At 37.8% G+C, this 72089-nt stretch overlaps 4 protein-coding genes and 1 long non-coding RNA gene across 5 annotated transcripts in view; 2 read left to right on the forward strand and 3 right to left on the reverse strand.

Annotated features, from left to right (window-relative positions):
- Positions 1-768: 768 nt before the first annotated feature.
- Positions 769-2858, forward strand: LOC102777404 (serine protease 1-like). The gene is made up of 6 exons (XM_087841536.1): positions 769-817; positions 1144-1339; positions 1455-1628; positions 2122-2183; positions 2481-2623; positions 2700-2858. The coding sequence occupies exons 1-6, from the start codon at positions 769-771 to the stop codon at positions 2856-2858; spliced, it is 783 nt and encodes a 260-aa protein (XP_087697662.1).
- A 20868-nt stretch (positions 2859-23726) lies between these two features.
- LOC148102441 (thrombin-like enzyme BjussuSP-1) lies at positions 23727-29096 on the reverse strand. Its single transcript, XM_087842469.1, has 5 exons — positions 28846-29096; positions 28515-28727; positions 24406-24467; positions 23976-24115; positions 23727-23882 (listed from the first exon to the last, which is right to left on the reverse strand). Exons 1-5 carry the CDS (start codon positions 29094-29096, stop codon positions 23727-23729), a joined length of 822 nt encoding a protein of 273 aa, XP_087698595.1.
- A 16562-nt stretch (positions 29097-45658) lies between these two features.
- Positions 45659-47519, reverse strand: LOC148102442 (uncharacterized). The gene is made up of 3 exons (XR_015719176.1): positions 47453-47519; positions 45788-45864; positions 45659-45691 (listed from the first exon to the last, which is right to left on the reverse strand). It is a non-coding gene; the product is annotated as an uncharacterized LOC148102442 (long non-coding RNA).
- Positions 47520-53501: 5982 nt separating this feature from the next.
- LOC148102443 (putative trypsin-6) lies at positions 53502-55544 on the forward strand. The gene is made up of 6 exons (XM_087841538.1): positions 53502-53544; positions 53882-54068; positions 54315-54518; positions 54787-54851; positions 55133-55284; positions 55386-55544. Exons 1-6 carry the CDS (start codon positions 53502-53504, stop codon positions 55542-55544), a joined length of 810 nt encoding a protein of 269 aa, XP_087697664.1.
- Positions 55545-70427: 14883 nt separating this feature from the next.
- Positions 70428-72089, reverse strand: part of LOC148102444 (uncharacterized) — a 3433-nt gene continuing 1771 nt past the window's right edge. Inside the window, exon 2 of the mRNA XM_087842394.1 lies at positions 70428-72089. This exon is cut by the window's right edge and continues 939 nt beyond it. Within this exon, the coding sequence (XP_087698520.1) occupies positions 70428-72089 (1662 nt within the window).

A 72089-nucleotide genomic window follows, 5' to 3' on the forward strand; every position in this document is an offset into this window, starting at 1 on the left:
AACCAAGAGTGCAATAAGTGACCACTGAAAGAGGCCCACACAAAAAGTTTTAAGGCTGTAAGATGTATGTCTTATGATGTATGTATGTCACAGAACAATGAACTTCATTTTGAGCTTACTCATAATCAAATAGCATTTCATATAAGGCAGGAAAACAGCCTCAAGGTTTTGTACTGAGTGAATGCGACATTGTGGATTAGTTTCTGTCAAACATCGGTGTTCAATGTTGTCACTTATGGAAGTGCAATAACAATATGTACAAGACAAATACAATAAAATAAATTGTTATATCAAGTGAGCCAATATCACACTAACTGAACAACTGATGTTTCATGCTTTTTTTATACTGCTTTTATAAAAAGTTTGAGACAGACCCTAATGAGCTACTGAAGCAAATAAATAACTGTCACTGAGCTTTGCATCTATATCACTGAAAAAGGCAAAGAGTTTGTGGAACAGAACAATTTGGACTGCGAATGTAGTTGCTGCACATGAGCAAACATTCAAAAGCCCAACTTAGTAATAATTCTATGAAAAGATAACTTCTGTTTGCACTGCAGTGTCATTTCCTGCAGTATGTGGATGACAGAGACTACAGTAACACTTTTCTTTTTAATAGGATGAGACGTTTAACTTTAGCATGAAGACCGTCCCAACCAATGGCATTTTATTGATAAAACTGGGCTGTGTGATTGGTGGATCTATTCTCACCAACACAGTCAGAAGAGGTTTAAAAAGTGTCCCAGCACAGCATTCACTGCAAGCTGAATGACAGCAATGGCTCACCTGAAGTTCCTCCTGCTCCTCCTGTGGGTTGGTGAGTGAACTACTGCACTCGTTTCTTCTGCTTTTATTTTTAAACTTTGTGTATTTGAACCATACCTTAGGTTATGACATATCTGTGTTTATAAAGACTTGTTTAACTTGGCTTGATTAAGTCGTGCTTTTTTATTTCTAATTCTTTGTCTCTCCATTACATTAATTTTTGTAAATTTTTCAGAATGTCTCATTAAGTGTGAATTTTGTCAGTACATTTTTCTAGCCATGTTGCTGGTTACAACCATAATAGCTGGCTCCTGGCTGATAGAATACGTTATTCGGATGGTAAGCCAACCATTTGTAAGTATATTACTCTTCTCTCAGGTTTCACAGTGTGCACAGAGGTGGATTTGCACAAGAGAATCTTTCACGACCATAGGTGTGAGAAAAATGATCATCTGTATTACGTGCAAATAATTCGGACCAATGGAACACATTACCATCATCTATGTGGCAGCTCTCTGATCCACAGCGAGTGGGTTCTAACTGCAGCTCACTGTTGGATAAATTTAACTGGATGGTGAGAAATGATTGTTTCACTTTAAAAACAAACAAAAAAAATACCCCAACAAAAAACAGTCCAAAGACAAAAATCATTACTGGTATTTTGTTCTTTTACCATTTCCATTGTTTAGGAATGTGTCTGCATATGTAGGAATTCATCCAGGTCCAGGAAGAATGGCGACAATTACTGATCACAAAATCTTTGAGGACCAAACAGGAAAACATGACATCATGCTTCTGAAAATCGACCCACCAGAGAATATGATTAAGCCTGTTGACTTACCTCAATGTAAACGTCGCAAAAAGTGAGTTTTGAGTAACCTTTTAAGTGTAAAGTTTGAATTCTGGAAGTTCTTAATATGTTGACATAATATGCATTTTTCTTGTTTAGTTGGTTGGTTTTTTAAACATCCAGGAAGAGCAAAAAAAATGTAGCAACATCTGTAGTCTATGAAAAAAATGACATCATGCTTTTGAAGTTACAAACCCCCATTAGTGACTGCAACGCTTCTTTATTAACAATAATGTAACTAAGACTTCAATATTGACCAAAAGGTTCTGGTTTTGATTTTAGGTACCTGCTTAGGAGGTACATCCATGATCTATAATAACTGACAATAAAACATGAGCATGAGGAAATGTAATGTTTTAATAAAATGTTTGAATCTGCAAAGTTAGATTAGCTGACTTAGAGTGAACTGGAAAAACTCAACCTGCAGACTCCGTTCAGATGACCTCTTCATTTATTTTTAGCTCACAAGACATGGTTATGAAATTCTTATTTTTTTTAATTTGTAGGATGGATGTCATTCAGATTGCAGGCTTTGGTGGTTATACAGTCAATGCAACCTACCACAAACGTAAGACCAGTATTGTTTTGATTATTTCACAATTTTCTAGTTTATATAATATTTTAATTTTTCTTGTGTGCCTGTTATAGTTACATTTTCATTTTATTTGAAAACTGTGATGACATAAAGTATTAATTTCATTTTATGTTGGATATACTGTCAATTTCCCTCCTTTTTAAATGCTGCTCAGCTTATTTTAAAGAACACATTTTGTTCCAGAAATGAGGCAAAGCATGTTTCTTTTCAATGTCTGATTTCCGTGCATGAAACACAGGGTAGCATTTGTTATTTTCCTTTTTTCTGTAGTCCCTGGTACACCGCCTCATCTCCAGTGTGCAAAGATGCATGTTGTTGAGTGTGGGCTTAACCTCCATCCATGTGATTCAACATTCTTATGGCCAAATGGAAACACGATGTGTTATAAAGAACCTCGAGTGGACATATGTAAGGTGAGTTGCCATGCTGCCAACATTTTATCTGTATCATAGATGTTTTAGTACAAACAATTTATGTTTTCTCTCTCAGGGTGATTCTGGTGGTGGAGTGATAGCCAAAAACAAAAAGATTCATGGTGTGCTTGTTGGTAGTTGTGCACGTGCCTGTACCAGACCAGCTATTTCTCTGAAGGTCTGCTCATACATTCATTGGATAAAGCCGATCATTACATCAAATAATGGAAAATAATAAAATGAAAATAACATTCAAAATAAACAGTCCGCTCTGCAAGAAACTGCTTCGGTGTGAAGTGTTTCTACATGTGAACTTTTGATTGTTAAAATATAAATATGTCATGTGTGTTTTCAATGTAGTTTCAGGCATCAAGTAGATCATTCAGTTGTTCAGAAACTGTGATGTTTGCATTGAGGTTGTTGGGTCATTTTTGCCAGATGATATTAAGTACAATTACTACAGTACAGCATTTAAGTACAAATGTGAGGAATTTGTACTTTACATTGGTCTTTCCATCACATTTGTGGCTTCTTCTCCGCTGCTTCTAAGTTGAAATTGGTACACTTAACTTCACTACAAATATCTGACATCTTTAGTTACTTGTTATTTTACAGATGAAGATTTGTGCTCATGAAACACATGAAATATAATTTTGTTTCTGTAATTGATTAATCAATTATTTGACTTGCATGAATTTAGCAACTATTATTGTATATTAAATCTTTAAAAGTACTTACTGTTGATATAAATCATAAATGTGTGAGAAGCACTCAATCAGGGGCGACTCCAGCATCAAACCTTTAGGAGGGCTCAGCTCAGTCTTAAAGTCATGCTTATGGTGCCTTGTAATTAATACAATGTCATATGCTGTTTGCAAATGTAGTCAACCCTTTTCACATTTGCAAACCTCAGTTCAGTTGGATACACATGGATGACCTACAGCAGTGTCTAAGAATAACAGATTTTAATATAATACATCAGCTTTACGGTGGTCACTTTAGTTTAAAACCTGATGCAATGGCACAGTCATGTTGACCAGTACATTTCAAAAACAGTTATGAAAAAGCAGATCAGAGGAGAAACCTGCACGGCATTGTTTCAGTCTCTTAACCACATAGAGGCCAGTCCACCAAATCATCAAGTATTTAAAGTACCATTTTACAATACAGACAGTTAAAAATCCCCCTGCGACTCCACAAATCTGCACAAGAAGCAAATTGGTAATAGAGCTGATTTTAAATGACAGCTTTTGAATTCATACAAACCCAAACACTTTGTTGTGCAGACTCAGCACAGAGACTCGTGTACACCAATTCAGAGAGTGGAGAACAGATTTGTTGTCTGTCACATCAGTATAGTGGCATTCATCCTGTTCAGGTTTACAGTGATGTGAATGTTGCTAAATGCTATTATTCACATTAATAGCAGAGTGCTACTGAAAAGCACACAACGCATCCATTTAATGCATGTAGATTTTGTGAAAAATCCACCTGATCTCTGTTAGTTCCAGTCTCTCTGTCCGCGCTTCCTCTTTGTACTGACAATCACACACAAACATTTTATATTCAACAAAAAAAAAAAAAATGTATATATTCTTGTAATAATTATTTTAAGAGCATCGTCTGGTAAGAGCATAGCACACTGCTTAGTTATGAGCGATCATCATAGATGAATGTGGGCAAAACAGAAGTGACATATATGTAGCCAGGTGGAAAGTCTTTATTATCGGACATGTCCCCGACTTTGACTTCATGTCCACTCTTACCTGTTTCTTATATGTGCTGTGTTCCTCCATCTTTCTCTCTCTCTGTCGTCCCCTCTCTGTCTTTGTGCAGTCACCCAAAGGTTAATTATAAAAGTATATCAGAGTTTACAACCGAATAAAAGGCATAAACTGGTCCATATCAATTTGCTGCTGCTGGCGAGGGCGTCGCTTGGATCTTGAAGCATACAGGGCTTACAACAGCCCTGAAATCTTTTAAATTTTCACTCAATAACAGCACCTTTTAAAGTTATTTGTTTTTTATTTATTTAAACGTATAGTAAAATGAATATAAAGTGGTAAATGTTATGCACTACCTAAAGTGTGAAGTCACAGAATGATACTATTTAGTGCAGTTTTTAATCATTACCAGTCTTCATCTTAGAGCTTGTGCTCTTATTGTGCCGTGATGTCTCCTTTTAAACTGTGTGGATGTTCACCTCTTCTTCATCCTTCCTGTTCCTTTCACCAAACTGCTCACTCTTGTTCTCCTCTGATCTCACTTCCTGTTCTGGTTATAAGAAGAATGCAGTCAGCATGTGTCAAAGACACTCCCTTCAAATATATGATTTTTGATATGATGATTAGATATTTAACATTTTATTTATCAACTGTTTTATGCACTAAATCAATCAATTATTAAACAAATATCATATTGTAGAAAAGCAGTTTTATGCCACAAGCGCTAAATGGTCACTTCACTGTATTTATTTCCCACAAACTACTATACCTAGGATCTTCATGTTTCCACTATATTTCATTAATCTGCAGCGACTGTAGAACATAAAGTATGTTAACCTCTATTGTTTTCTTTATGACTTGGCCTGAATACACACACATACACATTTTTGAATAGCACAACAAATGAGGTAATTTCCCATGTGTTTTAATTAGGTTTTAGTGATTTATGTGTTTTATGTATGTGTGTATTTTGGTCTTCAGTTTAGTCTGTGATCTGAATGCCAAATTTAACCAAATTGAAAGCAAAGGTTATAGCTGGGATATTCCACACGTTTGAAAGACTCATTGTGTAACTCAGATGTTTATGAGCTTTGATCACTCCAGCATAATAATTATCATGTAACTGCAAGAAGACTTAATGAAACTGAAACAATGCACCCTAACACAGGCATTTGAACTGTGCGCTAATGAGTACATGAAGTGTACCTCTACAGCTGAAAAGAGTTTGCCTCTATAATTTCTGGATCTACTGATTTGTTTCTGATATAGCACTTCTTTTATTTAGCCTGTATTTGTATAGCGCTTTACACAACCAGTCATCCACCCATTCACACACTGGTGATGGCAGCTACATTGTAGCCACAGCCACCCTGGGGCGCACTGACAGAGGTGAGGCTGCCGGACACTGGCGCCACCAGTAGGCAACGGGTGAAGTATCTTCCCCAAGGACACAACGACCGAGACTGTACAAGCCGGGGCTCAAACTGGCAACCTTCCGGTTACAAGGCGAACTCCCAACTCTTGAGCCACGATCGCCCCATTATGAACAGAAAGATGATGAAATCCTCTTTATTTGAGAAAGTGTCCTTAAACTACTTTTGTCCCTTCTTACAGAGTTTCCAAGCTACCGCTTTGTTAAGTGAATAAACTATTTGAACAAGAAAGATATCATGGCATTCATGATGATACAGAGTGTGTGTGTGTGTGCGTGTGTGTGTGTGAGTGTGTGTGCGTGTGTGTGTGTGAGTGTGTGTGCGTGTGTGTGTGCGTGTGAGTGTGTGCGTGTGTGTGTGTGTGTGTGCGCGCGCACGCTCAGCAGAGCTGACTATAACTAACTATGCGGAGCAATCACAGACACTGTAATGGCTGATTTTTCTAATAAACACAATCAGGTTAACATTAAGGTTTAACATTGAAGGAGATTTGTTCCATAGTCACAGTTATACTTGTATTTCCTTTACTTACATCCAACACTACTATGTTCTATTTCAATCCAGGTGCTGGCAGTTTATCCTTTGTTGTTTGGACAAATAAGCTTAAAGCTAAACCTTCATGTTTCTGATGGGAAATTTTGTTAAACCATTGCTCAACTTATGTCTGCACAGAGCAGATAATTATGATGTACTTGTAAAAAGACTTGATAAACAGGTCACAGCTGAATCAAGAGGTAATACAAATAAGACCACGCGGTCTCAGCACGACTACACATGCAGTGGGGTTATCGCACACATTTGAAAGACTCATTGTGTAACTCAGGATGCGACCCCTTATAAAGGAGACAGAGAAGTTCTGTTGTTCAGTCAAGTAAAACCTGGTGAAAGCATAATTCTAAGACTCTGGTCGTTGCTTAAGTGTATAGATAAAAAAATCTTTTTTTCATACATTCTTTTCTTACTAAATTAGTATAATCGCCCTAGTATCGTATAATCCCTAGAAATGTGTTTCCAGAGTCCCAGGTTTAGTGACTTCCTGTCCACCATCACATTAGCTGAGTAGTTGTCAAATTTGAGGGGAGCAGAGAAGATCAGACACCAGTCAGCAGGTCAGAGGCCATCTCTCATTTCACAAATCAATCACTTGATTTATAAATGGAACAAACACCCCATCAGACCAGGTAATGACCCATTATGAGACAACAGCCGTCTGAGAGGAGATGTTCTGTATCACAAAACATGGGAAACAAACAAACTCTAGGCATTCTGAAATATATAAAGCTCAAAGTTGTTTTTATTAGTCATTTAAAAAGAGGTCTAGAAAAAGTGTCCAGGAAGAGATTCTACTATTTATGCAGCACTGCCCCCGTGTGGCCACAAAGACACACAACAGCTTCATTTCTCAGCCTGTTGCCTTCTTTTTTCCTTCATGGTGTAAACAGTGAATGAACTGAAAGAAGTCAACCCATAAACTGTTAAACTGATACAACAGTCATGATGATTATGTAACAAGTTGTAGTTGACTTTCTGGTGGTTGTTTTGGTATACAATTTAAAAGCCATTTTCTTTTATATATACACCATACACTTTGTTCTTGACCATTTCTTTTCCTCATATCCTTAACGGACAGTGGAGGAACACTACATCTAGCTTCTGTTTAACATTTATCCAGGCGCCCCCACACTGTACCTCTACAGAAACCAAGGGAGAGAGACAGACACACAAAGAGAGGGAGATGGAAAAAATTTAACACAAACTTTTATTTCCACTTGAATCTTGATCTCAAAATAGAAAAAGTTTTATCACAAAATAATTACAAGAGCACAAATAAAAACTCGAAACCAAAGACAAATGAAATAAAAAGGCAAGGCCCTGCGACTGAACACAGCACATCTTGCACACCTTTAAAATTCACAAATTTCAGTTTTCTTTGTCAGTCTGTGGTATTAAAAAAATCTCAACATGATGACCAATGTTTGACCTTTCACCTCTAGCATAGTTTTCTCTGGATTTCAATCTGGCCACTCCTGAAATGACATTTATCAGTGTATGTACAGCATCCATTTTTGGTTTAGACAGTCTCCATGGCAACCTCCAAGACTCTTCTTTTCCTAAAAAAAAAGTCTCTATATGACCACCAACAAACCTGTTACACCAAATTTTTTTCACCAGCTCACCTTTGCTGAAGGTTGTAATACAAATCTAAACATCTTTTGAGAAAGTCCACATCACTCTGATCTGTAATGAAAACAGAAAAACAATGACAACACCAGCAGAGGCCTCCAACGTAAACCTGGCAACATAAATCTAGATAACTTTGTTTATTTATCTCTTAAAACATTCAACAAAGATTACATTTCTAACAAATATAAATATATATTCCAGAAACAGGACATTCCAGTTAGATCCTCTTCGAACTGGGCAGCTCAGCCCATCATCCACTTTTACAAAACAGAAAGCCGCCTGATACAACAGCCCCAAAAGTGACAAAAATCCACCTCCAAAATGAAAAAATTCTCATAATAGAAAAACAAAAAAGACTGTCAAACCTATCAAACACTTTCTCTTAATCTAAAGAAATTATTCCAACATCAAACTGTACAATTTACAAATAACTACCAAGTCTCTCATGAGAAAACTCTTGTTCACATTAGAGCTGTGTGGTACACAGTACGACTGATCTCTGTGAGTGATTCATTTCACAAAGTGTTTCAACCTGGTGGCCAGTACTTTTGAAGGAAGTTAGTAATCTGTGCATAAGAGAGCCACGTCTCCATTTCTACGCAGAGACAAATCTCTGTTTTTTAGGGAGAAGAGAGAGCCCCACATGATGACTCGATGCCAGTAACAGTCTTTTACAGAAGTCTGCAGGCAGCCCACCCTGTGCAGGAGCCAGCTGACCAGCAGCAGCACTAATCTCCTCCAAAGAAAAGTTAGCATCCAGGACAGCTCTGTCCTGAGAGCTCAGCTGAGGAAGCCCCGGCAGCAGCCTCTCCACTCAAGCTTTATTACTTTACTCCATCCCTAACATGGTGGTGTAAAAGTCCACGGCATACTGACCTGCTCTGCATCCAGGAAAAACCACTAACACCACATAAACTACACTAACAACACCATACACAATTACACTAAATCATCAGCCTCACAACACGCCACACATAAAAAAACACAACTTTCAGCCAGACAAGCCACACAGTCCACCACAAACTTCCATCATTCACCAGAGAGAGGGAGAGATATAAAAAGAGAGAGTTTAGTGGATGTGTGTTTGTGTGTGTGATACACATAATTTATGAATATACTCTCCAATAAAGGTTATGTAGTTGATGAAAAGTGGGTTAGATTAAATGTTTACATTTCTTGTGCATGAAGTAAACTATAATATTTATATGTAAAATTCCACACATACATTTTACTCCCCTGGTTGCTGAAACCGTTCTATATTTTGTCACAGCTGCAAAAGAAGCTCCACTCAAAGAAACTCAAAGATGATGGAGAGGAAGAGATTTTAGAACATGAGGCCTTTTGCCAGACAGTAAACAGGAAGGTGGGGAGAGACTGAGGTGGTATGGCACACAGGAAATGGTTGAGGGCAGACTCAAACCCAAGCTCCTTCAGTGAGAACTCTAACCTTTAGTACATGTGTCCCCACTCAGCCCGGTGAGATATAGCAGAACCAATTCAGAGTCTGGCAGTAAGGGTGAAGACGAGCCTGACTGTTGGTCTGCTCCAAAACAAGCCCATAAGCAAGCTTTAAAATATTATGTTACAAAATTGTGAAACTGGGACATGAAATTTGATTTGAAAATGAAATTCATCCTGATCAGGAGCTGTTATGATCTAAATGGTGTTCTAGATCCAGTAAGCAAACAGGAAGAGCTGCAATGTGTGTGCTTTTTCATTAATGAATAAATAATACAAAGCTATAGTGCAGACTACAGCGCCATCCAGTTGGTGTTCGCTCTCTCTGCGGTAGAGTATCACTTCCTGTTCTTTTTCCGTCCCGCCCACAAATTTTCTCCGGGACTGAGATCAGGACTTTGTGATGGCCACTCCAATACTTTGATTTATTATCCTTAAGCCACTCTGTAACTAATTTGGAGGTATGCTTGGGGTCATTGTCCATCTGGAAGACCCATTTGCGCCCAAGCTTCAGCTTCCTGGTTGATGTCTTCAGATACTCCACATACATTTCTTTTCTCATGAAGCCATCTATTCTGTGAGGTGCACCAGTCCCTTCTGCAACAGAACGGCCCCACAACGTGAAGCTGCCATCTCCATACTTCACAGTTGGGATGGTGTTCTGAGGCTTCAAAGCGTCCTCCTTTTTCCTCCAAATATATTGTTTATCATTATAGCCGAACAGTTGCATTTTTGTTTCATCAGACCACAGGACATGTCTCCAGAGATTAAGAGGAACCTTTTAGCTCATGATAGTACAGGACTCATTTTACTGTGGATAGTGACACTGTGTTACCAGTTTCAGTGAGCATCTTTACAAGGTCTCCTCCCTGAGCGGCATGATGGTTGTACATTCCCATACTTTTTATACTTCCCACATAGCAGACAGGCCTGGCCCAGATCTGGTGTCAAGCTGGCACTGCTGGCTGACTTCTGGCATGCTAAATGACATGTAATCCAGATGTGGGCCAGGCCTGGTGTAGATGGCACTGTCTATGTGATGGCATGCCACATCTGGCCCAATTATGGTTTGTTTCGTCATGTTACTTCTGCACTATTATGTTCCGGCACATGTTGTTATTACAAGAATCGATTAAGGTACACATTAGGCTGACATCTGAGGCCAGAGCTGAAACTGTTCTGGGCCAGCAGTGTGTCTGCAACTGGCCCGCGGCTGCACACAATGTGCTTATACATCGCCCACATACCGCAAAGAATGACGGCCCTTTGGTGACCCAGGTCTGGTTTGCCAGAGGTAATCCACACATAGGCCAGCACAGGAACACCAGTGTGTCTGGTGCTGGCCCATGTTATGAGAATCTTAAACGTAGTTTCAGAATAATTAAATCTGAGACTTTGTTTTGTTGTAAGGTTATTAAGTTTCAAAAAGTGTGACAAATAAATATAAACTTTAATTCTGAAAATATTTAAATATTATTAAATAACACCTGCTACAATATTGGATAATATGTGTTTGTTCAGCAGAACAGTGTCCAGTATGTTGGCTGATATACTTTATTTACATGATATACTTTGTTTATATCCAACTCATGTCAGCTGTGGTTTGTGAGCCAAGATGGCGCCGGTGTGCATGGCTCGCCGTCCACCACTGTCAGATCTACTTTTTCTCTTTTTTTTACTGGAAAGCACTTTCGTCAACCATGTTGCTTTTAAAGTGCTCTATAAATAAAGTTGAATTGGATTTTAAAATAAAAGTTGAGCTAATTTACAATTTGTATTACAAGGAGTGTTTTTCATTATTATTTTTTAAATAAACATACAGTGTTTATATTAAATGCTGTACTAGAAATAAGCTCAAGGACGATAAAAGGTCATGTGATTTAGTTACATTCAACTTGTATGCAGCAAAATTAAAAATAAGTTACCACAAGTTGTTTTTTAATTTGGTAAATAATTGATAAAATGTTAAAAGTACTGGTTGTGTTTGACCTCATCACCAGGATGAGTTGGAAATACTTCAAATTCTCTCAGGTGGCCTTTTGCTGGTTGGATTGCCACTACAGTCTGTAAACTGTAGAGGTAATTTTGTGAGCTCATTGGATGAGTAGTTTCTGAAATACTCAGACCAGCCCATCTGGCACCAGCAACCACGCAGTCTCTTCCCCCATTCTGATACTTGCTTTGACCTTCAGCAGGTCATCATGAACATGTCTGTATGCTTAAATACTTTAATTTGCTGACGTTTGATTGGTTCACTAGATATTTATGTTTACCGAGCAGGTGAACAGGTGTACCTGACAAAGTGTGTAACCCTCAGTGTTACTGACATGTTCCACACTGATGCACAACAATACTCTGTGCCCCACACTGTTTTATTAAGTATGTCTAATCACTGTGGACATTACATGTACCTTCTTAAAGGAGAGGTCAAAGGTCAGTTACCTTTATAGGTTCCTGCTATATGTTATGACATATACACAGCACAGTTGTAGGAATGATAGTTTCTAAGTTCTAAAGCTTTTTGTCAATTTTCAACCAATAAATCATAAAGTTGACCTTGAAGACCACAAGTTTTAATGGATTGTTAACATGACCCCACTCTACAGCCCTACAACATTTTAACATGAGTTATTTAACTGCACTGCATTAATCGCACAGAGTTCCGCATTTTGGGTCCTCCTTCCCCACACACCCACGGTCTGCCACGCAGACCATGACAAAGATAAAACTCAATCATACTGTCTCTGGCCATGTTGTATAGGTTTAGCCTACTCTTATGCTTATGTCTCTACACAGCTGTCCAATGTATCAATATGATGTGCGCACGTCATCTATTTCGTTGCCACAAATGCGTAATTCGTTGCCACGTTATACCCAATTCGTGCCCACAAATTAGCATTTCGTGCGCACGTTATACCTATTTCGTGCCCTCGAAATAGTATTTCGTGTCACAAATAAGTATTTCGTGGGCACGTTATACTATTTCGAGGGCAGGAAGTAGTATTTTGTCGCCACAATTTATTTATTTTTTGGAGGATGTCAACAGAGGGGCTATATAGTATCTGAAAAAGTTGATTCTGTTCATCTGGACTTAACGTTTGGTGGGAAAAACGTTTCGTCACTCATTCAATTGACTTCTTCAGTCTCAGCTGACTGCAGGTTTCCCCAATCTTATAAACAGTGCATGTATATGGTTACCTGCCCCCTTGCAAAACTTTGCCAGACCCGTCCCTGCACATTTACCAGCTGTCAGCTAAAAAGGATCCTGATGTTATTTGTCTCTTAGAAACAGTTCATAAGTTCTCTTCAACTCATCCATGTTACCTAAAAGGTAAACCTGTTTCTCCATCACAGCTCTGACGATCCAGTAAGGACATCTCCTGGTTTCATCTTCACGTTTCCCTCTCACCACATATCCAAACCGATATCATGACCAGCAGCTGTTACAGCTGTGGCTCCAGCAAACATCAGCTGATACTAGAAAGTAATATTAAATAAATTCTAACAACAGCTGATCAAGCTTTAACATGCTGCTGTTGTTTACCGTGACAACCGCTGGTTTCCTCTTTCTGGCTCGAAATGCCTGATAAACAAACAAGAGAGAAAAGCCGATCAGCTGATCATTGATCAGTTTCATGATTTAAGTAGCAACAGGAGAGAGAGGGAGAGAGAATGGGAGAAGAAGAGGCAGCTGGCCGCGTAAAGACACAGAATAACTCCAGATTTGTGTATTTTATTTTTTCATTCAAGCTGAAGTCCGGGACAAATCGGGTTCCTTTTCAGCCCAATACGAAACGCGGCCGGTCCGGCGGCCACCACGGGTCTCTCCTCCTCCTTCCTCCCCTTTCCCTCATCCACCTGCTGGCCTCTGTGGAAGCTCCGCCACAGCCACCACGAAACATCAGAGTTATTTTACACAAATACCAGCGTCTGTCCACCACCTTTCATTTTTTATACAGCTACAAAATAACAACGACAACAAAAAAAAACCCCATCGGCCCATAAAAACGAAAAATCACCATCGGCCGACCAGGCAAATGCCCGGTATGCCTGATGGCCAGTCCATCTATGACTGTAAATGACCATAAATTAACTGTAAATTACACTGCGGTGAGCTCCATTATAGTTCTATCACGTGCACGTGCACAACCGTAACCATGGCCCGCCGAGGGTATATAAACACTGCACAAGGTTCCAATCGTCCCTTTACACTTGCTCGTGGACTTGTTTCGACCTGCTCCAACCTCAGCCTGTGGAAAGCTAAGTTTTGCAAAACATTTTACTGAAAGCGGATTTTACTTGAAAGCGCCAACGAGTAGGGGAGACCGGGGATAGTTGTAACATTTTTGACATTTCTGTCTGTAGATTAGAGCTCTTTTAAGGTAGTGGATTCAAAATTTAATGCAAAGTATTTACATGTCTCGGCTATTAAATAGTGCAGCTATTTTCTCTGCAGCACAATTACCCATTGCATGGTATGGTCTCAAACACAAAGAGTGAAATGTTACAATTAACCGCATAGTCTGGGTTAGTTGTAACATATCCTGGGGTGAAATGCAACACAATGAAATAAGGGTACTAACAAAACATTAACATGTAATCTTTGTTTATTCAACACATGAATGCACTTAGAGCCATTTATGTAGCTGTGTGTGTGTGTGACAGAATGCAGAAATCTAGCTTTTGAACATATTCCAACCCCCCAAAAAAGACAAATTATGGAATTTTCTGCAACTGAATATTTCAGTCATTTTGGTTGGTCTTCCTTGAGTTTGGCCTCATTGGCTCAGTGGGCATTATAACCTACAACTCTTGCACCAATTTTGAACATAACAATGAAGCTGAAAAAATGTAGTTGTTCACCAGCATCGCAATTCCATTACTTTTTATCATGGCTTTCCTTGGTGTGGTTTGCAAAGTGCTTCAGAAAGATGAGGAAATCTGTTTCTTGCACCCATCCTGATTTATTTCCACTACCAGTACTTCCTACTGGTCCATCTCTGACACAGTGGTCTGCATAATGTATGTGTGGGAACACAAACAGTGGAGGAATTGTGTTGCCAATGGCATTAACCGCATATACAAAAGCGACCAGTGAACCTCTCTCTGCTGATGTCGTTGCCCCAACTTGTTTAATATAAGTTAAAGTAACAGTGTGGTAAGTTGTAACATCTGCATTATTGTTACAACTAACCCAGACTGTTGCTGTTACAACTGACCCAGACTCCTATAGCCATGAACTAGCTAACATTACAGCCAACAGCTAAAACATTAGCACTAAAGACCTACACAGACTATATCCCCATAGACATACAAATAACATAATTTAAGTTTGATGAGTTTAACTGCAAAGCAGATAATGCTATTAGAAATTGAAATAAAGTAGAAAAACTTACTTTTTGGCATACAAATTACTTTTTTTCGTGTTAAATTGTCTGTGTATGACAAAATATGCTGATTTTTCACATGTGATAGCAGAACTGAATTGGACATGTACAGGATGAGTCACATCATTTGAAACTTAGCCCTAATTGGAGAAATTGGAAGTGTTACAACTGACCCACGTTACAACTATCCCCGGTCTCCCCTACTTCATCTGCGGATCGTTTGTACTTGTTTTTGTTTTTCAAGTTTGAAGATGGCTCGCCGTGGACCCCGACTCATCGACTGTCACCTGGACTTCGCTGCAGGTACGTTTGAAAATTTCTTTAAATTTAAATGACTGTAATAATTGAACAAGTTCCAGTGTGAATATCAAGTTTTAACGTGATCAAATATGTGTATTCCAAGATTGTTTCCCGTAAATTGTTTGTATGCTTTAAATTTTCCGGGAGAGGTGTAGAAATTATTAACGACTGGTGTATGAATATGAAAAAAAGGTCTTACTTTGATTTGAAGGCTTCAAATTTGACACTTTTCTTTAAAATGAAATGGTTAAAAATAGCTTAATGGACTAAAATTTGTAAAATGCCCAAAAATCAGTTTCTGTGGTAACGGCATCTTCAAGATGTCATGGCGTCAGAACACGCAGGTGTAAACACACAGATCCAGGTCCCCTCCTAAGACCTATCTTCTGTTACGGTAATGCTTTTAACCTTATTAGATAGCAGAGAGAGAAATTGTACACAGGGATATTTACACAGGGATAGCATGTTTACCACAGATTAGATGTATCTGTCCTTATGGCAGATACAGTCCTTGTACACATTTCTAAAAATGTGGATTCTGAGTTAAGAGTTTCTGTTTGTTTGCTTGTTTTTCACTTGACCATCATTTTCAGACATACCTGCAGAGCTTTGTGTGTGTGCAATTTTTACTCTTGCCAAGGAGGTTGTGTTTTTATTTTAAATATATATATATATATATATATTTATATTTAGGACATGAGATTGGTACATGTGGTCTAAATGTTACATTATGGTTTGCATCCACATATTTAACCTATGAGCTTTTTTCAAAATGTGTGACATCGTGAATTGTAAATAAAACAGGAGAATGAGCTGCATGGTTAGTTATAAATTTACTGTAGTATATTTATATAATAAGTTACTCATGTCCGGCTATTTACAAATCAATACCTATTATCCATTACCTATTCCAACATAGTGTTTGCATAAAGGCTTACAAAGAACAAATAAAACAAATTGAATGTACACAAAATACAGTGTCATATATAGTGTCAATATAGTGTCACCTTAAAAGTACACAGAGTGAGCTGCCTTGGTGGAGGTTTGGTGGTCTTCTATTAAAAAACTTCACTTAAAGATTGAACAAGTAGAAGTGTCATTCAGTCTGACATAAAATGCTTTTCTCTCATCCTCTGCTCAAACTAACAGATGTAGGTCTGTTGCTTTAACACTGGGTGTCGATTACATTCCTAATGTTATTTTAAAAATTGTTTCCTCACAGGGCGTCTTGACTATGTGGTTGAACGCCCTGCAGAAGAAGGCCTTCCTGAAGTCATCAGGATCCTGGACGACAGTCTCCAGAGCACCACCTCTTCTGATGAAGAACAGGACACTGATACCCAGCGTATCAGCGACGGTGAGTATGGTGAGTATGCTCCCTCTGCTGCTCCTTCCTCAGCTGCTTTCTCATCTGCTCCCTCAGCTGCTCCCTCTGCTGCTCCTTCCTCACAAAAGAGAAGCAGAGAAGACACCTGCACCGAAGAGGTAAGTGCAAAGAGGTGCAAGGTAAGTGACCAGTTTGATGCCCCTTCAACATCCTCAGGTTGTTTTGGAGTCAGATGTTTCTGGGAGAGGCCTTTTGACCTTTCACTTGATGACAGTGACTCTGATTAGTTTATGTTAGAACGTGTTTTTAAACTGTAACACTTAAGTTATCCTTTGTGTTTTGCAGTGTTTGTAAATATCTTTTACTTTTTAATTAACTTTGTAATGTTTAAGTTAAGCCTGTTTGTAACACAGATATAAGAACATCTGACTCGCACATGTGAAATGTATTGTTTTTTTCTTGATATGTGACACTAATATTAATATTACATTGTGACTGAAAGCTAGTTTTTTAGTTGTTATTACTTCCATCTTTCTTAATATCACAGGTAACTTTTTAAATGAATAATATATGTTTTTCCCAAGCCCTAATTCACCATGCAGGACAAAGGTAAGTGTGTACTTAATGTCAACACAAATAAGTAGAAAAGGTTTAAAAATGATGCAGTGAACTGACTGTAGTCTCTTGTTTTTACATAAGGTATAGCCTGTGGCTAAGAATTCAACACTTCAGGCACTCAACGTCCAAGATGGAGCTAACACCCCACCCAGAAGACAGCCTTACCCCGACCAACCCGATGAGAAGGATGGATGACCAAGTGAAAAACGGGAGAGTGGTGCTGTGTTCCAACTATGTAAGTTATCACCTCACATTGACAACAAACTGTCTTGAAGACGAAATTCTTCCAATAGTTGGTATAAATCATCATCCTATGTCAGCAGCACTGTAGGTTTAAGTTTATTTATATTTTTCATGTGTATACGTTGGGTTTAAAATTGCTTTTTAACAACATGCTGCAGCTACCAACAATGAAAATGCTGTTTTGTGTTAAAATGACGTCTTTCTCGTGTTATTGCTTTGCAGGGCAGCTGAGAGTGGACAGAGCTGCACAGAGGGCCAAAGATCCACTCTCAGCACTTCATACCTGACTGGCCACAGCACCACCCCTCTTCACCCAGGGTGAGGAGGGTCCTGACCCCGCCTGCACAGAGGGACTTGTGAACATGCACTTCTGTATCGGTGGGTTTAGGATCCTCCTCACACACACACAGATGAAGACTGTCACTGGAAGATGTCTCCATTGCATCAGCAGGACGTAACCATTTGTAAAATATTACAGTTTGTGATGTTTTATACATATTTTTATTGCGTCATTTAAAACTATGAGATATAAAATAAACCAATTTTCATAACATTTTCTCTGTATTTAGTTGTTTTCTTAATAAGTTATTTGGAACATCATTGCAACCTGTCAGCTTTTTATTGAGGATTTAGAAAGTTGCTGGTGGCCCGAGTGTGTACAGTGGGGTGTTGTTTTTGTCACATGGTGAAAGTGACCTCATGGGGAGCAAAAAGAACAACTGAACAATTTGGGGATTCACAGACTTTGGTAATTGCAAAAAAAAAAATTAATAAAAATTGTTCTGTGTGAACTAAAAGCTCAAATATAAACCATCCTGACACACTGACACAAATGATCTGCTATCTATAAGCAGGAGATTGTTTTCATGAGCCTGGGTGAAGGTCATTTGGTCAGTTTAACCTCCTGGTCAAAAACTTGCATGACTCTGTTATCACTCTTTCTTCTGTTTATTTATTCATTTTTGCTAATTGTAGTAGATTAATATGTTCACCAACTGATTCTTGGCCTGAATGTTTGAATGTTTGCAGTTTCAGGTCCTACTGATCAGTTTTAAGTATTGTAGAAAGTGAGCAGCAATTTAATCAAGTCCTGGGATGAAATGGGACAAAAGGGTAAAGTGACAGCCACATTAGTTCCCTTCCCTCGTTTAACAATGTGTAAGCAGACTGCTTTAACCTGCAATTTACTGCATGTTGTTAGGCTACATGGTACAACCACAGTCTGCTAACCACCTGTGGTGATCGAAGGTTTTGAGGTCTTGTTCGAACTACTGATGAAGTTTTATCAAAGCTTGTTAAGTTTCCCAACCACATTTCATCCTGATGGTCCAAGGCTTACATCTTTATGCTCACAGACGTGCTTCTGTAATTAATGAGTGACCGATTTATTACTTTAAGTTACAGTGTGAGGGGCATTAATGAACATAAATCAGATTTAACTGGATTATGTGTTTAGGTCAAGAGACACAGACCTTCATCTTTAAGAGGCTCTTCTTGAATGTCTAATCACGATGTTTGTGTTTGTCTGCAGCATCACTGCAGCAGTGAGGGTATAACATAAGGCCACAGTCATGTGGTATTCTTATTCTTATATATAAAAAGGGTTCACAACTGAAAGTAAAAAGTAATACAGTTAATGCACATTCATCTTAGTTGACATAAGCATAAAGACAATGTAAATAAGATGTGAAAATAGTTTAAAAGTTATTATTTTTCATGTTGCATCAATGGTTGTCATTTTATTCACGAGAACTGCGATCTGTACAATACCAATCGGCTAGTTTCTGGGATCGATTGGTAGTGTCTCCAATCTCCACTAGGGGGCTTTCGCACACTCTCCTCATTGCATTAAACTACTCTGCGAGACAACAACACAAAATCACTCTTGTGATTCTTTCCTTCCTGTTTTCAGGGGTGTAATAATGGCTGCATTCATTGAGGAACGTAGAGGAACAGTTAATATATGACAGCCTATATTTAGTAACATAGGGTCAGTGCAACACAACCAGGCACTTTTACATCAATAGCTCAATTATGTCCAGCAATATTGTCAGAAACTTTTTGATACACAGACTTTGCTCATCTCATATAAATGATCGATATTAAATGCAGTCATGGGAGTCAGTTGGGCTTCAGAGGTGCAAACATAGTATGAAATTGATACATATAAAGTCTAAATGTGTTCAATGAAAAAGGGATCAATGGCAAGGCGTAGAGATTCAGTATCTTCAGTGGACACTCCATTTCTGGCACAAAACACCTGTAAAAGATGGTTAATTTAGGAGGTGACCCAACAACTTCAGCCTGTTAAACATAGCAATGGAGTAGTATGTTTAAAAAAACCTAATTAAGCACGCACTCAGTACCCTAAGAATTATTATGGTAGTTAAACACAGTGATAGTTGTATATCATATTATATCACTTCAAACTGAGGCGATCCAGTAATGCTGCACTAATGAATTAGACTAACTATTCACTTTAGCTAAAGTTATTAAGTTAGCTAAAGAGTTGGGATGCTGTGTAAGACATAAATAAAGCTAAAATACAAAGGTTTGGACCCTGTTTTGCATGTTTCCCTACTGCAAGCATACAGGGCTCTGAGAGGGTACAAGATGACAACTTTGGAATTCTACTAGAAACAGTCGATCATATTTGTTTGTCAAAGCTGAATTCAGGGCAAACTACGCTAAATTAGCATTTTTAGCTAACAGCTACAATAAGCATAAAAGTTACTGTACAGCTATCATTTGTTAACATGACGCTTGTTCTTATACATGTAAAACATTTATTACCAACTTGAGAGTTTATCCGCTGGTCATTCGACATGATGAATGACTTCTGAAGTCTTAATTCAGCTCAAGACGATGTAGATTCCCGTCAGTAACACTTTCGGTCTGCTAGTAAAACGTAGTTCTATTAATCTGCGCTTGATTACTCTTGAACCGGAACCGGATGTAAGTCCCAAAAAACTGAATTTTGGAACTGAAATTGAATTGTAGAACTGAAACTGAGAGCTAAATTTTTAAAGGATAAAATACGGTTTCAAAGCAAATGAATTCATTTTCAAAATATAAAATTCAATTTCAATTTAGTGATGATCATTTTCAAACCAATAAATTGAATTTCAACTTAGGCTAATTCATATTCAGTTTGTAAAAGCATTTATTCAAGTTACAATTCAGATTCAATCCGAGCAATTCAAATTCGAATTTAACCTATTCAAATTCAGCTTCTGATGGCACAGATTTCTGCCTATAACAGACCTCGATCACTGAAGACAGACTGCATCAAGAGTGTGACCTCCAAAGTGCTTTATTTATTCACTTCAGCCAACCTCTTTTATGTCCCCATTTATTTAAAATCTGCTCTAAGAAATATTTCCTGTGATCAACTTATACAATTTGGAACATTTGTGTTTTTTAATATTTATTTAACCTTTATTTAACCAGGAATATTCCACTGAGATTAAAAACCTCTTTTTCAAAGGAGACCTGGCCAAGATAGGCAGCAGCAAGTGTCTTGCGAAATTACTCAATCAAACACAGGCAGCAACAACACACATGCAAAAATAAATGAAAAAAACAAAAAACATAAGATTCAGTAAAATTCAATAAAATTTAAATAAAAATAAAAAATCTGTTGAAATGACAATAATCTAATTGAAACAGTTGCATGTTATGGACTTGGCCTCAAGGATTCGTAGTTTAGATTTAAAAGCACTTAATGAAATGAATTCAGTCATTTCCCATTCATTCTGCAGTTTGTTCCAAGCCAAGGGTGCTAAATGGACAAAAGCTATTTTACCAAATTCAGTTCAGGCAAATGGAACAGAAAGCAAAAAGTAACCATACGGACGAAGAGAATACCGACCAGCATGTTTCATTGCAAGCAGGGAACATAATAAGAAGGCAACAACCGAAGTATTGCCTTATATATAAAACAGTATAAATGAGAGTTCCTCTGACTTACCAAAGCAGGCCATCCTACCTGAGAGTATAACTCACAGTGGTGAGTCTGAAATTTACGGTTAGTGATGAACCTCAGAGACACAGTATCAACCATTCAAAGACATTGAGCAGAAGCAGAATTTCTCCTTAATCCAGCACAGTCAAAAATGTTGCTTTGTATTAAAAGAGAAACACAACTTATTTTGAAAATAAAATCTGAGTTTTAACTTCAGATTTTTCACAAGATACTCTACATGTGGTTTGAAGGTGAGCAAGTCAGCAATTAAGATTCTCAGATATTTATAGGTGTGAACCAACTCTATTTTATTACCTTCAAGAGTGGTTACTGATGGGATTGTTTGGGCCCATTTCCTTGATTTAGAAAACAACATGAGCTTTGTTTTGTCTGCGTCGAGAACAAGTTTAAGCTGAAGTAATGAGTGCTGGACAGTAAAAAAGGCTTTCTGCAAGGAGTCAATGGCTTGGACGAGAGTTGAACCACAGCTGTAAATACCTGTATCATCAGCATTGGGTCTGATAACAACAGCAGCTAATTTGCAGTACAGCTGATTCTTTTGAGGGTTTTTTTTTTTTAAATTACATAATTAACTTTTTAAATGTTTTGTATTGGAGTCCCCTTCAGGCGCAGTCTTGCTTTGAAACACCAATGCATAAATGAATGTGTATTTAAAATAAAATACTTATACAAGACATTTTTAATTGTTAATAGCTTAATTATTGTGCTTTGTATATGTTATATATATAAAGTAAATGCAGCATGACAGAAGTTTAGTGCCAGGCTTTACATAAATAGTCAAATATGTTATGATCCATGTTTATCATGTGTGATGTGTGTTTACATTTGACGGTGTGTGTGTGGGGGTGTGCAGATCTCTCACCTCTCTTCAAGGTGTGGTTGTGTTTTTGATGTTGAAACAGATGGAGACTGCTGATTGGCTTAAGTAGGGTACCTTAAATATTGTTGGTTGATGGTTTGGGCAGTGTTCACCTCCACATTAAAGAAACTGCTGCTCATGTGTGTTTGTAGGTTCTCAGTCATCCAGGTCATGGTTGTCTAAAGAGCCTGGAAAGTGACTTCACTTTTTTATGGTTCTGGGTGATGTTTCACTTCTGATTCAAGAAGCTTCTTCACTTCATGAGCTTCCTTTGCTCATGTTCCACCTCTGCACAGTTTCATGTCATGACAATGCAGTGCAGATCCCCCAAACATACAACAGAGGGCGCTATGCACATTCACTGAAGTCAAGAAAAATACAAGTGGAGGAGAAAACAAACAGCAGCATCAAGAGAGAAAACGGAAGAGTTCAAAAAAAGTTAGTCTCTTATTGTAATAACAAACAACATTTAAATTTCATGTTGATGCTTCATGCTAGAAGTCTTTGAGCTCGGTGTGCTTTTACTGCTCAGTAAGATAATATTTGATTCAATTTAAAAGAAATTGTTTACTTTAGGATTTAGTGATATCTACTTTGAAATGTCGCCGTACTATTTCAAATTAAATTTGAAAGCACAGCCTCATATGAAAACTGAATCATGATGAAATCCTGAAACCTATTTTCAAATGATGAAAGTCAGCTCTTCTTCATATTAATTTTCTTCAGTTCTAAAAATAAAAATCTCCACAAGTGATAACAATAAATATATTTAAAAAACTAAATGTTTCAGAGCTTTGATGATGAGTAGTTAAAACAGCATTTACAAAAGAGAAGCAGTAGAGTGAAATTGTTTTGTGTAGCAGCGACATCTGGTGCAGCAATAGTGTTTCTGAGCTTTGTGAGTATGAAACGTCTATTTTTCACTTTTTTCTTAGAAGTATAAAAATGCAGGACTGAAGATAAGATGGAAATGAATTTAGACGTTTTATGAGATATGAAATACATATGTCTCCATGTACTACAATTTAATTTAAATTATTTTAGTTTTTTTTTGTTTTGGGGTATTTTTTTAAACTGCTTTTAGTTTGAAAACTGGATTCAGTTTTTAGAGTTGGGACAAAACAATGGACAATTTCAAGAAATGTATTTTATCAACAAAACTTATTTTGATGTTTACTGTGTTTATTTTAATGCCCTCTATAGCTCAGTGATTAAAATATATGTTTATCTTCCACCAAAGAGCAAACAGCCTCCACGTAAACATTTTCAGCCTCAACAATCAGCTCAGATTTATGAAGTCTATCATGTTCAGGCCCTGCAGCTGATTGGTGGATTGTCTGATCAGAAAGCCTTTCTGCATCTTCACAGTGTGAGTCTGAGAGTTTCTCAACAAAAGGATGAGCTGCTACACACCTGACACCACATTCAAACACAGACAAGGTGCAGGTCTAACACAATAATTTAGACCAAAGAAAAAGGTTCACAATTTGCAGTTAACATGAAGATGTTCTAGAGTAGAAACAACACACAGCACACAAGTTTCATGTAGAGATGATTGTTTATTCTGAATGTTATTTTCATTCAGTTATTTCCCATTATTTTGAGCAATTTTCTGGTTTATCCAGTTCATGTAAGGACAGACATTCACAGTAACAGCTGGTCTGGTACAGGCATGTACACCACCGCCCTTGATTACCCCATAAATCTTGTTGTTGTATATCAATCCACCACCAGAATCACCCTGAGAGAGAAAAATATAGTTTGTATTTAAGTTTCTTCCAAAAGATCTAAAACATACACAGATGATATACAGTAATGTTAGCAGTCAACTTACCCCACGTGTATCTACATTAGGTTCTTCCAGACACAGCCTGTTGTCATACGGCACATCTGAATAACATGGAGAGTTTCTGGTAGGCTCACAGTCAACAACATGCATGTTTGCACACTGGAGATGAGGTGGTTGGCCAGGGACTAGAGAAAAAAAGAAAAGAACAAAAGTCATTCATAACCTTTCAAAAACTAAAATCTTAAGGAAAATGATATTTTCCTTTATTTCTACAAACAATTCAAATATTTTTCAAGCAAAATGTTTTCTTAAAAAAAACTGCATCTAAAAAGGTGGGAACCTGCCATATAATATATACACTGTAAAAAAAAACAACAACTTTTTTTTTAATACAAATTAAAAATAACTATAATAACACACAAACCAAAATGAGATTTTAAAATAAACTGAACTAATCAAGAAAAATTATTCTTACTGTCATTGTTGTTCTCATCTACCTGGTACTTCCCAAAGCCTGCCACCTGAACAACATCATTTCTAGAAACAGAAAAAAAGGTCATAAATTAATTCCACATCCACCCGTGTCTTGTGAACACAGAATAAAATAATAAATCATAATGATGTACACTGCATGCTGGGTATTTCCAGTCCAGCTACAGCTACTAACTCTGAGTAACTGAGGGTTCAGATTTCACACATCACTGTTTGCCACACGTGTTTCATTGTCATTCACTGTGTGTCATGGATGTAACTCCTAAAATCAAAACAAGGAATCTTAACTCTTGAGGCTCAGTTATATTATCATTGATGTCAGTCAGGTGGAGATGCAGGTATAATGTCAGTCATGGGTTTGAAACTTCACAAGTATGATGTCATCTGTTGATGGACTACTGCCCTGACCTGCATGATAACCATCTTCTCCTGCTGTATTAACTTGTTTGAACCTTTCTAAGTCCCGTTCTGAAAACCGTCCCATGGTTGGATACATTTTTTGTTTCACTGAGCCTCGTGTTATCAGTTAGAGCAACAAACACTGTGAGTGGCTTTCATGGTTTCATTTATAATATTATATCAAATGATATTTTCTTATTACCCTGCTTATTAGTTGTGGGTAATGGATTGACCTCCCTACAAGATGATCTTATATACAATCTCAAAGCTTATTCACTTTTTTTAAATTCATATTTGTTAAAGGACACCTCTATGAAGACAGATTAGAAGTTCAATATGTTGTATGATTTTCACTTTAGTCAAGCAGCCTTAACAGGAATCACATTTCTTTCAGTAATGACTTATTTACCCGTTACTCTCATAATACACTGTGTGACAGGCAGATCCAATATCCAGGACTAAACTCAAAAGCAGCTTTAAATATAGAGTACTTGGCAATACTAGCTCGGCTATTGCAACAGACAAACAGGACACAGCCAGAAAGAGATCCAGACAAACAAAAGTATGAAACAAAGGACTTAAATGCACACAAAGTAATCAGGCAGATGGGACACATGAGGTAACACAGGTGAACTAAATCAGGCAAACAACAGGGGGAGCAAAACTGAACACAACACACACTGAGACTACCAAAATAAGAAGAAATAAGAAGAGCCAGAGGTTAAACTCCAGACATACAAACTTGGGAAGGACAAAAACCTGCTGCCTGTTACAAACAGACTACAGAGTACAGAGTTATTCTTTAGAGGGAATGAATGAAAATGATAATCATTTATTTTAAACTGGTATTAGTATGTTTATTATTACTATATTATATTATTTTTGTTAAATGGTCCTACTTCATATTCATTCATGTTTCATATTCCACTTGCTGAATGAAATTCACTGTCTAAAAGACACAGAAATACTATTTTTAATGTTGTTAATGATGTTAATGTGTACAGTAGAAAGTGTCACGGTTCTGGGTCATTTTGACCCAGCATTTCCAGTTTCTTATATTTTTATGTATTATGGTTTTTATGTATTCTGATTGTCTTGTTTTAATTCCATGTTTCAGTTTATTCTGGTTTAGGGTTTTGTTCTTAGGTTTTATGTCTTGTGCCCTCGTACTTTGTGTAGGTTTAGTTCAGTGTCAAATCTGCACCTTTGTGGATTGTTTCCTGTTTTACTTTGGAGGTCCATGTCTTATGTCAGTGTATTCAGTTTTGCTTCCCCCTGTCTTGTTACTAGGGATGGGTATCGAAAACCGGTTCTTGTTGAAAATCGGTTCCCACTGTTTCAATTCCTTGGAATTGTTTGCCATTTTTGCAAACGATTCCCTTATCGATTCCAGTCGCCCCGAATGACGTCACCACGCTGCGGAGCGTCATTTACCTGGCAGGAAACATGGCGGCTAGTTTGGTTATACTTTACGAGAACGGATGACAACAGGGCAACTTGCAATACTTGCAAAGTAGATATTTCATTTAAGGGAGGAAACACTACGAATATGGAAAAGCATTTGCTCACAAAACACACGATGACCTTAAATGAATGTCGTGTTTTTAATTCCGCTCCGGACTCGTGAATCTCAACCCGGCAGCAGCGGTGACGTTTGCACGTCCTCTCCCGTTAGTGCAGCAGGTAAATAATCAACTAACAGTGCATATTATGTTAGCGCGATCTGCCTTATTACAAAACCTGCCATTACTGTGCATTTAGGTGACCATGATGAGAGAGACAGACAGAGTCTGGCTCAGATGCTGGCAGTTCTCGCTGCAGTCTACCGTAGCGTCTCCTTTCAGGCCAGGATAGACGAATGTCACCGAGCAGTGACTAAGTTTGTGGTCAAAGGCTTGCACCCATTTGCCACAGCAGATGCCCCTGATTTTAGGTAAGTGAATGTGTTTAATTGTAGGCAGGGACATTACTGGATATTCTTGTGTAATTGCTACTGAATAATTTATGTTATACTTTGTTATTGCTACAGAAGAATATTTATTTTATTATTTTACATTTACAATTTTTTTTTCCTGGGGACCCTGTGACACCCCATTGAAGAGCCGTAGGCTGTGGATCTCTTAAGATCTCACTGTTGGGTTTGTAAGGCCATGTTACTCCTAAATTTCTATCTTGTTCAAAGAGAAGATATAAAACAAAGTTCTAAGCTATTCGACTTTAGTGTTCTCCTTTTTTAAAAAGAATCGATAAGAGAATCGATAAAGAATCGAATCGTTAAACAGAATTGAAAATGGAATCGGAATCGTGAAAATCTTATCAATACTCATCCCTACTCGTTACCCCTAATTTCTCCCAACTGCGTCTCCCTCCTGTTTCCCATTCCCTGATTACGCCTCTGTGTATATAAGCCCTGTGTTTTCCTTTGCTCGCTGTCGCGTTGTATCCTCAGAATTGCCTATGTGTTCTTGTCATAACATTCTCAGTTTGGTTTATGTTTTGTTTCATGCCAGCAATAAAGCTGAGGTTCTTTGAGTTTGCCATTCATTCTCTATGAGTCCTGTATTTTGGGTCCTCATCCCTGCCTGAGGCACCTCAGGCCTGCCACAGAGCCCTGACATAAAGAAAAGTTGGAAGGATTGTACTTGTTATTGAATAGTGGTGCAATCCCTCAAAAACATTATACTTGCTGAGGGAGTTTGTCATTGCTGTTGTTTATGTTTAAACTCCTTCTTTAGTGTAATGTAAGTTTTTACTGTGATATTGTGTTGATTGAGCTGCCCCATATGGAAAAGAAATAGAGAAAACTGGCAGATTTGGCCTACTTCATATAGTGAATCATATAAGGCTTATATGATTTACTCATGAAAGTGGCCACTTTCATATATTGTTTTAGTAAGTATCCAAAACATACAAGTTTCATTTATATGATTTTCAAGGGATCTTATATCTCTTGTTTTCACTCTTGTATGCTTTTCATACAAGTTTTACACAAGACAGATACAAACTTTATAAGATTTATATATATCTTTTCCATATGAGGTGGTTTGTTTATTTGTGTGTTCTTGGTTGCAGTAATTTCCAAAATAAAGCATTATTTTGGAAATTACTTATTTATCTATTTTATTTTTTTATCTATTTTATTTACCATCAAAGTTTTGTTTTGATGATAAAGTCATAATTTTATCATAAAGTATTAGATATCTCTTTATATGCTGCAGATATTGCAAGTGGTGAGGTATTATGGGGATTTATTATATGATACACTTGTGCTTTGAGAGGCGTACTATAGACAGAGCACATTATTATTTTATGGTACTTTCTACTTTGATTTTTTTCTTTATGTTTGTCTTGTATTCTGAACCATACAGCTCTATAAAAAGTGTGCGCCCCTGTTTTTCCCTTCATTGTTTTTATGAATGGAGTCACTGTGAGTATAATATGGCTTCTTGACAAAAACTTAAGGAAAATGCATAATGTAATGTTAATTAAATAATTTAATATATTTTGTAAATTAACATCATGACATACAAACATCCAAATATATGGTCAGGGTTCAGTAAGCAGGTGACTAATATTCAACATTGTGAATAAATAAATATCATAATGTAAATAAATGTCGATACAAATAAATAAAAATAAAAAAGTGGAAAAGTCAGAAAGGATTCAGACTTATTAGGTAAGCGCACAACTTACATTTTGGGAGGATTTGCACAGTCCGGTAAGGCAACGATCTTCCTGCCCGGTTGTGAAGGAATTTCCATTAGCATGATGTCCTCAATTGTATTTAAGTCCACTAAAAACCATCCATTTGTGATTTCCACCTTTTTTTTTTTATCTGAAGATCTTGAGAATAATAACTTTATCCATGATTGATGTGGATGAACTCCTAAAATTGCATACATATTCCTGCACAAGGGGAAATGGGTGCAAGCGATTCGAATTACAGAACATGAGCATTTGAAATACTGTCCTAACATTTAAATTCTATTAAAAACATTTATAAGTGAAACTGTTGTTTTCTCACCATCCAGGGTCATTTTTCCAGCAGTGGGCTGCAGTCAGAATCCACCGTTCATGGATCAGTGAGCCACCACAGAGACTTTCATGTGTTCCATTGGTTGCCTTTAGTTTCACGTGATACAGACGCTCAGTGTCTGGACACTTTTGGCCTCCATAGATCCTTTTGTGCAAATCTACTCCTGTGCTGACTGTGATGCCTGAAAAAGAAAATAATTTACTCACAACTGGTTGTTTCTTCCATCTGAAGAACAACATATTCTTTCTAGTTATTATACTTGCAGATATACTTGCAGAAATGTGTCTGCAAGTTGATGAAAAGAAGAAAAAGTACAATCATACTGTAGAGACAGTGTTCCTGATACTGTAACATTCTGACAAATGTATAATAACTGATATCAAAGCAGAGACAAAGAAGAACAAAAACAGTATCTGGTGGTTTAGTGAAAACCTAACTAATCCTTTAGTAACACAGAATTTGTCGCAACCTGAGAAATAAGTGCAATATTTCACTCACCAACACACAGAAGAAGAAGAAGAAGCTTCAGATGAGCCATTGCTGTCATTTAGCTTGCAGTGAATGCTGTGCTGGGACCTTTTTAAAGCCTGTTCTCACTGTGTTAGTGATGGATCCACCAATCAGAGAGCCTAATGTTATCAACAAAACCCCATTGGTCCATTGGGTCAGTTTTCATGCAAATGTTGAACATCTCTTCATCTTAGCAAAAAAGTGTCCTCATTATTTGTAGTCTTTGTCATCCATATACTCCAGGAAATGATACTGCATTTGTTAAAATAAGTTGTTTTTTTAACAGAATAATTTCAAAGTTGAAGTTAATTTATACACACACAACTTTTTAGGGTGTTTGTATATCTTTTTCTAAGAGTAGCATAAAGGAAAAACTATAAAACATCTGTTCTTCAATTAGCAAGATATTGACTGACTTAATTTAACAATGTATTTATTTTCTTTTTTGTTTGTATTTTGTATTGCATTTTCCTGTGTTTTAATAAGTGATACTGCTGAACAACTACGTCTGGCTCACTGAGCACAAAACTCGGGGCCTTAGTATTTCCTGTTCAGTTCGATACTTGCTTATGAGTAGCAACATTTTCAAGAAGCAACGCATATCAGTTGTGGTAAGAGCCTTAAAACCTTTCTCTGTGCCTCTTTCAGTGGTCAGCTACTACTTTCTAAGTTTTTTAATATGTTGATATTTCTTATTCTTTCAGCGCAGCTTAGTCATTCATGTTCGCATGGATAAATAATAATACTCATAATCAAATATAAATCAATTTTTGGATAAAAAGTTGTTTGACATCCTCCCGGATCATATTCTTAGCTTTTTAATAACAGCACAATTTTAATAATAATCAGTTTGTTTCTTTGATTTTTCATCAAATTTTTCTGATATTCACTCTGTGCTGTTTCAGATCAGTTTGTGATGTGTCCAGGTGACAAAGCCTTTTGGGTCAAATTTGTGATATTTTGCTATGTAAATTAAAGTGGCCTTTGTCTTGACTGTTGTCACATATGATGATGTTTCAAAGGTTCTGCTATGGGCTCAGATGGTGCAACAGAAAATAAAATTTTTTAGTTTTATTTTTTTTCTTACCCGGATTAAAAACATATGCAGCAGTTTTTCTCAACTAGTCTGTAACACTTTCTGACACGTTCTTTAGACGGACTCAGGCGCACACCAGGAATTCCTTGTGAAAGAAGAAAGTGCGTTTATTTACAGTGAGAAAACACCAGGTGAATATATGTACAGAGTGCCAGTGAAAAGGCGCTCCGGGGCTCCAGGGTCCGAAGAAAACAGGGAAAGGGTCCAACATGCTCCACTCTCTCACAGAAAAGTCCAATTCCTCTCCTCCGCTGCTCCTCTCGCTCACATACTCAAACTATGGCCACAAGTTTGCATCATGGCGCTGATCCAGAATCCTTCCCTTATTGTTAATTCCTAGTGCTATAATAAAAAAGAGATAAGAATAAAAAAATGAAGTAATAAATATACAATAATGTATGTATGAGGATTCAATTTGTTTGACTATCCACTCGGTGCAGGCACAACGTTTATGTATTATTGTATAAAATACAATAATGTATTTTCTTTAAAATGTGTTTTTTGAATATCATAATTACAATAATCTAATCCATAATTGTGTTTTCTTGTCATTGTCTTTTCCAAGCAAATAGGAGTTTAAACCACAGCAGTGAAATATGAGCTGAGTCAAGTTGAACAAGAATGAGCCTGACACAGCTGTTGTGTTGTGCAGTTTCACCTGCAGAATATAACCTATCAGACTAGAGTTATGTCCTTCAGCTTCGGTTCCTGAGAGTGTGAAACGTTAACATGGTCCGTGTGTGTGTGTGTGTGTGTGCACAATGTTTCTTTACAAGTGAAACCACTAGATATGTGGTTCTAGTTTGGCTCATTTGGCTCTGCTTCTGCTTTGTTTGCTTTACTTCCAAACTTTCTGCATTTAGCAAAATGCTAAATTTTTTGCTGTTAGCTTATCAAGCAGAGACAGTCTGTCACCTTCCTCCCTAAACTTGATTAAATATTACCACAGTGTAATAGTGTACATATAGTTGAGGGCAGAGAGACAAAACAGTTGAGATGAAGAAGTGAACAGAGAGCGTTATGCAAAGTTTTCCCACTCCCACCTGATAAAACCGTCTGTTTTGTTTCTCATGACACTTCTTTCTCTCCGATTCTTTCACTGTCTGTGAAAACAGAAGACTTTATTCATAGAGTTGTTGTTTTTCAAGGTTTTTATTTTGTTCTGTTCCATTTTAGCATTTTGGGATATGTTTTTTTGCACTGTATGAGTGCTGCACACTTTGGAGGAAGAATGAAATTGTTGCTAATAGTATTTTTGTCAGACTGTGCCGTGTATGTCACCATAAATTCACTCAAAAGTCGTGTTTACCGTTCTAAAAGTGCTCTACATGTACTATGGTCCGGTGGGTGCTGCACATTCTCCTGTTCTAACATTTAATCAGTCTCTTGGTGCTACATGACTCGTGCACATGAGCAACTAACAGATGATCACTCGAAACAGGAAGTATCTGTGCTCAATTTTCAGTGTCATGGCAAAAGCTGTGGAGTATATTTTGTGATCACTGACCATAATTTCAAAATACTTATTTGAGAAGTCGTTGTAATATTAACTTTGAGCCTTTTATTTTTGATGACAGATCATATTGACTGATTGTTCTGACCAGGATATGTCCTTCAACGCACATATTAAACAAATATGTAAGACTGCGTTCTTCCATTTGCGCAACATCTCTAAAATTAGAAATATCCTGTCTCAGAGTGATGCTGAAAAACTAGTTCATGCATTTATTACTTCCAGGCTGGACTACTGCAATTCATTATTATCAGGATGTCCAAAAAACTCACTGAAAAGCCTTTAATTAATCCAAAGTGCTGCAGCAAGAGTACTGACAGGGACTAGAAAGAGAGAGCATATTTCTCCTGTTTTGGCTTCCCTTCATTGGCTTCCTGTTAAATCCAGAATTGAGTTCAAAATCCTGCTCCTCACATACAAGGTCTTAAATAATCAGGCCCCATCTTATCTTAATGACCTTGTAGTACCATATCACCCTATTAGAGCACTTCGCTCCCGCTCTGCAGGCCTACTTGTTGTTCCTAGAGTATTTAAAAGTAGAATGGGAGGGGCCTTCAGTTTTCAGGCCCCTCTTCTGTGGAACCAGCTTCCAGTTTGGATTCGGGAGACAGACACTATCTCTACTTTTAAGATTAGGCTTAAAACTTTCCTTTTTGCTAAAGCATATAGTTAGGGCTGGACCAGGTGACCCTGAATCCTCCCTTAGTTATGCTGCAATAGATGTAGGCTGCCGGGGGATTCCCATGATGCATTGAGTTTTTCCTTTCCAGTCACCTTTCTCGCTCACTATGTATTAACAGACCTCTCTGTGTTGAATCATATCTGTTATTAACCTCTGTCTCTCTTCCACAGCATGTCTTTTATCCTGTCTTCCTTCTCTCACCCCAACCGGTCGCAGCAGATGGCCCCGCCCCTCCCTGAGCCTGGTTCTGCCGGAGGTTTCTTCCTGTTAAAAGGGAGTTTTTCCTTCCCACTGTCGCCAAAGTGCTTGCTCATAGGGGGTCATATGATTGTTGGGTTTTTCTCTGTATCTATGAAGCGCCTTGAGGCAACTTTTGTTGTGATTTGGCGCTATATAAATAAAATTGAATTGAATTGAATTGAATTGAATTAGAGAGAGTAGATGTGAGATGAATCAGTAAAGTAGAAAAATTTGCATTTCCTGCGAAAATGCAGTGTGGATGCTTTAAAGCTGAAGCTGTCTGCAAAAACTAGCTGAAAAAGCTGAAAAGTTGCAGAAATTGTAAAAACTTTGCAGAAGCAAAGGAACTTTGCTAAAAAGTAATAAGTTGGCAGAACTGCAATATCTTAGAGGAAACATAATACTTGGCAGAAATACAATAGCATAGCAGAACTTGGCAGAAATATTGTAACTTACCAGAAACATGATAACTTCTCAAATATACAAGAATTTAGGAGAAATAGTATAAGATAACAGAAAGAATATATTTAGCCAAAAATACTTAAACATTACAGAAACACTATGATTGAGAAAAATAGTACAACATAGCAGAAATACTGTGATTTACCAGAGACACTGTGATGAACTATGAATATTGTAATTTTAAATTAATACTATGTTTTAGCACAAATACTATAATTTGACAGAAATACTATCATTTGGCAGAAATACTATGTTTCAGCACAAATACTCTGGTTTAGCACAAATATTATAACATAGCAGAAATACAATTATATAGCAGAAATGCTATATTTAGAAAGAAAAATATAATATAGTAGAAATACTATGATTTAGCAGAAATACTGTAATCAGCACATATACTGTAACATGACAGAAATTCCTCCATTTAGTAATAATACTATAACATAACACAAATGTTATGATTTGGCACAAAAACCATGATTTGGCAAAAATACTATGATTTAGCAGAAATACTATGATTGAGCAGAAGTACTAAGATGTAGTAAAAGTACTTTGATTTAACATAAATACAATTATGGAGGAGTAATACTTTAAAATGGGAGAAATATTGATGCACACACACATACACAGAGCCTAAAGGGAACAGTATTTGTGCCATGGAGTGTTAACAAGAATCTGAGGTCCATATTAGAAAAGCTGGTAAAATCATAAACGTTTGCAGAATTGTAATAAATGATGAATATGAATTACTGGTCTGTGATAATGTATTAATTTGTAGGGAGAAAAACATGTTGATCAAGGTGGAATCGAACCCACGACCTTTTGGTTGCAGACCCGTGTCATTACCAACTGCGCCACTGGGAAAGAGAGCGGGTGCCTGGAAAATAGGGTGATGAGCAGTCAGAATTAGATCGCGGTGAGAGGCGAAAAACGCCGTTTTTTGGAGTTACAAAACGTCGTGTAACTCAAAAACTAGGTGGACTAGAAACATAATTCTTGTACTGGGTGAATCAGTGGACTTTGGTGTACTTTGACTGCGATTCGTGATTCCGTTGCTCTTTGTACATCCGTCGCTGAGATATGACGAGAGAAGAAACGAGAGAAGAAACGGTTGACCTCAGATATGATTGGCTGGCTGGGAAGCCGTGCAGGCCCTGATATGTAAATTTCAGGGCTAAATGTCTCAGTCCTCACAGAGGATTGGCTGCCTGGGGACATGGCAGTAATATATAGAAATAGTATGATTAAGAATAAATACTACATTTAGTAGAAATACTATGTTTAAAGTAAAGTAAGAAAAGAGCAGCCTGCAATAGTCCACTGTTAGTATAACGTACAGTGGGATGCAAAAGTTTGGGCAACCTTGTTAATAGTCATTATTTTCCTGTATAAATTGTTGGTTGTTACAATAAAAAATGTCAGTTAAATATATCATATAGGAGACACACACAGTGATATTTGAGAAGTGAAATGAAGTTTATTGGATTTACAGAAAGTGTGCAATAATTGTTTAAACAACATTTAACTCACTAACAACCTTGGAAGAGATTTTTATTTGTTTATTCTGCATAGGCTATTAGTATTAGGGACCCACTAATCCACTAGTTTGATTAGATATCAGTCCCATATTTACAAAAAAAACCTTGGTCAGATATTGGTGACAATGAGCTGATCTAGGGATGCACCAATACCACTTTTTTGGAAACGAGTATGAGTACGAGTACTTGCATTTCAGTACTCGCCGATACCAATACTTACTTAATAAAAACATGATTTAAATTTGCAGGTAACAGCTTTAGTCCTATAATTTAACAAAGAAACAAACAAGGGACTAGTTTGGAATTAAGAACATTTATTTAAAATGAAAAGCATGTTGTATGCAACATATTACAGAATAAATAATTATAAAAAAACAAAATTTAATTTTAAATTTGTTCGTCTGTTTCTCTGTTTAGAAGTCTCACAAGCACAGTCACAGCTGGGATGACATTAGAGGCTAGTGCGTGGTAGCTGCTCACTTTTTTAGTTAGTTCCTCAAAGGGGGCGAGGATGGCAACAGTCGTCTCCATAAGAGCCCATTGGTGAGCGGTGAGATAGTCAGGGAGTTCATGCTCGGACACATACACGCCCAGCACTCGCTTTTGCTCAATGAGGGACTGGAGCATGTAATACATGCTGTTCCAGCGCGTCTGTACGTCCTGCTGCAGTCTCTTTATTGGCTGGTTGAGCTGTCCCTGAACGTCATCGAGGCGGGAGTAGGCTAAGGCGGAATGTTTAAAATGCCCAACTATTTTCTGTCCCACTGCTATAGCATCAGCTATGCTCCTCTGTGCTAATAAGCATGGGTAAATAAGCGTGGGTAAACTCTTTGTACTCGTTGTCGTGTTGGGATTTTGGTGCTTGATTAAATTGCTTGTGTTAAATGCGCTACCTTTCGAGCCTCCTCTGGACAATTTCGCTGAGCACAATTTGCAGTCCGCCTTTGTTTTCGCTTCTTCGTTCACTTTGAAATAGTTCCACACAGCTGAGCCTTCTCCCAGCTCTGAGATGCACTCGGGGCCTGGGGGCGGGAACTCGGAGCCTGGGGGCGGGCACTCGGCGCCTGTGATTAACCCCTTCCATGCCGCTCAAACATAGACAGGTCTCAGACCGTGGTATCGGTCCTCGGTATCGGGAGACTTTTAACGAGTACGAGTACTTTAGAAAATGTGGTATCGGTATCGGTGCATCCCTAAGCTGATCTATTATTCCCTTCTGGTTTTACTTCAACATGCCACAGGAGGGTTAAGTAGCATGGAAGCAGCTAAGAGCACAGCAACAGTAGTGTGGGCGTGTTTTGCCCCACCCACAAGTTAATTATTGTTATTATTACTTGACTTGAAAAGAATCAACCTTTTGGGATTTACTTACCTGGATGACTGAGCATGCATCATCTGGACGTAGCGTTTTCAGTGAGAGAAACGTTTTGTCACTCATCCAAGACAGCAGTCAGCTGTCTCAGTCAGCTGAGACAGCTGACTGCAGGTTTCCCCAGTCTTATAAACAGTACATTTGCAAAATGACTGAAACTAGCACCACTGATCCCATTGATCAATGGCCTTTGATCAATAGTTGTTCATCAATGGTCATGGGAATTTGTATATTAATGACCAAGGAACTGACCTCCCAGACCATTGTTCATTCAGTGGTGCTAGTTCAAATTCAAAGGTTCCTTGTTGATTGATATGACTTTTATTTCACGTGAATGATCAGTAATTACTTATCAAAAGCACTATGTCCAGGTGATTCACTGTCATACAGGTTCTGCTGTGTTGATATATATTGGGCAGCCAGATGTGCCTTCTTCACCTCCAGAAGTGTTTTTAATTTTGAGATGTTGCTTAACTGGTTAAAATTGGTAGCTGAATTGGAAAAATTTAATTGAATTGGAGGAGAAGTGAGAGACAGACTTCTTTTCTTTGGCAGTTAATGTTGCTGTGCCCACAGTTCCTGATAGTGGTGAAACATAAGTAAGCACTGAAGCAGCTGCTACTTAGACAGAACTCCTTAATGCCATTTGCAAGTTAAATTCACCTTTTAGGCTGGTAAGAGGACAAAGGAGCATTTTCGTCTTCAGGATGTTATATTGCTGACGTGCTCTTGGAAATATCAGTATCAGTTCCACAGTAAAAAAATTGCTTCTTATCAATGCAAACATGGTCATTTGTACTCAATGCAAACTATTATCTGTTGTCTATTATCTATTCTCTGCTCTGCTGACTATATACAGGGCTGGACTGGGACAAAAAATCAGCCCGGGCATTTTGACTAGTGACCGGCCCACCAGGTATTATAGGAAAAGCCATAAAGCCTTTATAATAAACTTAAACCTACACCACCCTCCCTATTCTGGTATTCTAAACGGTCTTTAGCAAAAAATATAAAACAACCTAATTTATAATTACATATACCTAACTAATAGAAAACAAATGCACAGAAATCTATTATTTTTCTCCTGTAATCAAATAGATTCAACATCTTTCTTCAACAGAATTGCAGACTGCACAGATGGTACCTTCCCAAAGGAAAGAATACTATAACTTACTAGGGTATATACTAGACCTAATATTTACTGAATACAATAATGTATTTCTATACATTTTACATCAGATGAAAGAAAAGTATGGATCCTGGTGTTATTTGTCTCTTAGAAACAGTTCATAACTTCCCTTCAACTCATCCATGTTACCTAAAAGGTAAACCTGTTTCTCCATCACAGCTCTGATGATTCAGTAAGGACATCTCCTGGTTTCATCTTCATGTTTCCCTCTCACCACATAACCAAACGATATCATGACCAGCAGCTTTACAGCCGTGGCTCCAACAAACATCAGCTGATACTAGAAATTAACATTAAATAAATTCTACCGTCAGCTGATCAAGCTTAAACTTGCTGCTGTTGTTTAGCGCAACATCTGCTGGTTCCCTCTTTCTGGCGCAGAGAGAAAAGCCGATCAGCTGATCATTGATCAGTTTCATGATTGAATAAGCATCTTTCTAGCTGAAGTAGTTATGAAATCGAGTTCCTTTTCACCTCAACTTTAAAGTTCGACCTCCTCTGCTGTAACTGGTCAAGCCCAGAGTCGATCATGACCAACTGGCCAATCCACCACCATTCATTTATATCGTTAAAAAAAAAAGAAATAAAATCCCATTGGCCCATAAAAACGAAAAATCACGAGCGGCCCACCGGGCAAATTCCCGGTATGCCCGATGTCCAGTCCAGCCCTGACTATATACAATATTTTGAAAGAGAAGACACATCCATGCATTTCGCAATCACTACTGGAGCTACTGCAAAGTTGGCTCCGATTTCCAGATGTAAGTCAGAGCTGTGGTCAAGACATGACAACATGACATGACAATTCATGTCAAGCACGTTTATTAATGCAGCAGAAAGAAAAAAGTGTGCACAGTATGTGTTTTGGGGTTTGAGGGTACTCACTGTTTCTGCACTCAAAGCTCACAGACTAACAAAAACAACAGTTTACAAGTGAAATTAAATTTAGTCTCTTTACATTTTTGTGCCACTTATATAAAAAGGTAAAACAGTGGCAAGTTTTGGGTTTGCAGGAGCTGTTTTACCTCCAGTCAGCCTGCAGATGGTTAGCAGCTGCTTACGTGTATCTCTGTTAGTAAAATGTCTTCTCCTGCCGTTGGCTTATCAAACAGGAGCAAGGTGGTGTTGTTCATTAACTTATACTCCCTCAATGTGTGTTTGATTAAATTTACATTATTTTAGTTTTAAACACATTATTATAAGCTGCTCTTTTTACGACTGGGATTTTGCACACAAACACAATAATTTACTTTGACTACAAACATGTGGCCACATAATTTTATTTAACCCATTTTTAAAATCTTGTCTCTGATCCCTGGATTGTCTTGCAAAATACTACACAAGATATTTTGCAAGTTCTTCTCATATAAACTTTCAGGATTTTATTGGTGATGACAGATTATATTGACTGATTGTTCAGGAAGGACAGACAAATAAAAACTGGAGGATGCTGAGTAGAGAGTGTGAATGTGAGATGAGTCAGAAAGAAAGTAGGTGGATAATAGAAACTAATAATAAGATCATCAAGAGTTAATTCATTTGATTAGTTTCATTATTTTTATTTTAGTTTTTTTGTTTTTGGTGAAGGGATGATTAAAATTACACTTTCAGCAGCGACTAGTGAAGTGAAGAAAAAAAAAGAAGAAAAAGGTGTTTCTTTAAAAGATCAAAGTTCAACCAGTAACAGCACGAGGTGGAGGAGAAGTGAGAGAGTCGTCTTTCCTTTAGCAGTTAATGTTGCTGTGCCCACAGTTCCTGATAGTGGTGAAACATAAGTAAGCACTGAAGCAGCTGCTACTTAGACAGAACTCCTTAATGCCATTTGCAAGTCAAATTCACCTTTTAGTCTGGTAAGAGGACAAAGGAGCATTTTCGTCTTCAGGATGTTATATTGCTGACGTGCTCTTGGAAACATCAGTATCAGTTCCACAGTAAAGAATTTGCTCCTGTCATTATTTTATCAATGCAAACGTGGTCATTTGTACTCAGTCTAATCCACAGCAGTAAGACAGGAAGGCAAATCAGAGACATCAATGTGTATTCATGCACTTCCTCTCATAATACCCATTCTGTTCAATATTTTGAAACAGAAGACACAACCATGCATTTCACAATAACTACTGGAGCTACTGCAAAGTTGGCTCCCAATTCCAGATGTAAGTCAGAGCTGTGGTCAAGATAAGCGTGTGTATTAATGCAGCAGAAAGAAAAGTGTGCACAGTATGTGTTTTGGGCTTTGAGGGTACTCACTGTTTCTGCACTCAAAGCTCACTGGCTGACGAAAACAACAGTTTATAAGTAAAATTTAACTTTTGTGCCACTTATATAAAAAGGTAAAACAGTGGTAAGTTTTGGGTTTTCAGGAGTTTTACCTCCAGTCAGCCTGCAGATAGTTAGCAGCTGCTAACGTTTATCTCTGTTAGTAAAATGTCTTCTCCTGCCGTTGGTTTATCAAACAGGAGCAAGCCAGCATTGTGTTAACTTATACTCCCTCAATGTGCGTTTGATTAAATTTACATTATTTTAGTTTTAAACACGTTATTATAAGCTGCTCTTTTTACGACTGGGATTTTGCACACAAACACAATAATTTACTTTGACTACAAACATGTGGCCACATAATTTTATTTAACCCATTTTTTAAATCTTGTCTCTGATCCCTGGATTGTCTTGCAAAATACTACACAAGATATTTTGTAAGTTCTTCTCATATAAACTTTCAGGATTTTATTGGTGATGACAGATTATATTGACTGATTGTTCAGGAAGGACAGACAAATAAAAACTGGAGGATGCTGAGTAGAGAGTGTGAATGTGAGATGAGTCAGAAACAAAGTAGGTGGATAATAGAAACTAATAATAAGATCATCAAGAGTTAATTCATTTGATTAGTTTCATTATTTGTATTTTAGTTTTTTTGTTTTTGGTGAAGGGATGATAAAAAATTACACTTTCAGCAGTGATTAGTGAAGTGAAGAAAATGAGAAGCTGTTGTGTTTCAGTGTGACCACACGGGGGCAGTGCTGCATAAATGTTGTGTTATCTTACCAGGCATGGTCTCTTTATAAATGCCCAACAGAGCAACAAAATGACTTTAATTATATGCTCTGTGGTCAGTTGTCAGTTTGGTTTACTTGATACAAACCGTCTCCTCTCAGATCTCAGAGGACTGATGTCTCATAATGGGTCCCTGCATTAGTGTGATGGTGTGTCTGTAGTCGAAATCAACTGATTGATTTTTTTTTCTTCAAAAGAAGAAAACTGACTGATGGCTGATGTTCTCTGTTCCCCACAGATTTGCCAACTACTCAGCTAATGTGATGGTGGACAGGAAACCTGGGCTCTAATGTCAATTATTTGTTTTCAAATCATATAATATATTCAAAGCACTTGAGTTATTCCTAAGAGATCGAACTTAGAGATAGATGCACCTTTTTCCTCATCACCACATCATAAACTTCATGTGAAACACTGACTATAGCTGACACATATTCTCAGCACAGTCAGACATTTAAGACTAAACAGCACAAGGTGGAGGAGAAGTGAGAGTAAAACATTTGAGTAAAAGTATCTTATATTTGAAATTTCCACCAACTCTATTTCTGTGTTTGCAGTGCTGTGTTTACTCAGTGGATCTAGATCAGGGGTGTCCAACTCGAATCCTCGAGGGCCGGTGTTCTGAAACTTTTACATGTGTCCCTGCTGCAACACATCTGAATAAAATTAGAAGGTCATTAGCAAGACTGTATAGATTCTATACAGTCTTGCTAATGACCGTCTAATTTTCAGGTTCTATACTACAGAACCAGACCTGAACACCTCAGCATGCAGTCAAGTTCTATAGTCTTGCTAATGACCTACATCACTTCCCTCCCTCTTTTTAAGTCCAGACTCAAAAATCACCTATTCACATTAGCCTGTTCCACATCAATCTTTCCATCCTGCTACTTTAATTTATTTTATTTATTTGCTCAACTTTTTATGTTTGTTGTTGTTATTGCTTGTGTGCAGTGTCCTTGAGTGTTTTGAAAGGCGCTTTCTTAAATAAAATGTATTATTATTATTAGTAGTAGTAGTAGTTTTAGTAGTATTAGTATTATGTTATTTCAGGACACCAGCCTTCAAGTTTTGATGCCTTTTTTTGTCACCTGTATTCCAGATGGTCAAATTCTGTGTTTTCTAATATGTAGAGTGTCTCTGCTCTCTGTCACACTCTGGGATGAATCACAGCTTCCATTATTAGTTTACAGTTTGTGTTTCTCATTAAACTTTGCATTATTTAGCACCTTTTTCTATTTCTAAGCTATATCACAATATCTGTTCATTTAACCATCTTTGCACTAAAATGCTGTTATACAAGAATCCATTTCAAGCCTGGGAGACCTTAGAGACTATGACAAACATTGTTGTGTTTTTGTCTGCATCTTTTTGGAGCATCTCAAGATTTTGTGATCTTTTCCGATGCCATAATACTTGAAAGATGGTGTGCATGTTTCTTTAGGGGAAAAAAAGCTTTGAGCTAAATGTGCTGATGTTAGAGTGATGATGTGTCTTCAGTCATATTGTTCAACAATGTCTCCCTCAGCTGGACTGGTGAAAATTAGCAGACAGGAAATAAGTGTCCCCTTCAGTCTGGGCAGAATGAAGTGTTTAAATGAACTGGTGAAATATTGATGTTGAATTTCTTATTGACTTTTCGTAGTGGTGTATCCATTTATCTTTTTATCTCTGATTGTTCTGTTTAGGATGATAAGAATAAATCATTTTGACCAATGATGATGTGTGACATTGTGAGCTAAAAAGTTAAGCACTTTTTTTAAAGCACTCTTACTATTTTGTTAGTTATACTCCAAAACATTGTTTGAATTTATGACCTAATGATGTTTTCAGTGCTTTGGATCAGGTCAGCTGAGAAAAGTTCAGACAAGTCGATGACGATGTGAAATCATGTTTGAGATTTCAAATCAATATTTCAGATCATGTATCAAGTAAAAAGTCACTAAAGGCAGTTCAAGTCTGTTTGGTGCTTCATCCCCAAGATTTCATCTTCAGTTATTTTCTTGAACTGAAACTCTTATTGTTGTAAACTGCTGTGTTGGTCTCTACTTTATGTTGCAGGTTTAGAATCTGATCGCAACTAGTCTGAAGTTTACTCTGTTCTCTGTTGTGATTAATGCCAATAAAAAGTAACAATTACAAGCCTGTGTTCACTAACAGTGTGTTCAATACTTCTAGAAGATATCATCTTTCATTTCCTCACTGAGGAAAATGAATGAAGAGAGAATAAAACAGGTTTGGTTGAGAGAGCAAGTGGATGAAGTTATACCTCTGCACAGTTTAATTTAATGACCATGCAGTGCAGTGCTCTCAAACATACAACAGAGGGCGCTATGCACATTTCCTGACGTCAAGAAAAATACAAGTGGAGGAGGAAACAAACAGCAGCACTGAAAGAGAAAACTGAAGAGTTCAAAACGAATTAATTTAGTCTCTTATTGTAATAATAAACAATATTTAAACATCAGTTTGCTGCTTCACGTTAAAAGAATTCTGTGTGCTTTTACTGCTCAGTAGGAAAATATTGATGCAATTTAATCGACGTTGTTTTAATTAGCATTTAATGATATCTACTTTGAAATGTTTTCACTACTTCAAAGGAAATTTGAATGTACTGCCTAATATGAAAATTGAATCATGATGAAATCCTGAAATCTATTCTCATATTAATTTTCTTTTAATGTTCTACAGGTCTAAAAGTAAAAAACCTCCAGTGATAATAAGCAATATATATATATTTTTTAAACTATATGTTATAGAGCTTTGATGAGGTGAAACACATTCTCAGTTTATTGGTTATGAGAATAGTTATGACAGTATTTACATGAGAAGCATCTGAGTAATAGTGTCCATGAGCTTTGTGAATATTAAACGATTAGTTTTCACTTTGGTCTTAGAAGTATAAAAATGCAGGAATGAACATAAGATGGAAACAATGTATTATGAGATATAAAATACATATGTTCATATGCAGTGTTGGGAAGGTTACTTTTAAAATGTATTCCATTACAGATTACAGAATACATGCCCCAAAATGTATTCTGTAACGTATTCCGTTACGTTACTCAATGAGAGTAACGTATTCTGAATACTTTGGATTACTTAATATATTATCATGCTGTTTACAACTACATGAATGTACTATTGCTGTGATTTATTACTGTTACTGAAGGTCCGCGGCTCCGAACCGTAGTAAAGGGACCTCTGGTTAATACGGTGGGTTCTGTGTCAGGCTCGTAGCCGAAAACTAGCTTTACTTTGTTGTCTGGGTCAACTTTGCTAGCGAGAGACAGAGAGAGGCGTTGAAAGGCTGCTCCAAAGGAACTTATTTTTTTTGGAGGAAAACACGAACACGGTGTACAGTCGAGTCTTAATAGCTTACTTACAACTGGGCTCGTCAGGCACTCTTCTTGGCTGCAGTGGTTATTATTATATTTACATGCTTCCAGCTCCCGTTTTTGCTCGATGACAGCTCGTACTTTTCCTTTTTCTCCCTCCCTCGCTCACAGACACATAACGTGTATGGCAGTCCATTCTCCCTGCAGCACGGACTACACTGCCTATGATGCTACATTCTTTAGAGCTATACCTGTAGCATTCTGCCTGTTAGCTTAGCACAACAACAACAAAAAGGCCTCTCTCACCCAGGAAACACAGAGAGAGAGCGTCACCCTGTCACCATGGCAACCGTAACGCTGCCACCTGGAACAACAGAACGTAGCTGTCAAACAAAACCCAAACAGTCCTGACCCGCGACAATATGAAACAGGGAAGTAACGCCGTGTAATCCATTTATTTCAACAAAGTAACTGTATTCTAAATACCACCTTTTTAAACGGTAACTGTAACGGAATACAGTTACTCATATTTTGTATTTTAAATACGTAACGGCGGTACATGTATTCCGTTACTCCCCAACACTGTTCATATGTACTATAATTTTATTTTATTTATTTTCTGTTTTTGGGGGGTGGGGGTTGTGTGATTAGAGTTGGGACAAAACAATGGACAGTTTCAAAAAATGCATTTTATCAACAAAACCTATTTGGATAGTTACTGTATTTATTTTAATGCCCTCTATAGCTCAGTGATTAAAAGAACAGGTTATCTGCCACCAATGAGCAAACAGCCTCCATGTAAACATTTTCAGCCTCAACAATCAGCTCAGATATCATGTTCAGGCCCTGCAGCTGATTGGTGGCATTTCTGATCAGAAATCCTTTCTGCATCTTCACAGTGTGAGTCTGAGAGTTTCTGAACAACAGGATGAGCTGCTACACACCTGACACCACATTCAAACACACACAAGCTACAAATCTAACACAATATTTTTCACCAAAGAAAAAGGTTCACAATTTGCAGTTAACATGAAGATGTTCTAGAGCAGAAACAACACACAGTTTCATGTAGAGATGATTGTTTATTCTGAATGTTATTTTCATTCAGTTATTTTCCATTATTTTGAGCAATTTTCTGATTTATCCAGTTCATGTCAGAACAAACATTCACAGTAACAGCTGGTCCAGTAGAGACACGTTCAAAACCAGAACTGATTACACCATAAATCATGTTGTTGTAAATCACTCCACCACCAGAATCACCCTGAGAGAAGAGAAATGTAGTTTGTGCCAATTTTTTTCCCCAAAATATCTAAAACATACACAGATGATATACAGTAATATTAGCAGTCAACTAACCCCACGTGCATCTACTTGATGTTCTTCCAGACACAGCCTGTTGTTATATGGCACATATGCAGTACACTGAGAGCATCTGGTAGGCTCACAGTCAGCAACACACATGTTTGCACACTGAAGATTAGGTGGTTCATCATGGACTACAGAAAAAGGAAAAGAACAAAGGTTATTCATAATCTTTCAAAAGCTAAAATTTTGAGTGAAATTATGTTTTCGTCTTTTTTTATGTTTCCAAATGTTTTTTAAACAAGGAACTTGGCACACAGTATATCTACTCCAAAATTTACAAAAAGAAAAAAACTTGTTTTTCATACAGTATTAAACAAAAAACATAAATGTAAGTATAAAACAGTCACAGAAACCGAAATCAGACTCTAGCATTAACTGTGAAATAATCAAACAAAATATGGTCTTACATGTGTGGCCGGTGGCATTTACTCTATAACCACCAAGTCCTGCAACCTGAACGACGTCTCCTCTAGAAACAGATAAAAAAACAAAACAATCATAAATTAATTTCACATCCATCCATGTGACATGAACACAAAATAAATCAATAAATCATATGATGTACTCTGCAGGCTGGGTATTTCCAGGTGGTTGAAGTGTTTCCAGGCTCCTTAGACAACCATGAGCTGGATGACTGAGAACCTACAAACACACACGAGCAGCAGTTTATTTAATGTAGAGGTGAGCACTGCCCAAACCAAAAACCAAAAATATATATTGTACCCTACTTCAGCCAATCAGCAGTCTTCATCTGTTTCAGTATCAAACACACAACCACAATTTGGAGAGAGGTGAGAGATCCACACACCTTCATGAGAGGACCCACTGATGTAAACTAACACCACACATGATAATCATGGATCCTAACATAGTTTATACTTTTTATGTGAAGTCTGGCACTAAACCTCTGTGTTCCTGTCATACTGCATGTACTATATATACATGTAGCATATACAAAGCACAATATTAATAATTAACAATGTCTTCTAGTATTTCATTTTAAAATACACATCCATTCATGCATTAATGTTTAATGTGTGAAACATTTAAAAAGTTAGTTAAATAAATAATAATAATAATAATAATAATAATGATAAAAACCCTCTGTAAAGGACTTTTGGATTTGATGCTTTATGTCTGGATCTTGCGCTTTTGCACCATCTGGTGATGAACAGTGGAATGTAGAGTTGGTCTCCACCCAACCCCTTTTTTGCTAGCACACATGGGTAGCTCCACACATGGAAAAAGTAATGTTCAAAATTAAATAAGTGCAAGAAATAAGTTAGAAAAAGATAGTAAGGCCATAAAGGACTATTTAGCCCAGGGGTGTAGATTTGGTTTTGGCATTGGTGGGGACGGATGATTCAACCACCGAACCCTGCCCTGTTTCTTTTTTTTTTCTTCCTTTTTGTGTTTGCTTCTTGATAAAAAAAAAAAAAAAAGGAGAAATATACTTGCCTACATATGGTATTCTACGTGCTTTTAAATCATTTAAAATTACAATTCATAGTTTTATATGTGAATTATATAATGTTACTATAAAAAAATGACTAAGTATTTTAGGCTTTAGTTTACTTCAGCCATATTCCATATAAATCAGGTATCATACAAAAATAAAAATAGCTTCATATAGAGTCATGACAATAAAAGAATATGACTTTAAGGACTTAACAACATTACTTCAGTTATAGTACACCAACATCTCTTATACATTAGCACTAAGGGAACACTGGATGACTTGGTGGTTTTTTTGTCCATAAAACTGCTCATCTAAGATTACCACAAAGTAAAAGATCTCTCAGCAAAATTATGCAACATTTTAGGCACACTATACACACATTGCTGATGAGTCACACATCAGTAATGTTTGTAGGGTGAGTGCATTTTTAAAACAAGTTGTGCAAACTGCACTACAAGGTGGAATATTTGCAAAATCATGACTACCTCATGATATTTTGTCTCAAAAATTAACCCTATGAATATGTCAGTGCCATTAGGATGAAATTATTGTGTCACCAACATTTAACGTTAGACATATAATGTTAACAGCCTCTGTAAACTAATATCCTGGCTTGCTCAAAGCTGCCGTTTTCTCTGACAGTTTCAATCAAAATTAGAAATGCTACTGTGGGAGACTGAAATAACCAATAGTGGGCCATAGCCTAGCATAGCCTGTAACGTTATTATGACGGATACATTTTATGAGTGAACTTGACCTTAAGTGACTTACAGGTTTCTTTGAAACACTCTCTTATATCCAGCTTCTTCCTCTTTGCTGCCGTCCTCCTCTCCTCCTCGCAGCGCAGGCTTGCCGCTGATAAAAATAAACAGAGCTCCCTGAAAGGCTCAGCCAATCACATTGGTCATATTTGTCATGTGAGGTAGGACCCCAGTAGAGAACGTAATTTAACTCTTTCTGCACCGCTGGGTGAACGAGACGTTAACAGATCGTTTTTCTTTTCTTTCTGTCGGTTTTGTTTTTCTTTACTCGAAGAGATCAAATTATTGGGGACGATTCAATAATCGCTGGATATTGGTGGGGACGTGTCCCTTCTGTCCTTGCCAAATCTACGCCCTTGATTTAGCCCCTCCTGGAGGTCAGCTTACTTTGTTTGTGTTCTTTAAATGTTTTATTTTCTGTGATTAATTACGTTGCGATTGATTTACACAAAGTAGAAGAATGCATTTTGATGTGATGTTTAAAAAAAAAAAACGTTTTCTTCTTTGAGCAGTTCTCCCGGGTCGTCGAGACCAGAATAAACCCCGTTTTATAACTCTACATGGTGCCTACGTCAACCTTTGAAGGCGCTACACCCTCAAAAGAATCAGCTGTACAGCACATTAACTGCTGTTGTTATCAGACGCAAATATAAATGTGCCAAATTTTAGATCACAGGAAATATTTCTTAGAGCAGATTTTAAATAAATGGGGACATAAAAGAGGCTGGCTGAAGTGAATAAATAAAGCACTTTGGAGGTCACACTCTTGATGCGGTCTGTCTTCAGTGATCGAGGCCTGTGCCTTGTTAAACCTCTGTGCACATCTGTCTGTGGAGGCGGGATCAGGGAAAAGAAGTTGCTTCATGAAATTAGGGTCTTCAGCTGGACTAATGTTGAGTGTAGCTGGATGTATGGGCATCTTTCAGGACTGCACAAATCCACAAATGTGGATTATTTATAAACAGCTTAGTGTTTATACAGGTAATAATAAAGGAACCAAAAGTTCACATCTATAACTTTAAATTTGGACAAATCTGTCAACACAACCATCATGAATAGAATAAAATACAAACAAACACTGAAACTAATGAAAAATTACACATGATATATGAACTGTGGAACCTAACTGAAAAATAAAATTCAGAATAAACAAACTCACAAATTATATGAAAGTTATAAACAGATTTGCAGGCTCACTATGCTGCACTGCCCCCGTGTGGTCACATCGAAACACAACAGCTTCTCATTTTCTTCGCCTCACTAGGCGCTGCTGAAAATGTAATTTGAATTATCCCTTCACCAAAAACAAAAAAACTAAAATACAAATAATCGAATTTAATCATTCTTAATGATCTCATTATCAGTTTCTATTATCCATCTACATTCTTACTGACTCGTCTCACATCCACCCTCTCTACTCAGCATCCTCCAGTTTTTATTTTTCTTTCCTTCCAGAAGAATCAGTCAATATAATCTGTCATCACCAATAAAATCCTGAAAGTTTATGTAAGAAGAACTTAGAAAATATCTTGTGCAGTATTTTGCAAGACAATCCAGGGATCAGAGACAAGATTTTAAAAATATAAAAAGAAAAAAATGGGCTAAATACAATTATGTGGCCAAATATTTGTCAAAGTAAATTATTGTGTTTGTGTGTAAAATTCCAATCATAAGAAGAGCAGCTTATAATTATGTGTTTAATACTATAATAATGTAAATTTAACCAAACGCACATTGAGGGAGTATAAGTTAATGCACAACACCACCTTGCTTCTGTTTGAATAGCCAACGGCAGGAGAAGACATTTTACTAACAGAGATAAACGTAAGCAGCTGCTAACCATCTGCAGGCTGACTGGAAGTAAAACTCCTGAACACCCAAAACTTCCCACTGTTTTACCTTTTTATACAAGTGGTACAAAAATTTAAAGAGACTAAATGTAAACTGTTGTTTTCGTCAGCCAGTGAGCTTTGAGTGCAGAAACAGTGAGTACCCTCAAAGCCCAAAACACTCTGTGCACACTTTTCTTTCTGCTGCATTAATACACACGCTTATCTTGACCACAGCTCTGACTTACATCTGGAATTGGGAGCCAACTTTGCAGTAGCTCCAGTAGTTATTGTGAAATGCATGGTTGTGTCTTCTGTTTCAAAATATTGTATATAGTCAGCAGAGCAAAGAATAGACAGCACACAAAGGGTATTATGAGAGGAAGTGTATGAATACACATTGATGTCTTTGATTTGCCTTCCTATCTTACTGCTGTGGTTTACACTGAATACAAATGACCACGTTTGCATTGATAAAATAATGACAGGAGTAAATCTTTTACTGTGGAACTGATACTGATGTTTCCAAGAGCACGTCAGCAATATAACATCCTGAAGACGAAAATGCTCCTTTGTCCTCTTACCAGACTAAAAGGTGAATTTGACTTGCAAATGGCATTAAGGAGTTCTGTGTAAGTAGCAGCTGCTTCAGTGCTTACTTATCTTTCACCACTATCAGGAACTGTGGGCACAGCAACATTAACTGCTAAAGGAAAGACGACTCTCTCACTTCTCCTCCACCTCGTGCTGTTACTGGTTGAACTTTGATCTTTTAAAGAAACACCTTTTTCTTCTTTTTTTTTTCTTCACTTCACTAGTCGCTGCTGAAAGTGTAATTTTAATCATCCCTTCACCAAAAACAAAACATTAAAATAAAAATAATGAAACTAATCAAATGAATTAACTCTTGATGATCTTATTATTAGTTTCTATTATCCACCTACTTTCTTTCTGACTCATCTCACATCCACCCTCTCTACTCAGCATCCTCCAGTTTTTATTTGTCTGTCCTTCCTGAACAATCAGTCAATATAATCTGTCATCACCAATAAAATCCTGAAAGTTTATATAAGAAGAACTTAGAAAATATCTTGTGTGGTATTTTGCAAGACAATCCAGGGATCAGAGACAAGATTTTAAAAATATAAAAAGAAAAAAAATGGGCTAAATACAATTATGTGGCCAAATATTTGTCAAAGTAAATTATTGTGTTTGTGTGTAAAATTCCAATCATAAGAAGAGCAGCTTATAATTATGTGTTTAATACTATAATAATGTAAATTTAACCAAACACACATTGAGGGAGTATAAGTTAATGCACAACACCACCTTGCTTCTGTTTGATAAGCCAACGGCAGGAGAAGACATTTTACTAACAGAGATACACGTAAGCAGCTGCTAACCATCTGCAGGCTGACTGGAAGTAAAACTCCTGAAAACCCAAAACTTCCCACTGTTTTACCTTTTTATATAAGTGGTACAAAAATTTAAAGAGACTAAATGTAAACTGTTGTTTTTGTCAGTCTGTGAGCTTTGAGTGCAGAAACAGTGAGTACCCTCAACCCCAAAACACTCTGTGCACACTTTTCTTTCTGCTGCATTAATAAACACGCTTAACATGAATTGTCCTGTTGTCATGTCTTGACCACAGCTCTGACTTACATCTGGAATTGGGAGCCAACTTTGCAGTAGCTCCAGTAGTTATTGTGAAATGCATGGTTGTGTCTTCTGTTTCAAAATATTGTATATAGTCAGCAGAGCAAAGAATAGACAGCACACAAAGAGTATTATGAGAGGAAGTGTATGAATACACATTGATGTCTCATTTGCCTTCCTGTCTTACTGTCTTACTAACTGATTGTCAGGCGTTGTGGAGTGGAGGCGAGGAAGAAGGAACCCAAACGCAGGACTCGCAGGTAGGTGAAGCTGGGTGATTTATTGATGATGGAGTGACCACACAGAACAGAGGAAGGACATGGCTGGCTGGACGACTGACTGAATGAATGAACGAAGGACGGACTGACTGACTGCTGACCGAACACTGGCGGAAACAACAACATAACCTAAACATCAATGACACGACAAAGAACGAGTAGAAACAGAAGACTTAAATACACAGACTGATGAGGATGATAATGAGAGACCGGTGAGTACACAGCTGAACATAATCTTGCTAATGCCACGAGACGAGGTGACACAGGAACAAACAGGAAATGAAACAGGAAGTGGCAAAATAAACTGAACATGAACAAAACGGAAAGCACTGGGTCACCGACCCAGGAACCCTGACACTGATACTGATGTTTCCAAGAGCACGTCAGCAATATAACATCATGAAGACGAAAATGCTCCTTTGTCCTCTTACCAGCCTATCAGGTCAATTTGACTTGCAAATGGCATTAAGGAGTTCTGTCTAAGTAGCAGCTGCTTCAGTACTTACTTATGTTTCACCACTATCAGGAACTGTGGGCACAGCAACGTTAACTGCTAAAGAAAAGAAGACTGTCTGTCTTTTCTCCTCCACCTCGTGCTGTTACTGGAACAGAGAATAACAAGTTATAAGAGCTAAAAAGGCCAATTAAAAAAATAAATTAATACATGTTAAAAAAAAATCTATTTTCACAGAGAGTGTAGAAGTCATTTGACCTCTTACCAGCCATATAAAAATTAAGGAGTCCCATTTGGCCGCTGAGTGTATATTAACATGCCAGAACCTTATTGATAGTGAATGATCTGGACATAATGCTTATAATATATAACTACTGATTAGTCATTCTAAATAAATTTGAAATGAACCAAACTGAATTAATATAAGTAAAGTATAAGGTCTCTCAGTCATTTTACTGAACTGTGTCTGACAGGGCCACACTGGTCTCCAGCTCTTAAACAAAGCCAAATCTCCTTTTTTTAGGGTGAAGAGGGAGCACAGCATGTTTTTATGTTGAAATGCGTGGGAGTTACGTCAAAGTGGGAAAGTCAACATCCACAGCATGCATTTTCTTAGAAGACATTAATGCCAACTTTGAGACTAACAGGCCACACCTCTGCAGGAGGACAAAGTATTCATTTTGTGTATAAACTTTTTATCAAGCCAATAAATAAAAGTATCGTAACAGTAATAAAAAAATATCAAACACTTTATTAAAAAGTATTAATAATTTCAATCAAGAGTATAAGATGGACTAAACATTAGTTAAATTTCCAGGGAATCTGCTTCCTTTAAATAAAGGATTTGGATCCAGTTAGCATCCCAGCCACACTGCTGCCTTTATCCACATTTCTTATTATAAAACCACAGCACTTACACATCACCACATATCACGTTAGTGGTCTATACCTTCAGCTCATCCTTGAACCAAGAGATTTATAGCTTTGTTTTTTCTCTAACAAAGTCAGGCTCATAGAGGTATACCTTCTGAGGCCTCCAGTAGTGAGGGCTGGAAGGGCTCCAAGCTCATTGTTCCTTCACTGAGCTGGTTTCAGTCATGTACTGTTTATAAGATTGGGGAAACCTGCAGTCAGCTGAGACTGAAGAATCAACTTTTGAAAATTATCAAATAATTTCCTTTTAAGCATCACAAATACTTGACATTTATTAAAAGATCACAGTTTGTACAATGGAATGATCAATAATTTAATCAAACTCTTTACAGGTTGCCCAGTGTGATCTCCTCTGAGAGGAGTATATCAAAACATACAAAGTTAAAGAATGACATATGCTACTAGTTAAAATACATGAATTTCAGATTTCTTCTGATCGTCACACAACATAATATATGTGTGGATTGTACTTGTTTCACGTTTTGTAAGCCTGTAGATGCAATGCTGTGAGCTAATTTTTTAAACACTGTATTTCCATCGATCTTTTTAAATTTCTTAAGCTAATATAAAGGTACCGTGTGTAAGAAAGTACACTTTTTTCCCCAGTAAGAAAGGTCCAAGTATTTTTTTTTTTTTAAATAATAGTTAAAAAACTGTTTAACAGTGTCATTCAGGATGATACTTGCAGTACAGGGGAGGGGCCTACACAGCAAATGTTCATCTGATTTGATTAGTAATCAAATGTATGCAAGTTCAGTGTTTGTGGCCAATGGGTTAGTGTTGATAAAATTTTAGAAGGGTATTGGTGGATTGTGGGCCAATAGGAGAACATGTACAAATTTAAAAAGGCCCACTTTCACACTGGTTCAGTCACTGAAGTAGAAGGTGGTAGTAAGGTCAGCAACAGTGATGACTCATCTCACTTTTCTTCTTCTTCTTGTGCTGTGGGTTGGTGAGTATGTATTTCTTCAAATTTGTTACATATTTATATTAAAAACATGTTTTGGGCATGAGTCAATTACATATTTGTAATTACATAACTAATAGAATTTCTCTCTGTGCTGCTCAAATAGCACAGAGTGTCTTTTCAAACAGGTGTGTGCATTCAGACAGGTCTAGGCTGCATGAATAAGAATAATAATGCTGAATATGCATTTGTTTTGTTTCACTAACAAGTAACAGTTTGTCACTGCAGGTAACTCGCCTGTTTTCATCTCTTAAGAGCAAACGTGCTGCTTATTAAACAACTGTTGTAACACAGTCCCTTGATGCCGGACCCTCTGTTTCAGGTGTCTCAGTGAGCACAGCGGTGAATCTGCAAAAGAGAATTTATAATGGAAAGGTCTGTGACAAAAGTGAGCGACTCTACCATGTCAGCCTGTCAGATATATCTGATGGAAAACCCGGTCACTGTGGTGGCTCTCTGATCAGTGACCAATGGGTTCTAACTGCAGCTCACTGCAAGGAGGATCCAATGTGAGAAAAAAAACCTGTTTTCACTGAAAATGTTACCATGATATTTATATATAATTCTGCAAACCTTTAATTTGAAAACTGTGCTGTAGTTGACATGTCATTATTGACAAATGTTTTCCTATAAATTAGTGCTTTTAGGTGTTGCTTCACCTCTGTGATTATGAGCCAGCAAGTCCATGCAATTATCTATACAGATAAACAAATTATGTTAAACTTGCAGGTGAATGTTGTTATCATTCCTTACAGGTATGCAGTTCTAGGTGTGCATCCAGGTCCAGGAATCGCAGTGGAAATTCACAAAAATGACATAATTCCACATCCACATGATGACATCATGCTCCTGAAGTTACCAAAACCTGTTACTGATATTAAAGCTGTTGCTCATATTAAACATGTTGATCTTCCTACATGCAAGGATAACAACAATAACCTTAACAAAAAGCCTCAAGAGTGAGTTAAGGTTCTTTTAATCCTTTTAAATCTTAGAAGTTACATCTATGATATATGGTGAATGTTAGAAAAAATATAACTATGGTATACAGACTGAGGCAGTAAAAGGAAATTGATAATGTAATTTTTGAACCCTAAAATGAAAATTACTGAGTAAATGTGAATGGACAATACTAACCTTCAGACTCCACTTTTTCATTTATTTTGTCCTCAGTACACATGGATAGATATGGAATTACTTCACGTTTTTTTCTTTGTCTTTTTCTAGAGCGGATGAAGTTCAACTTGCAGGCCATGGTTGTCATAGAATAAATAAAGTGACAAAGGAGAAACGTATGGCCAATGTTGTTTGATTACTTTACAGTTTCACACCTTATGTTAGAATTTGACTTTAACATTTTTATTTAGAAACTGTGATGACATATGGCATTTTTTTTAACTATGAATTGAATGAATTTATGATAGTTTCCCTTGATTTCACATCTCTCAGCTTCTTTTGAAGAATACATTTTGTTTGAATACCAGCTGAAATAAGGCAAAATGTCATTCTTTAAGGATTTGATTTCATGAGTGTATCATGAAATGCTATTAACTACTTTTTTCCTTTTCCCTAGTTCCCATTTACCCAAAGGATCTTCAGTGTGCACTTATGTATGTTGTTCCCTGTAATGACATCACAATTGATAGGTGTTATTCAAAGCTGCCATATGAAGCTCCAATAGACAAAAGAGTGTGTTATGAAGAAGCTGATGTGGATACATGTGGGGTGAGTTGGAATGACTTCTAACGTTACTTTATGTCTGCTGTGTAGTATTGAGTTATGTTTTAGAATAAAATTGTAACATAAACTATATTTTTCTCTCTCAGGGTGATTCTGGTGGTGGAGTGATATATGACAAAAAGATATATGCTGTACATGTTGGTTCTGGTAAATATGCTTGTAAATTTCCAGCTGTTTCCTTGAGGGTCTGTTCTTACATTGACTGGATAAACCAGACAATTCATACAAAAAATAATGGAAAATAACTGAATGAAAATAACATTCAGAATAAACAATCATCTCTACATGAAACTTGTGTGCTGTGTGTGGTTTCTACTCTAGAACATCTACAAACTACAAAAACATAAAATAAAAACCTTGTACTAATATCTACTTCCCCACCTTCTGTCACATAAACGTAAAGTTTATTGTGGCAACAGAAGATCTGCTGAGATTGGATTCTTCACTTTGTCCTACTTCCTCCAATCACATAAAAATACAAATGAAATAAAATGTATAGTACATGATCACATATTTATATCTCATAATACGTTTAATTTAATTTCCAACTTATTTTCAGTCCTTCATTTTTATATTTCTAAGATCGAAATGAAAAGTAAACATTTCATATTGACAAAGCTCAGAAACACTATTGCTCCACCAGGTGTCGCTGTTACACAAAACTATTTCATTGTGACGCCTCTCTTGTGTAAACACTGTTTTAACAAATGTTTAATCCTGCCATAACTACTCTAATGAACAATAAACAGAGCGTTTTACACCCCATCAAAGCTCTGTAATATATTGTTTTCTGTGTATTGCTTTTTTTTATCACTTGTTATTTTTAGCCCTGAGAACATTAAAAGAAATTTAACATGAGAAAGAGCAGACATTCACTATTTGAGAATAGATTTTAGGATTTCATTATGATTCATTTTCACTATGAGGCAGTGCTTTCAAATTTCTTTTGAAGTAGTACAGAGATGTTTTATTAAATCCTAAATAAAACAATTTCTTTTAATTTGCATTAATATTTTCCTACTGAGCAGTAAAAGCACGCCGAGCTCCAAGACTTTTAACATGAAGCATCAACATGATGTTTAAATGTTGTTTAGTATTAAAATAAGAGACTAGAGTGACTTATTTTGAACACTTCAGTTTTCTCTCTTGATGCTGCTGTTTGTTTCCTCCTCCACTTGTATTTTTCTTGACGTCAGTGAATGTGCATAGCGCCCTCTGTTGTATGTTTGAGAGAACTGCACTGCATTGTCATCAAATGCAACTGTGCAGAGGTGGAACATGCGCAAAGTAAGCTCATGAAGTGAAGAAGCTTCTTGGATCAGAAGTTAAACATTATCAAGAAACTAAAAGAAGTGAAGTCACTTTCTTTCCTGGTTCTTTAGACGACCATGACGTGGATGACTGAGAACCTACAAACACAAATGAGCAGCAGTTTATTTAATGTGAACCCTACTTCAGCCAATCAGCAGTCTTCATTTGTTTCAGCATTAAACACACAACCACACCTTAGAGAGAGGTGAGAGATCCGCACACAGTCACACATGAGAAGAGCCACAAATGTAAACTAACATCACACATGATCAGTGTTGGGTAAGTTACATTAAAAAAGTAATTAATTACTAATTACTTAGTCAATATTGTATTTAAAATACTTATCTAATTACTGTGTCAGAAAAGTAACCTAATTACTAAATAAGTAAATACTTCTTAAAATCCCTATAAACCTTGAGTGGGCAAACAATAGAAATTAAACTCTTTAAATAATAATTAAAAAAATTTTAAAGACAGAGACTCTACAGTAGGCAGCGGTAGCATCTCTTCTACAATGTAGCCTGCAATCGTTTTTTTAAGCTCACCTTCAGAGCTTTCTGTGCTGCTGAAGTAAAATCAGGTTTTGCCTGCTTATGCTGGGCTCACACTGTGCGATTTGTGGCCCATTTTGAGCCGATTTTTGAGTCGTGCGACCGTTTTGGCGATCGGCCCGATTTTGGCCTTCATCGTGCGTCGTGTAGTATACGTGGGGTAACGAGAAGCGATTAACACCTGACGACCAGCTCCCGATCATCAATCGCTTGGTCGCAAGGGTGTCACCGCAGTTTCTCACACTGCGCACGCGCAAACACAAATGTCAGCGAAAAAGACTGCGCAGCACGGCAGTGCAGCGTGTGATCTGGACACAAGCAATGGAGGCACTTGTAGAACTTTGGAAAGCTCATCCGAGCCTTTTCGATGTGGCCTCAGAAAATTATCACGACCACAACAACCGTGAAAATAGTTGGATAGACATTGCTGCTCAATCACAGCTGCCTGATCAATGTTTTTCATTAGCAATTTAGCAAAGTTGATGGCGGTGGTGTGCGTGTCTGTGTGAGTGAAAGACAGAGAGGGAGAGCGAGCGACAGAATTTCTGTTATAACCTTCATTTTATGGACGCACAGTGTGAGCACTCGGGTCGCATCAGAGCATCGGGTCGTATAGTGTGAGACCTGCATCGTGACCTACGAACTTCTAACCTCTGCGAGTCAATCGTACGGTTTGAGCAGGAGCTGAATCGCGCAACTGAAAAAATCGCACAGTGTGAGCCCGGCATTAGCAGGAGTTGCTGCGGTGTTATCCATGGATGATGAACAGGGATCACTCAGAAGTGTTCGTCTATGCTCTCGTGTCAGGCGCTTCAGTAGATTACTCATGCTATTAACAGCAGCCGATAGTTTTTACATATTACTGTAATATTCTTGTCTGCTTGTTTCAGAAAAGTGAAGAGACGGGAATATGTCCATTTCATAAAACAGCCACTCGCTTCAGCCGAGTCCGACAGCTTCCGCTTTAGAATACGACTATGCAGCAAACTGGCGCGAAATGACGCGCAGCTGCACTACAGCGATGTTAAAGCAGCAGAGTTTACTTCTACGTTTAGAAGACAAATGATTGAAATTAAATAATGATATTCAGCGAGTTTAATTATTTTACAATGTAACGCAAGTACATTGTAAGTAACTGTAATTAATATACCTAAAAATAGTTACTCTAATTAGTTAATCTACTTTTTCAGTGGAAAAGTAATTTAATTACAGTAACTTTACTTAGTAACGCATTACAGCCAACACTGCACATGATAAACATGGATCATAACATATTTGATACTTTTTATGTGACGCATGGTACTAAACCTCTGTGACCTCTCATACTGCATATACTGTATATACATATAATATATACCTTAAAACACACTGAAGATGGCAGAATACCATGTATTTAACAAAGGCAACACAATGTCTTGCATTATGCATTTTATTTTAAAATGCATTTTCATCTATGCATTAATGTTTCACAGCAAGATTGTGACTGAAGGGGACTCCAATACAAAACATTAAACAAATAAATAAATAAAAACCCTCAAAAGAATCAGCTGTACTGCACATTAGCTGCAAGGCAGAGTCTGCGTTTGTTATTAGGCACAAATATAAATGTGCCAAATTCTAAATGTTGCACACAGGAAATATTTCCAAACCCACAGGACATTAGGAAAGAAAATGGGGGCTTTCAACAGGCTGGCTGGGGTAAATAAAGTTGAAGTCTTTAGAAGTTCAAGGAGCTTGGAAAGAAAAGCAACTGGACTTCTTTAAGTTTCTTGAAGACATTTCACGTCTCATCTGAGAAACTTCTTCAGTTCTAGACAGTGTTGGGTAAGTTACTTTAAATTAGTAAATTAGTTACATTACTAGTTACTTCTATGAAAAGTAACTCAGTTACTTGAAGTTACTCGTTACTTTCAAAGTAACTAGTTACTAGGGAAAGTAACGTTGGTTTTACTCAGAATTTGCTTATTAATGTGTTGATTTCCTAACTGGATACCAGCAAGGATGCCAGTCTTCTAGCTTGCTTACATGTTAGCACTATCCTGCCACAGTGCACTGTGTCACTTACCAACAGAAAGGAAAAAATAATGTGCATATTTCCACGAGAGAAATCCCACGCCTGGACCGCCGTCGACTGCCGCCATGATTCTAGCCTACGTCACAGCATCATGTGCGCTTTTTACGTCCAACACAGAAACTGCAGTCGTGGTGCTTTCGATTGTACTCGGAAGTCGGAAATTCTGCCTTCCAAGTAGGAAGATGTAGATGACTGCAGATGAGCTGCATACAGGGCTGGACTGGGATAAAAATCGGCCCGGGCATTTTGACTAGAGACCGGCCCACCATTATAGGAAAAACCATAAAGCCTTTGAATGAAAACAAACGCTGTTGTGACAGTGATGTACACTGTCTTGTTGGTATATATATAACAATCTAATAAACTTAAACCTACACCATCCTCCCTATGCTGGCATTCTAAACAGTACTTAGCCGAAACCCAAAGACTGCTTGGTTGAGTTAACCTCCTGAACTATCTACAACACATGGTGGAAACCTGAAATTAAGACAGAGAAGACTAAAGGTGAGACATGATCATTACTGAATATTAAAAATAATAAATGACAGATTTAGTGATATTTTCATAAACTATTTATTTACCACATCAATAAACAGCATGACAGGGCAAAATATTTTTTCTAACATGGCAACCTTTAAAAAGTGAAAGGAGACAGAAAGACAGGTGAGAAAGAATAAAATTTAATTGACTTTTTTTGATGGAATTTTACACACAGTACTGGTACAGAATCTGGAAAATGTGGGAAAATACTGGCATCATATACAGTACTTATTTCTGAAGAAATTATGTTGGGACCCTGAAAAAAAAACACTATATACAATAGTGGATTTCTATACATTTTACATCAGATGAAAACGTTTGTTGTAAGATTCAGATAATTGTTTGTTAAAAGCGAGACATTTTAAATGAGAATAAGAAAGTAAAGTACTTTTTGTTCTCCCTTTTCCCTGTTAATGCCCTACCTGGCCCCCTGGCAAAACTTTGCTAGACCCGCCCCTGCACAATTACCATTTGTCAGCTACATAGAAAAGGATCCTGATGTTATTTGTCTCTCAGAAACAGTTCATAACTTCCCTTCAACTCATTCATGTCACCTAAAAGGTAAACCTGTTTCTCCACCACCTGTTCAGCTCTGATGATTCAATAAGGACATCTCCTGGTTTCATCTTCATGTTTCCCTCTCGCCACATATCCAAACCGACATCATGACGAGCAGCTTTTACAGCTACAGCTATTAAATCAATTCTAACAACAGCTTATCAAGCTTAAATGTGCTGCTGTTGTTTAATGCGACCTCTGCTGGTTTCTTCTTTCTGGCGCAAAGTGGGCGATAAACAAACAAGAGAGACGGGACATGCGTCAGAAATACTGATCAGCTGATCATTGATCGGTTTCATGATTGAAGTAGCAACAGGAGAGGGAGGGGAGAGAATGAGAGAAGAAGAGGCAGCTGTGCAGCAAAGACAGAATAACTCCAGCTTTGTGTCTTCTTTTCATTGTAGCTGAAGTACGGGGAAAACTCCTTTTCACCTTAATACGAAAAGCGTAATATTTTCTCTGAATACGAGACAATTCAGTTTTTTAGGGGACGGTTGGCAACTCTAATAACTAACCTTATAAATAAAAAAAAATTCAACATCAGTAACATCATAGCACCCACCCAGCAGTATAGAAACTCTGTAATGCTAGCTAGTGCGTAGTACGAGTTATTGTAACTGACTGTAAAAAGTTAGCACAACGAAAATAAACTCCACCTAAACTTGGTTTATGTGACCCAGATAGACTGCAGGTCATAACTTCTTACCTGAAGTTCAGTTCACCTGACACTCGGACCGGCGGCCGCCTCGGGTCTCTGCTCCTCCTGCTTCCCCTTTCCCTCATCCACCTGCTGGCCTCCACCACTTGCTAATGTTACCGAAACTGTGGAAGCTCCGCCATAGCCACCACCAAACAGTTGAGTTATTTTTACACATCTGCCAGCATCTGGCCAATCCACCACCTCTCACTGTTTATACCATTACGGAAAAAAGAAGGAAAAAAAAAAAACATCGGCCCATCAAAACGAAAAATCACCATCGGCCGACCGAGTCCAGCTATGGCTGCAAATGTGTTTAGTAGTAATTCGTTTTTGTAGAGAGCTAGCAAAACAACCATTTTCGAGGGCATTGCCATATTGGAATCCCGACTTCTCTAACGAGGCTAACCAGAACGCCATTTACTCAAGTGTGACATCATTCCCAGGTCCATGTTCCAATTTCAGAGGTAAGTCGAACGCAACACATGAAGTAACAAATAACGACCCTATCTAAATCCCAGTAACGATTAACGCGTTCCTGATTTTGGCATAATAACTAGTTACCGTGCTCGTTACCACAATAATAATGTAGTTACTGTAACGCGTTACTTAATAACGCGTTAGTCCCAACACTGGTTCTAGACCAGATTGTCATGATCTGAGTGAGTGGTGGGTGTGCCTTCAAGGCCGGCTGTGTTTTCCCAGGATCCACCTGGAGGCAGATCCCTAGACGATCTCTTTCACCTGTGTCTCATCAGCTGCAATCAAAAGGCTGCAAACTCGGTGTCGTCTTACCTACCTATGGTGATAACAGGCCACATACCTCAGGTGTTTCCTTTGGGTTAATGTGCACTTGTCTTAACTCATCTCCTTGTGTCCTGGTTTTATCACTCACCCCGACAGTAGTCTGCTGCCTCCAGCACAACACCACATCAACTGTCTAGCCTCGCTGTCTGAGTTTAGGATTCTCTTCACCTCAACTGCGTGCCCTCCTGCTCTCCAGTCAGCTCTGGAAGTTCTCAACCTCAGGATCAATCAATCAATCAATCAAAATTTATTTATATAGCACATTTAAAAACAACAGTTTTGATCAAAGTGCTTCACAAATTTAAAAATAAATAAATAAAAATGGACAAACTCACTGCACAGCCAGCTACTCACTCGGTTTGCAACTCCCTCCCCTAGCCAGAGAGCATCCTCCCCTGCAAATAAGCAACCTCTTACTCTCAGTCATTTCCCAGACTTTGTCTCCACCATTAATCCAATTTTTCCTGTGTTCTAGTGACTCTCTGCTCCAGCTCCGTGACGAGTCAGTCACCCGTGCTCCTCTCACGACCCAGTGTTCAGTCTACCTCACCCCATTCATTTCCCACACTTTCTTAGTGCTGTAAATAGTGTGTTCAATAAAGATTTGTGAATCTGATTGCTTTTCCTGCACTGGTGTCTGCACTTGGGTCCTTTTCTCATGGTGGCCCTCGGGCCGTGTGACAAAAATGGTGGCGATTCCCAGATTTTAAGTTCTAGTAGGAATGTCGCTTAAGAGGGTTGTTGACCCACTATTGATCATGTGCTTCATCACATGAGCCAAGGTGTGAAAAATGGTGTGGGTCATTATCAACAGAGGTTCTGGATGAAACCATTATGAGACCTTGCCTCACCCTATCATGTGACCTGTTGAAGTCAATTAACTAAGATGTTAGTGGGTTTTAAGGTGCCTGGGTAGGATCTCAAAACTGGATAATAAGTGACAGGCTTCTTTCGCTCCTCTTTCTAACCATCTGCCTCTCAGTCCAAAATGTGAACACTGGCATCCTTGAAAGAGTGACCTTTGTTCTATGACAAATTCTTAAAATAATCTGAAAAATGCAGAAGAAAAACACATTGATGTGTGTCATATTCTCTAAGGTTTCTAAGGCTTGAAATAGATTCTTGTTTAAAAATATTTTAGTGGAAAAGTGGTTGACAGATTTTGTGACACTGAGATATTGTATTGCTGAAAGTTTCCCCTGAAGCATAGACGAGTTTAGACTGTTTTGGGGCTCTTACATCTGTGGAGTGGTGTACAAGAACAAGATTTATGGTATACACTCAGCTCGTAATAAATCTGCCTAATAATGAAATAATGCATAATGAAATTACCAAGTAAATGAAAAAATAAACATTAACAATAAACAATCAGTTTACTCAAACAAGAAACAAGAAACCTTCATAATATGTATTGTTGTAATAATACATCCATATAGAGTGTTTGTATTTCGACTTATCATGTTTATTATGTTGAAGATATTTTTAGGGATGTTGTGATGAAATTTGGGAGGTGCTTGAGCACTTCAAAAAAAGGTGTACACACGTACAGTTACAGCCAGAGACTTATGTGCTGGGCCTTATTTGCTCAGGAATACAAACTTAACATCAGACATAAGGAAGGTATAGACAATAGAGTTGCTAATGCATTGTCCACAGTATAACTCGTAGCACTTTGATAAGCAGGTGTGAGTTATACTCTACATATGTCATGGTAACATTATATTTTTACAAGATACATTTTTAGACCTGAACAGCATTTTGCTCCTTATTAAACTGCACATAAAGCTTCAGCAGCAAGTGCAACTTCTATTACTCTCTGAGATGTGTGCTTGCTGGATCAGTGCTATTCAGTGTTACTTAAAGTGATCCTACTCGGTTCTATTGTGTTTGGTTAAATTTGCATGTATGTTTGTAGAAGCATGGCAGAGGTTTTCACCAATTGTATTAATTTCTCCTGTTTTATGACCAACCAGGCACATTAGTCATTGTATTTTCTTTGCAACCTATGACTTAGTGCGTCTTTTCTTTTTATTAACAGTAACAGTGGAACAAATTCAGATAATTATTTCTGTACAAGTCTGTATAAGTTCTGTACGAGAGCTCTGCTGCTGACAAACACCATGTACACTAGCTGCATGTTAGCTCCATGCTGTATACTTTTGGTGCCCATAACAACCACTGTGGATTTCTTGTTGTCCCTGCTAGCATATGTTGGAGCTTAAACTAATAATGCTCATTCAGTTGTTTCATTTTATGTTGATACACAGCTGGACTTCAAATGGAACAGTCTCTGAAAAATGTTGACGCCTCACATTGGTGAACCGTCGTCCTCTCAAAGTTCTCATAGTTTGGTTTCATGGAAGCCTAAGTCAGCCTCTGATTGTTGCTGTTTGGTGTTAGTGAAAACACGAGGCTGAAGATTTTAACAAACTCCTTTAACAAATTTCCTGATGTATTTATTCTCCTCTGGATATCTTCAGACATCAGCTCCTCTTTACTGTTCTGACATTCTTTTAGTGATAAATTAGACATCTGTCCATTTTTATGTAAATGACCTCTGAATAACTACAGAATATTTCCTCTTTCTAAAAACGTCTCCTTACTTCTGTGTAATGTGTCTGTATTTTAGTTCTTGGTATTCTTTCTCCCCTGATATCACCTTCTTCAATCTGCAAGTCAAACAGCACATGTTCTCAAGCTCACTATAAACAAAATGGCCCAGGGCAGATTCAATGCCAAGCTTCTGCAATAGCAATAGCTTTACAGCATACGGATCACATGCTGAACCTGGTGATCTATACTAGTGTCCACTCTGGTTTAGTTATAAAATGGCAGTGGAAGTTATCAATACAATTGGTGAACTTACTGACAACCTTTTATTGCATTTCTCATTATTTGTTGGCATGTGTAAATATTTGAGTATATTTGGGTGATGACTCAGCAAAACCTTCTGCAATGAGAACAAACATCTGCTCAATGCCAACTTCTTCTGTGAGAGTGACTCTTTGTTCTTTGTTCTTTTTTTTCTTCATGTGAAATCTGTTTGTTCGATCTGCAAAACAGCACATTCTCTGTAAATCATCTTCATTGAAATAAAACAAAGGTTATTGTGATTCACTGTGACACAGTGTTACACCTTGTTACTCATTAGGAGCAGCGGCAAAAGACAGAGTGAACGACCATTTTAGCTAACGGTAACAGTGCTTGCTAACTAGCTAGTGATTCACGTGAGGGATTCTGGTGGTCAGGGACAAATGCAATCGCATAGCAGGATGCTATACACGGGACAAACTTCAGTCAGGAGAACAACTGAGATTATTCATCCACAATACGAGGTTAGTTATTAATATACTGCAACAACAGGGGAATAGAACAGCTGCAAGAGAATTCAACATTAATGAATCAATGTTACGGCAGTGTAGGAAGCGCAGTTTTTGGTTTTAACCATATTTCAAAAGTGCTTCGTCTCTTTGCTATGACTGTCACCCGGCATAATTTGCAGATGATAATGGTTTTAGCCACTGCGATGCTTTCGACCAAAACAGGCGCCGCTTGATGACATCATCAACATGCGCTATCGCAATAGAGCGGTACAGTCAAAATCTCTATCGTATATCGTTTATATCGCCCACCCCTAGTTCTAGGGCATGAGGTGAAACGTTTTCAAGCAGCTTAAAGAAGTCCAGACGCTTTTCTTTGCGAGCTCTTTAGACTTTTAATATATTAAGTAAATGAAAGTATTCAGAATACGTTACTCACATTGAGTAACTTAATGGAATACGTTACAAACTACATTTTGGGGCATGTATTCTGTCATTTGTAGTGGAATACATTTTAAAGGTAACTTTCCCAACACTGACTGAGTGATTACTGACACTCGCTGACTTTTTATAGTCACTCTATAAATGCTGTCCATTTAAATCATCTCACTTGTAAACACTACCGTATCCACCGGAGATCAGTGAGAAAGGATTCTGGAGTCTTCCCATCCTCCTGTTAGTGATCCTCCATCTGAATGGATGATAACAACCTTCTGAACTGACTAGCAGGTGTAGAAGGCCCTTACATTTGGAGTTGGGCCACAGCTCTGCACAGTGGCTGCCAAATGGTCGTCTTCTATCGTGAAATTCAGCACAGCAGAGAAGAAATAGCACATTATGACACAGTATGATGGAAAGGCAAATAAGAAAAGTGTGTAAATTAATGGATTCAACTCATGTTTTACTTTACATTTTGACAGCATGACTGCTCTTTCCTTCCATCAAGTACATTTTTCCATTTCTAGAATCCCTAGAAGCTAGAAACACAAAACAAGGTTACATCCACACGTACACGGGTTTTTTTGAAAACGGAGATTTTCCGTTTTCGTTTTTTTTAAAAATCCCGTCCACACATAGAAGCCAAAAACGAAGGAAAACGCTGCTAGGAACATGCCAAAGCAGCAGATGGCGCTATATTCCTATCCGTGGAGAAATGTTGGCCAATCAGAAATCAGCCTGGGTGGGAAAGAGTAAACAAAGATGGCGCATAGAAGCAGAACTGAGTCCTATTGCTGTGTCCCATTTCAGGGTCTGCACTCTTGAAGTACGCATTTTAAGTGCGGTTACGTCACCGCCACGCGACGACGGCTGTCCCAATTCAAAGTGTACTTCAAATGCATACTCCAAATGCGCCGTCGATTTCCCCAAATATCAAGCGTGGTCCAGTGCACGCTTCGTGGTCCCATATATCCCACAATTCATAGCGCGGCGGTAGGTGTGGATAATTTTGCCGCAAAATACGGCAGAAGGGAGCGGCCAAAAAGTGAACTGTCAAAAGTAAGTACTGAATATGACGTCACTTATTCATGTGCGAATGTTTAATAATGAAGAACATTAAAACATTGCTGTTGACCACATGTCGGCAAAGTTATGTGACACTAGTGATGTTTGTACTTTCAGCATTAACTTGGTTTTAAAGCCTCTACTTCTAAATATACATATAGTCGACCTTAATCTTACAGAGAATCTGATGATTTTATGGATAATTAAAGTCAGTCATATATCCACAAACACAACAAGCTGAAAGTCAGTGATATATATGTATATATATATATACATATATATATATATATATATATATATATATATATATATATACATATATATCATAATAATCTGACAATACTATAATATTGGCCATATTATATTTACATTACCATAGTGAGATGACTTTAGTCTCATGAACAACATTAACTAATTATTATTTACTAGCTAATCTTAAATGACTGTTCAGTACAGAAATGAAGCCCTTGAATCATGTTTTACAGTCCTGTGGTCTCAGCCTCAGATACTCAACTAATCAAAGTGATGTCATGACAAAAATGATTGACCAACAAAACAATTTTCTCCTTCATTTCTGTCACACAAAGCTGTATGTAACGTGTCTCGCGGTTAGTATCATGGTTGCTAGGCAACCTGAACAGCGCGACGAAGCATATACCGTCCCATTTCACAAGCTTCTCACTTCCGCACTTCTCGTACTTATAGTACGCACCGTACGTAGTACGCGTAGTGCGCGTACTTCAAGCGTGCAGACCCTGAAATGGGACACAGCCTATGTGTGGAGGGACAGTAACTGTGTAAGAGAGTAAAATTAACAGTAATGGTATTTTGTGTAAGTCCGCCATTGTAGAAATTCATTTCACCGAAACAATAACCTGGCGCACAGTGTGACATCAAAAAATGCGCACACCTTTGACGCTGCGTTTTCTCGGTTTTTCTCGTCCACACATAAACGCAAAAACTGAGTTTTCAAAAATATCCACCCTGGCTGGAGTTTTTAAAAATCTCTGTTTTCAGTGACCGAAAACGCCGTTTACGTGTGGACGAAAGGTGCAAACGCATAGAAAAATCTGCGTTTTCAAAAATATCCGGGTACGTGTGGACATAGCCCAAGACACTACTGTTATTATTAAATAGTTTCAATTTGTTTCTTAGTTTATTTGTGATTTAAATTGTCACCTTTCATCTTTATGCTTAGTTTGTTCTGGTTACTTTGAATTTTGTAGCTTCGGGCTTATTTCTACTATCTCCTTTTGTAATTTGTAATTAAAAATAGTTCAGTGAGTTTATTTTCCTCCATTGTCCTGCATTCTGTGTCACGTCTATGTTTCTGTTCTTGCACACCAAGTTGCTTATTGTGTTAGTCTGTTGTCTCTTGTGGTTTTTATTTTGTTTTACGTCGCTTGTCTCGTTTTCTTATTTAGGTTCAGCTGTCCTCCCAGGTGTCTCCTGTTTGTCCTGAGCTCCTTGTGTATTTACTCCTTCAGTTTGTCTTAATTGGTTGCTGTGTCCTCCCTCTCTGTATTGTTTCCTTCCTCAATGTTTCCCTGGTTTTGCTAGTATCCAGTTTCCCTCCTGCTGCCCTGTCACTGTGTTTTTGTATTTTTTGCTACTGCATTGAGTTCATCCTTTGTCTCCTGAGTTCTGCATTTGGGTCCATATTTTAAATATATTTTAAAAAAACCAAACTCTGTAGGTGCTCACACGCCACTGCACGCTCATGCATGTGTGAGAAAGAAAGAGAAAGAGAGAAATACTGCTACAAGCTAGTTGTGATAAATGGTAGTTTAAATTTTCTCCAGGTAATGAACCATTAAATGTCCTCTTGCACCATCTGAATCTCTTTGGAATCACATCACATAGTATGCATATTTTAATTTATACAGCCAAATATCACAAATCCGACCTTAAGGTCTTTGCCACCTGGACACATCACCAACCGCTCTGAAGAAGCTTAGAGTGGATTTGGAAATAGACACCTGAGGTGAAAGAATTCAATTGATTAAAGTTGTGCTATTATTAAAAAGGTAACAATATCAAGATATGATCCAGGAGAATATGAAACAACTTCTTAGGTTATGTACTTATTGATTATCAATAATTAACAATGAATATTTTTATTTTACAACCATGCAAACATGACTGATTAACCTGCATGGGTAAAAACTGAATATTGAGTATTAACAACCAAGAGTGCAATAAGTGACCACTGAAAGAGGCCCACACAAAAAGTTTTAAGGCTGTAAGATGTATGTCTTATGATGTATGTATGTCACAGAACAATGAACTTCATTTTGAGCTTACTCATAATCAAATAGCATTTCATATAAGGCAGGAAAACAGCCTCAAGGTTTTGTACTGAGTGAATGCGACATTGTGGATTAGTTTCTGTCAAACATCGGTGTTCAATGTTGTCACTTATGGAAGTGCAATAACAATATGTACAAGACAAATACAATAAAATAAATTGTTATATCAAGTGAGCCAATATCACACTAACTGAACAACTGATGTTTCATGCTTTTTTTATACTGCTTTTATAAAAAGTTTGAGACAGACCCTAATGAGCTACTGAAGCAAATAAATAACTGTCACTGAGCTTTGCATCTATATCACTGAAAAAGGCAAAGAGTTTGTGGAACAGAACAATTTGGACTGCGAATGTAGTTGCTGCACATGAGCAAACATTCAAAAGCCCAACTTAGTAATAATTCTATGAAAAGATAACTTCTGTTTGCACTGCAGTGTCATTTCCTGCAGTATGTGGATGACAGAGACTACAGTAACACTTTTCTTTTTAATAGGATGAGACGTTTAACTTTAGCATGAAGACCGTCCCAACCAATGGCATTTTATTGATAAAACTGGGCTGTGTGATTGGTGGATCTATTCTCACCAACACAGTCAGAAGAGGTTTAAAAAGTGTCCCAGCACAGCATTCACTGCAAGCTGAATGACAGCAATGGCTCACCTGAAGTTCCTCCTGCTCCTCCTGTGGGTTGGTGAGTGAACTACTGCACTCGTTTCTTCTGCTTTTATTTTTAAACTTTGTGTATTTGAACCATACCTTAGGTTATGACATATCTGTGTTTATAAAGACTTGTTTAACTTGGCTTGATTAAGTCGTGCTTTTTTATTTCTAATTCTTTGTCTCTCCATTACATTAATTTTTGTAAATTTTTCAGAATGTCTCATTAAGTGTGAATTTTGTCAGTACATTTTTCTAGCCATGTTGCTGGTTACAACCATAATAACTGGCTCCTGGCTGATAGAATACGTTATAAATTCAAATTCAAATTTTTATTTGTCACATACACAGTCATACACAGTATGATATGTAGTGAAATGCTTGGACAACTGCTCGTGACCTAAAGAAAAAAGAAAAGGCTATGAATAAGATAGGAAATAAATAAATATGAAAATAAAAAAGGGTAAATTTAACCAGGAAGGAATAAAATAAAATATAAAAAAATTAAGTTAAGAATGAGATAACTGTACAACACAAATTAGAATGAAGGGTAAATTTAACTGGGAAAGAATAAGATAAAATATATAAATTAAAGTTGAAAATAAGATAACTGTACAACAAAATACAAAGTATAGACATTTATAAGAATGTAAGAGAAATATAAATATATATACACACAATAACAGCAGCTGCAATCCACATTATACAGTGTCTTGTGCAGTGCAAATATGCTTAAAGTGATGAAGTGTAAACAAATGTCCAGAATGTCCAGTGTGTGTGTAAGAACTATATGTGTGGGTCAGTACTGTGTGGTGGTGTGATTGAGAGACCGTAGCGCCTGCGGGAAGAAGCTCCTCCTCAGTCTCTCTGTGTTGGTCTTCAGGGAGCGGAATCGCTTTCCTGACCTCAACAGAGAGAACAGTCCGTTGTTGGGATGGCTGAGGTCCTTCACGATCTTCCTGGCCTTGGTCCAGCACCGCCTGCTGTAGATTGAGTGCAGGTCAGGGAGCTCGGAGCGGATGGTGCGCTCAGCTGAACGCACAACCCTCTGTAGAGCTCGTCTGTCCTGCATGGTGCTGTTCCCGAACCAGGTTAAGATGTTTCCCGTCAGGATGCTCTCTATGGTGCAGGAGTAAAAGTTCCTGAGCACCTTGGGGGGCAGTCGGAAGTCTCTCAAGCGTCTGAGGTGGTAGAGACGCTGACAGGCCTTTTTCACCACGGTGTTGATGTGACAGGACCATGACAGGTCCTGCGTGATGTGAACTCCGAGGTATTTGAAGCTGTCCACTCTCTCCACTGGGCACTCGTTGATGACGGGGGTCTGGTAGTTCCTCTCCTGCTTAGTGCTGAAGTCCACTATCAACTCCTTTGTCTTACTGACGTTTAGAAGGAGGTTGTTCCTCTGGCACCAGTTCTCCAGATTCCTAATCTCCTTCAGGTAGGGCGTCTCGTTGTTGTCAGAGATCAGGCCCACCACGACGGTGTCGTCAGCAAACTTGATGATGGTGGTGGAGCTGGTAGTGGCCACACAGTCATATGTGTACAAGGAGTACAGCAGGGGGCTCAGAACACACCCCTGGGGGGCTCCAGTGCTGAGAATGGTGGAGGCTGAGACATGTCCGCCCATCCTTACTGCCTGTGGTCTGCCAGTTAGGAAGTTGGAGATCCACTGACACATAGATGAGCTGAGTCCCAGATGCTCCAGCTTGGTGGTGAGTGTGGAGGGAATTATGGTATTAAATGCAGAGCTGTAGTCTATGAAGAGCATTTTAACATAATTCCCTCTTCTAGTGTCCAAGTGAGTAAGTGATGTGTGGAGGAGATGAGAGATGGCATCGTCTGTGGAACGATTTGGACGGTAAGCGAACTGTAGTGGGTCCAGTGTGTCTGGTAGTGAAGAAATGATGAAGTCTCTGACCAGGCGTTCAAAGCACTTCATCACTACTGAGGTGAGGGCTACAGGGCGATAGTCATTGAGAGAAGCAGGGTGGGGTTTCTTTGGGACAGGAACAATGATGGACTCTTTGAAGCATGTGGGGATCACCGACTGAGATAAAGAGATGTTGAATATCTCAGTGAACACAGGAGCTAGCTGGTATGCGCAGGCTCTGAGGATACGACCTGGGATGCCGTCTGGTCCTGCTGCTTTCCTGGTGTTCACTCTCTTGAAGGCTCTCCTTACTTCATGCTCGGAGATGACGAGCACGTTTCCGGTGCTGGCAGTATCTTCCTGTCTGCAGCCGTTAGCGCCGCTAGCACTAGCATCGTTGGAGTCCTTAGCTGCAGCCTCGAAGCGAGCATAGAAAGTGTTCAGCTCATCTGCCAGAGTCACGGCCGTGTTCGTCATACCGGTTGTTGGTGCTTTATAATCCGTTATTGTCCTTAGTCCCCGCCACAGGCTCCTAGAGTCACTCTGTTGGAGTTGTGACTCTAGTTTCCTCCCGTAGCGCTGCTTCGCCTC

This window comes from Neolamprologus brichardi, chromosome 6, assembly GCF_056152115.1.
Source record: "Neolamprologus brichardi isolate AB-2024 chromosome 6, ASM5615211v1, whole genome shotgun sequence".
In the NCBI taxonomy this organism is placed as follows: Eukaryota; Metazoa; Chordata; class Actinopteri; order Cichliformes; family Cichlidae; genus Neolamprologus; species Neolamprologus brichardi.

Coding starts and splice junctions, on each gene's coding strand:
- LOC102777404 (XM_087841536.1), top strand. CDS start 769: ATGACAGCAATGGCTCACCTGAAGTTCCTCCTGCTCCTCCTGTGGGTT. Junction 1,629..2,121: donor CAATGTAAACGTCGCAAAAA/GTGAGTTTTGAG, acceptor TTTAATTTGTAG/GATGGATGTCATTCAGATTG. Junction 2,624..2,699: donor CTCGAGTGGACATATGTAAG/GTGAGTTGCCAT, acceptor TTTCTCTCTCAG/GGTGATTCTGGTGGTGGAGT.
- LOC148102441 (XM_087842469.1), bottom strand. CDS start 29,096: ATGTTGTTCTTCAGATGGAAGAAACAACCAGTTGTGAGTAAATTATTT. Junction 28,728..28,845: donor TGGAAAAATGACCCTGGATG/GTGAGAAAACAA, acceptor CCCCTTGTGCAG/GAATATGTATGCAATTTTAG. Junction 24,116..24,405: donor AGATGAGAACAACAATGACA/GTAAGAATAATT, acceptor TTTTTTCTCTAG/TCCCTGGCCAACCACCTCAT.
- LOC148102443 (XM_087841538.1), top strand. CDS start 53,502: ATGACTCATCTCACTTTTCTTCTTCTTCTTGTGCTGTGGGTTG. Junction 54,519..54,786: donor CTTAACAAAAAGCCTCAAGA/GTGAGTTAAGGT, acceptor GTCTTTTTCTAG/AGCGGATGAAGTTCAACTTG. Junction 55,285..55,385: donor CTGATGTGGATACATGTGGG/GTGAGTTGGAAT, acceptor TTTCTCTCTCAG/GGTGATTCTGGTGGTGGAGT.